At 40.0% G+C, this 70,966-nt stretch overlaps 2 protein-coding genes across 3 annotated transcripts; both read right to left on the minus strand.

The window, feature by feature from the left end:
• Positions 1-24,700: 24,700 nt before the first annotated feature.
• Positions 24,701-34,676, minus strand: RBM43 (RNA binding motif protein 43). Its single transcript, XM_027590898.2, has 4 exons — positions 33,599-34,676; positions 30,212-30,422; positions 27,481-27,569; positions 24,701-26,402 (listed from the first exon to the last, which is right to left on the minus strand). The coding sequence occupies exons 1-4, from the start codon at positions 33,599-33,601 to the stop codon at positions 25,650-25,652; spliced, it is 1,056 nt and encodes a 351-aa protein (XP_027446699.1). The 5' UTR covers positions 33,602-34,676; the 3' UTR covers positions 24,701-25,649.
• Positions 34,677-44,165: 9,489 nt separating this feature from the next.
• Positions 44,166-58,578, minus strand: NMI (N-myc and STAT interactor). Of its 2 annotated transcripts, XM_027589149.2 has the most exons (8): positions 58,409-58,578; positions 53,089-53,178; positions 52,038-52,133; positions 49,626-49,788; positions 46,610-46,716; positions 46,339-46,525; positions 45,335-45,441; positions 44,166-44,570 (listed from the first exon to the last, which is right to left on the minus strand). In XM_027589149.2, the coding sequence occupies exons 2-8, from the start codon at positions 53,170-53,172 to the stop codon at positions 44,367-44,369; spliced, it is 948 nt and encodes a 315-aa protein (XP_027444950.1). In that variant the 5' UTR covers positions 53,173-53,178; positions 58,409-58,578; the 3' UTR covers positions 44,166-44,366. The 2 variants fall into 2 exon arrangements, with proteins under 2 accessions (XP_027444950.1, XP_027444951.1); XM_027589150.2 differs by lacking the exon at positions 52,038-52,133 and having other exon boundaries at positions 58,409-58,554.
• Positions 58,579-70,966: the final 12,388 nt, after the last annotated feature.

The raw sequence follows: 70,966 nt of genomic DNA on the forward strand, positions 1-70,966 counted from the left end.
AACACTTGTTTAAGTCTCTCTATCATGTAGTTACATCTTCTCCCTATCACCCTAATATTATTTTATTTTGAATTCTCTCTTCTTAGTGACATACGTATATCATTTAGTATTTCTTAATAATCTTACTGGAGAATTAAATTACCTGAGTCTTTCTCTGAAACTGTCTTTACTTAATACTCTCTTGAATGAAAGTTTAGCTTTCATTTCATTTTAGGTTGATAGCTTCTCTTAGCACTCTAAATACATTGTTTCACTGTCTTTTGGCTTCTTTTTCTGGTAATATGAAATCTGTTGTCAATCTACCTATTGTTCCTTTGTGAGTAATCTTTTTCTTTCAGGTTGCTTTGCAGATTTTTCTTTGTCTGATGATGTGCAGTTTTACAATAATATCTCTAATGAAAGGAAAAAAATTTAAAAATTAGAAAAATGAAGGAGCTATATTCAACTAAAACAAAGGCAGGAAAATTTCCAGAACTGATAAAAGGCACATTTCCTTAGATTAAAAAATATATAACAATGTTATGAACAGAATAATTATAAATAAATCTACTACATAGAATATCAAAATACATGGGTATCTAAAGTTAAATATGAATAACAAAAGAATTTAGCAAGGTCACAAGATACAGGTCAATATTTTAAAATCAATTATATTTCTATATGAGCAATAAACTTTAGAAAAATCTAATTTACACTAGCATCAAAAAATATCAAATGCCTAAAAATAAATCTAACAAAAGATGGGCAAGACCTCCAGGCAGGAAGTACCATGTGCATGGTTTAGAAGATGGATCAAGTGTAGAAGATCTGATATTATAAAGACATCAATTCTCTCTAAATTGATCTATAGATTTAAGGTAACACCAATCAAAATGCTAGCAATTAGGGATAAGACAGGAGGAAATTAACAACCTGATCATAAAATAGCCAAGGTCTTCAAGAAAAAGAACAAAGTAGAAGGACTTCACTACCAGATATCAATACATATTACAAAGCTACAGAAATTAAAATGCATTACTGGTACAAGAATAGACAAATAGACCAATGGAAAAACTGATTCTAGAAATAGACCTAAACACTTACAGTAACCCAATTTATAATAAAGGTATCAACCATAATACTGTAGAGAGAGTGACCTTATCAATAAATGTTTCTAGATCAACTGGGGGGTAGGGAAAGGTTGATCTCTACCTCACACCACATATATATAAACATCCATTCCAAATGAATCACAGACTTAAATGTGAAAGGCAACGCACTAAACCTCCCATAAGATTACATAACAAGGGGCACCTGGGTGGCTCAGTCGGTTAAGTCTCCGACTCTTGATTTCAGCTCAGGTCATGATCTTGGAGTCTTGAGATCAAGGCCTCGGTTGGGATCTGTGCTCAGCGGGGAGTCTGCTTGAGATTCTCTCTCTCTCTCCTTCTGCCCCATCTCCCTCTCTCTCTCTCTCCCTAAAATAAATAAATAAATCTAAAAAACAAAAAAGATTACATAAGAAAATGTGTTCCTGATCTTAGCTCAGGCAAAGATTTTTTTCAAAGGAACACAGAAAGCAGTAAGTATAAAGGAAAATATGAATAAACTAGACTTCATTTAACTTTACAATTTCTGTAGGCACCATTAAGAAAGTGAAAAGACCAGCAAACTTGGGGATTAATTATTACCATTACTATTATTATTACTACTGTTTTGTCTTTTTATGTTAGTCTCTATTTCTCATTTTCCACTTTATATAAATAATTAAATTTCCTTCTGTTGTCTACTACTATGTCAACGGAAAAATACCTAATCAGACTGTTACCAAATCTGGACTTACGTTTGGAATCACCTGGACATAAAAAAAAAAAGCTATATGATAGTGTTCATTAAATGTGTTTGAGGAGAACCTGGAGAGCATAGCAGAAATACAGACTATAATTCTTAAAAACAGCTGAAACTGAAGCATAAGACACTAAGTTGTCTAATGGTCTGAAAAAAATATACATATTAAAATTCTTTTAACAGAGAAAATAAACTGTAGTTTCAAACATGAACTGTAAATTAAAAGTCATAAAGGCAAACAGTATAAATAAAATAGGCATTCGTTTGTGATGGCGTTGCTTGTCATGGAGGCAAACCCTATGAATTGTGCTCCAAGATGATAACAGCAGGGATCTACTCATTTGATGATGATTAAAGATGTTCCCTGGCTGAGATGAGTTTACCAAATAGTAAGAAAAATTTAAAAGACACTTTGCACTGTTGTATTTTTTCTAAAATGTAGTTCTCATTTATTCTAGTTTTCCATAATCTATAGTGATACCGTTCCCTGTATTACATTCTGCTCACAGTGCATAAATCAGACATCAGTAGTTACCCCTAAGAGTCAAATTCTTAATTTGCCATCTTAAGTGTTTCATAAATTTTATTAAAAAGGATACCCCAGTATAAATGGATTTGGTTAAAATTATCACTTAATATTCACAATACTGTAAAAGCAACATGCTGGCATTTCATTATAGCCAATATGTATATTCTTCAAAGGTTTGAGTATTTCTTGCTAAAAAATATGTGGAACAGTTCCATAAGTTGAGACTTCAAGACAGATTCATTTCATTACTTGAAATGAATCAAAACACCTGATGGAACTTATATATGTGTATATATATATACATGTATATGTGTATATACACATCCCATATACAACACTTTATATACATGGCTTGTATATTTGGGAATCAATTACTATGGAAATAATTACACTATCTACACAGGGCAACAACCCTTTATACCATCTTGGGAGATCTGAGCAATAAATTCCTTCCAGGTAAGGTGCTATTAATAAGTTTACCTTGAAGCAAATCAGTAAGTTCCTTCCTACTTCTCTTCCATAGCAATGGAAACAAGAAACAAAATAGGCCTACTTAGTGTACAAAAGATGTACCTTGCTTTTAAATGTTACTAGTTGAGAAAAGAAGCCATTTTTATTTCAATACTTTCAAGTCTTTAAACATTTTCTTGGGGGGGCCTGGATGGCTCTGTTGGTTAAGCTTCTGACTCTTGATTTCAGCTCAGGTCATTATCTCAGGGTCCTGAGATGGAGCCCTGTGTGGGGCTCTGTGATCAGTGAGGAGTCTGCTTGAGATTCTCCTCCTCTCCTTCTGCCCCTCCCCCGATCTCACTTGTTCGCTCACTCTTTCTCTCAAATAAATAAATCTTTTTTAAAAAAAACAGTTCCTTTCACTACTGTATATGGCAGTCTAGTCTTCATATATCATGTCTGCCAATTACCCCAAGCGAATATAAATATATACCAATTATTTTGCATAAAGATAAAAGCAAATACCTTCAAGTCATACTAGATTTAAATCCTAGTTTCATCAATGTTCAGTCACTTGATTTTATATTCCTTAGTATACTCATCTATAATGAAGGCAATAACAATAATCAATAATAACATCTTTCTCCTAAGTTCATTATTGCACACTGACCTAAGCCAAACCGGCCATTCAACAGTCATCAGTTTCTTTTGGTAAATAACAAAAGCCTCTTTGATAAACTCCACAAGGGGACCATTTTCCCTGTATCCACATTTTCCTTCTTGGTGGAGTGTTATAATGAAAACACGTCTTAGGGAAAATTCCACCAAATGCATCAACAATTACTGTAAGCAAGCAAACACAAAAAGGCCTCATGGTCTATTGTTTTAGTTTGAGAAAGGCCCACTATCTGTGTTCAAGCCCTCCAAAAATCACCTTGAGTGAAGGGCTCACTCTGAGACCAATGCAACAATTTCTAATGGTAGGATGCCAACCAACTGCTCAGAATAGACAACAGAGTCCTCCATAAACCACAAGATTGCACAAGGCTAAGTCACTCTAGGGCAAAGTATGCACTGTATGCCACTAGCTTTTATCACAATATTGAGAAAGTCTGGTTATAAAGATTATAAATCACAGGTCCTAAAACACAAATGAGGAAAAATGGTTTTAGAGTAGATATGGAATGGATCCATACAGAATCCTCCATTGTTTATTCAGTAGATACCAAGTTGAGGTCTATTTTATTACATTCTAAGTGGAAGTTTTTAAAAGTCATGGACTAACAAAAGAAAACTCCAAATGAGGCAGTGAGTGAATATTTACTTGACATTACCATGCGCTTCGCACCACACTAAGAGTTATTCAATATGCAACAAATATTTTTTCCTACTCTCAAATAGTTTATAATCAAAATGATGCAAGGAAAATATAAGTGAAGTAACAGCAAAAGACTGATATCATATATATAAACATAGATATAAAAGTCGTGTACAAAATCCACAAATGCTTTAGAAGGTCATGAAGGAAAAAAAAAAAGGCGGGGTCACTGAAAGTAGTCTCAGATAAGAAGCAAAATGTGAGCATGACCCTTGAATAATGAGTAGGATTTAGATGGTTTGAAGAGCAGACATTCTCAGTAAGAGAACACAAATAAGGGCACACTAGTTTAACTAAATACAGCAAAGTTATAGCCTGCTCACGAAAGAGTTTAAATGCAAGGAAGAAGTTAAAATTGGTAAGAAGGGATGGTTCCAAATATAAAAGTCTTTTTTTTTTCAAAGATTTTATTTATTTATTTGACAGAGAGAGGACACAGCGAGAGAGGGAACACAAGAAGGGGGAGTGGGAGAGGGAGAAGCAGGCTTCCTGCGTAAAAGGGAGCCCGATGCGGGGCTCGATCCCAGGACCCTGGGACCATGACCTGAGCCAAAGGCAGACGCCTAACGACTGAGCCAACAACATTAAAATAAGTATGAATCTGATGTGGGAAGAAGCAGGAAGCCATTGAAGATGGCTAGCTGGAGCCATTTTAGTTGGAATGCTCCATATGAATGAGTATATGGTAAATTAATAATGGCCCACCAAAGAAGTCCATGTCCTAATCCCTGGAACCTGCAAATATGATACTATACACTGCAAAGGGAACTTTGCATATGTGATTACGTTAAGGAAATTGAGGTGGGAAAATTATCCTGAATTATCCAGCAGGGCCTAATGTAATCAGAGGGGTCCTTTTAAGAGGGAGGTCAGGGGGGTCTGAGCCAGATAACTGTTTATCTGCATTCACCAAGCAATAATGGTCAGAATGATATGACCCCATTGGCCAAGTGATGCAGGCAATCCCTAGAAGCTGGTAATGGCAAGGAATGGATTCTGCCCTGGATCTCCAGAAGGAACCAGCTCTGCCAAGACCTTGGTTTTAGTCCAAACACATTTTGAGCTTCTTCTGACCTCCAGAGCTATAATACATCTATGTTGTTTTAAGCCACTAAATTGCTAGTAATGTGTTATACCAGCAATACAAGACTAATGCAGGGTAAACACAGTGAAAGCCTGAACTTGGGAAGGCTAGTTGCAAGGCTTTTCCTATGTAACGTAGAAGAGACCCACTAACAGAATTGTCAAGGTCATGGGTGCCTGGGTGGCTCAGTTGGTTGGGCAACTGCCTTTGGCTCAGGTCGTGATCCTGGAGTCCTGGGATCGAGTCCCGCATCGGGCTCCCTGCTCGGCAGGGAGTCTGCTTCTCCCTCTGACCCTCTTCCCTCCCCTGCTCTCTATCTCTCATTCTCTCTCTCTCAAATAAATAAATAAAATCTTTAAAAAAAAAAAAGAATTGTTGGGGCGCCTGGGTGGCTCACTTGGCTAAGCGACTGCCTTCAGCTCAGGTCATGATCTCAGGGTCCTGGGATCGAGCCCCGCATCGGGCTCCCTGCTCGGAGGGAAGCCTGCTTCTCCCTCTGACCCTCCCCCTGCTTGTGTTCCCTCTCTCACTGTCTCTCTCTCTCTCTCTCTGTCAATTAAAGAAATAAATAAAATCTTTAAAAAAAATAAAAAATAAAAATTAAAAAAAAAGAATTGTCAAGGTCTTGTCCCATCAAACACACGTATAATTATTTGTGCCCACCTTTTCTCTCAAGGACTGCATTCATGATTTATCAAGAGAATTCTATTTTTTTTATGTAAGAAAGTTACTATCTCAAGTTGACTTGTTGCCAGAAAACTCAAAATCTTCACAAAGAAACAACAGAAAATCTATACACATTTAGAATTCAAAATCTTGTTAACATGAATACACTTTGGGAAGTTACAGATTATTTCAGAGAATTAAAAGTATCTAGCACTGAAGAGAAATTATGCATGCAATCTATAATCATGCAAGAGACTTCAAACATGTGACCTTAAAATTTAAGTACAAAATTACAAATGAGAGGATTTAATATGTCTTTCATAGATATCTCCTATAGTCTAAAAAGAGTCTAAATTTCAGTTATACAAATCTACAAGAGTGGAACAGATTTTCATAGCTGAGCCCAGAACTTCAAAAAGACACCATATCACATTAAAATGTGAGCATTTTGTAAATATCTTTATATATGATGTGACATATGATATGACTTGTTTTTCTGATCACCATAAATACTGAGCATAGGAAAAAATATACCAAAACATTCAGTGTCAGAGAAAATTAGGAGGATCGCTTTGGCTATAGCTTCTAGACTATAGCTTACCCGTCACTTACAGTGGATAATCAGAATTTAATGGTACAAATAGCATGACAAATCTCTCTCCAATTTGGCCTCAACCCCACCAAAAATGAAGCCCTAATCTATTTTTTAAAAAGAACGAGACCATTTAGCACCTTCTAGAAAACAGTGGAACTTATTAGGACAGAGTCAATTGTTTGAATGGCAAAGAAGTTCAATGTTGCAGAACTCAAACAACTGATCTCCCTGACCCCCATTCCATGTTGTAATATACTGTAGTTACACGTCAAGACTTGGGCAAAAGAAGATGGTGATCAGAGGTCTATTGTTGCTGAGCTGTGATATAATACCCCAAGAAAAATCATTGGGCCTAGAATTGAAATTTTTCATCCCTCTTTACTTAACCCACATCTACTTCCTTAATCATTCCCAGCCATATTGAAATGATTAAGTGAGATGCTACATGTAAAATACTTATCACAGTGCTTGGTACAGAGCAAGTGTTCAATAAATAATAGCAATATGAAATTAGGTAACGACAATAATTATTGGCATGAAGACAGAAGACTGTGTCTGGGTCTTGAATAAACTAGACATTCCCCAACAACCTACCTTCAGGAGGAATGATCTAAGTATAAAGAGAAACTTCCATGATGGTCATTGGTCCCTGGAGCCCAACTGAGCTCTTTCCTAAGTTAAATGGCTGCCCTAAATACTATGATAGTTGTACCACTACTGTCCCAGGACTTGAGAGCTAGTCCAGGAGAAGCCTCCAACTCAATACTCAAAGGTTGCAGGAACTACAGACCTACCGGCTAATCTCTTTCACATTCACCATGACCCAATACGTGTGATAAACACAAAAACGCATGACCCAGACTACCCTTCAAGGAAGAACATTCCCCTGTGATCAGCAGACAGCCTCCAAGTGTTTACTCTTTCAGAGACTGCCTCAGCTGCAGAAAGCTACTTCACTGTAGGCAATATCTATTCGGTGAATGAACAAGGTGGGGGTATAAAACCTTGACCATTCTGGCTCAACACAGGATAACTTTGACGGCAACTGGCCTTGAGTTGGCCAAGGTTTTATCAGACCTACATCGAAGTCCAACTTTTTTCTTTGCCCATTCTTGCTTCCTTCCTCAGGTGTTAATCCCTAAAATCTTTGCAACTCAACCTGACTCTCAGTGCCTGATTCCAGAGAACCCCACCTGGGACAGTTAGGATGCTATGATAAGCAAAATAATAATCCCCCAGAGATGTCCACATTCTAGTCCTCAGAACCTGTGAATATGTTACCTTACATGGCAAAAGGGACTTTGCAGATGTGATTAAGTTAAGGATTTAAAGTGGTGGGGCGCCTGGGTGGCTCAGCCATTAAGCGCCTGCCTTCGGCTCAGGTCATGATCCCGGGGTCCTGGGATCGAGCCCCGCATCGGGCTCCCTGCTCCACAGGAAGCCTGCTTCTCCCTCTGCCACTCCCCCTGCTTGTGTTCCCTCTCTTGCTGTGTCTCTCTGTCAAATAAATAAAATCTTAAAAAAAAAAAAGGATTTAAAGTGGAGAGACTACCCTGGATTATATAAGTGGGACCAGTGTGATCATAAGGATCCTTGTAAGTGAAAGAATGAGACAAGAGAGTCAGTCACAGAAGGACATGTGACAGTGGAAGCTGAGGTTAAAGCAATGTGGTTGCTGGGAGGAAAGTAAAAGCTAAGGAATGTGGGAAATATTTAGGAGCCAGAAAAATTAAGGAATAAATTCTCTCCAAGAGCACAGAAGAAATGCAGCCCTGCTGATTCTTCATTTTAGCCCCACGAGATAGATCTCATCCTTACCTCCAGAATTATAATAAATTTGTGTTGCTTTAAGTCACTAGGTTTTTGGCAATTTGTTACAATAGGAAATGGATGAAAATTTTGGTACTTAGAAGTAAAGTGCAACTGTAAAAACAAAAAAACTAAAAATGTGGAAGTGGCTTTGGAACTGGGCAATGGACAGAAGCTATAAGACTTTTGAGGAGCTTGGTAGAAAAGCCTAGATTGCCTACAGACTGTTTATAGAAATATGGATATTAATGATTCTGCTAGTTAAGTCTCAAAAGGAGGAAGGCAGCCATGTACAGAAAACCTAAGTTGTCAAAAAAAGACTGTAGAAATACGGATGTTAAAGGTACTGCTATATGGTGATTAACATAACAATAAAAAATTTAAAAAAATAAAGGTACTGCTAATGAGAGCTCAGGCAGATATTAGGAACATATCATTGAAAACTAGAGGAAAGGGCGCCTGGGTGGCTCAGTCGGTTAACCGACTGCCTTCGGCTCAGGTCATGATCCTGGAGTCCCAGGATCGAGTCCCACATCAGGGTCCCTGCTCGGCAGGGAGTCTGCTTCTCCCTCTGACCCTCCCCCCTCTCATGTGCTCTCTCTCTCTCATATTCTCTCTCTCAAATAAATAAAATCTTAAAAAAAAAAAAAAAAAAAAATTTAAAAAAAAAGAAAACTAGAGGAAAGCGGATCCTTGTTATAGTAATAAAAAGTGTAGGTGAATTGCATCCAATGGTTATATAGAAAGCAAACTTATAAATGATGAACTTGGATATAAGGCTGATTTTTTTTAATTTTTTATTGTTATGTTAATCGCCATACATTATTACATCATTAGTTTTTGATGTAGTGTTCCATGATTCATTGTTTGTGCATAACACCCAGTGCTCCACGCAGAATGTGCCCTCTTTAATACCCATCACCAGGCTAACCCATCCCCCCACCCCCTCCCCTCTAGAACCCTCAGTTTGTTTTTCAGAGTCCATTGTCTCTCATGGTTCGTCTCCCCGCTCCGATTTCCCCCCCTTCATTCTTCCCCTCCTGCTATCTTTTTTTTTCTTAACATATATTGCATTATTTGTTTCAGAGGTACAGGTCTGTGATTCAACAGTCTTGCACAATTCACAGCGCTCACCATAGCACATACTCTCCCCAATGTCTATCACCCAGCCACCCATCCCTCCCCCACCCCACTCCAGCAACCCTCAGTTTGTTTCCTGAGATTAAGAATTCCTGATATCAGTAAGGTCATATGATACATGTCTTTCTCTGATTGACTTATTTCGCTCAGCATATAAGGCTGAGATTTCTAAGCAAATTTCTGAAGGTGTGGCCTGGTTTCTTCTTGCTGCTATAGTAAAATGCTAGAGGAAAGAGACAGGTTGAAGGAAGAATCGTTCAGCCAAAGAGAAACTAGGACTAGATGATTTGAAAAACTCTTAACCTATCCAAATATCAAAAGACACTAAAATTAGGAGATTCACTTGTTAGAAAGTCATGCTCTGGAGAGAAAGCTAAAGGTATGGCTGAACAACCTTCAAAGGGATCAAAAAGCCTGAGCATTCAGTCCCAGAGAGTTCTTTGAATAGATTAGGCACATAATTCATGGATCCTCTCAACTATCTCAGCAGAAGTCAGGAATGAGAACCAGGGATTGGGTTATCCAAGAAATATCTGCAGAGAAGCTTCCTATCTAATGGAGTAAATCCCCATGATATACATCGGAGATCCACAAGGTTCGTAAGAATATTAAAGCAGTAGAAACACTGCCAGCTTGGACTAAAAGGGATGAAAAGAGATGAAATAAAGTAGTCAAGATTCCCAAAATTCTACAAGCAGGAAACAGACTTATAAAACTACTCATTTGCAAACACTTGCTCTCCTTTATGAAGAAGGGAGGATGACCAAGGCCATAACCTCCAGCCCAGGGGGTGAAGCTATGAACCACAGAGGTTTGTTACCAGGCCTTGAAAGCTAATGTTTGCCCTGCTGGACCCTGAAGTTGCTTGGGACTTGTGACTTCTTCACTCTTTCCATTTTCTCCCCTTTTGAATTACAATGTCTGTCTGTTATATTGTGCTTATCCTACCATTGTATTTGGGGAGCTGGTAACTTATTTCTAGAGTTCCACAGGTTCACAGAGAGAGATGAACCATGCCTCAGAATTACCCAGAGCCTCACCCACACCTGATGAGATGCAGGACTTTTGAGCTGATGAGATTTGGGACTTTCAGTTAATGCTATAATAGGGTGACACTTTTTGAGATGTTGGCATGGGGATGAAAAGTATTTTACATCTGGACAGAAGTAAATCTTCATGAAACAGAGGGTAGACTATGTTAGATAGAACAATGGACCCCAAAGATGTCCATATCCTCATCCCCAAAACATGAATATGCTATTTTATGTGGTAAAATTTATTTTACAGCGATGATTGTGTTCAAGATCTTCAGATGGAGGGCTTATATGGATTATTTGGATGGACGCATCATAAGGCTTACAGCCACAACAAAAATGAATACAAGTGTCCACCAAGAATATTTTTTTAAAAATACTCTGAATCTGAGAGCCTTGTGTTAATTAGTACTGTGAGATTAACTGATTTCTGGAATATGAGTCACATTTTTTCACTGAACTGACTTTACACAGTAAACCATTAAAACTTAATGGGTGCTTAAGATTAATTAATAGATCATATCTAGAGAGCCTGTGTATATCTGAGACTGCAGTTTCTTACTCCAAGTCAATTCTTGCCACCTCACCAGCAAGCACCATATTACCCCTAGAAGGAGGCTGATTACAAAGCTGAACATCTCTACCGAAGGGGTTGAAATCCAATCTCTAAGAGCAAAGAGGAATCAAGCCAATTCAACATGGAATCACTGTCAAGACCCCCCAGGAAAATAGAGCAGCGATTTATCTTCCTCTCTTACCCAGAATACCAAAGCCATAATGGAGGGTAGAAAAAGAAAAAAAAAAATTTTAAGCTGAGTAAAGTAATTTTGCTTCTTCCTACAGTGCAGGAGAGAGACATGGCATTTGTTTGCATTTTCTTTTTACTCTGAGCAGAAGGTCTCAGCAATAAACATCTGGAAGCTTGTCCACTATAAATTGTTTGGTTTCTTTCCCCCTGTTTCATGAGGCCATGGTGATCTTATACTCTTGGAATTCCTCCTTTCATCTGCTTCCTTTCCACTGACAGTTCATAAAGGATGGGTCACACTGGGAATGAAAGCTAACCAGTTGTTTCTTAAAATACCACAAGACTTTAGGCTCTATATAGCTAAGAGTGAATACCAGAGAAAGAATCTTTCCTAGGTGGTAGTAGTTTCAGTTTCCTGGAGCTGCACCCAAATGCCCATGAGGTCCTGCGAGACACTTGGGAAGTCCTAGGGGAAGGATCTATTAACCAGATGGAAAAATTGCAAATGGTCCTTTTTTCTGCTTTTGTTATTCTTTTTTTTTTTAAAGATTATTTATTTGAGAGAGAGAGAATGAGAGATAGAGAGCACGAGAGGGAAGAGGGTCAGAGGGAGAAGCAGACTCCCCACTGAGCAGGGAGCCCGATGCAGGACTCGATCCCGGGACTCCGGGATCATGACCCGAGCCGAAGGCAGTCACTCAACCAACTGAGCCACCCAGGCACCCTGCTTTTGTTATTCTTAGTAAAAATGGTTGGCATTTATTTTTTCTATACAAAGGGCCCAACTCTCTTTGTGCACTTTCACATACATAAATACATAGATATATTTTAGATATTACTGCTTCTGCTTTATACATAAGAAAATTAGGGTTTAAAAACCTTAACAAGTTTGTACTTGATCCCCACTTAAAGAACACATAGGCAAAATTAAAATACTGGTCTATCTAAAACCAGAACCCACATTCTTTTTTTTTTTTTTAAGATTTTATTTATTTATTTGACAGAGACACAGCGAGAGAGGGAATACAAGCAGGGGGAGTGGGAGAGGGAGAAGCAGGCTTCCCGCTGAGCAGGGAGCCCAATGCGGGGCTCGATCCCAGGACCCTGGGATCATGACCTGAGCCGAAGGCAGACGCTTAACGACTGAGCCACCCAGGCGCCCCCAGAACCCATATTCTTGACCACCATTGACCTACTGCTTCCCTCGTTCATTTCTGTATGAAAAGCAAGTGGTAAGTTTTGAATTTAAATTACTCGACTGGGGCAGGGCAGGGGGAGAGGAGTTGCACCTGGATGGCTCAGTTGGTTAAGCCTCTGACTCTTGATTTCTGCTCAGGTCATGTTCTCAGGGTTCTGGGATCAAGCTCCGAGCTCAGCAGGGAGTCCGCTTGAGATTCTCTCTCTTCCTCTCCCTCTTTCTCTGTCCCTCTCCCAGCTCGCACTCTCTCTCTCTCTCAAGTAAATAAATAAATCTTTAAAAAATTAAAATTAAAAATAACTTGACGGAATAAGATTTTATTATATTAATTGATGAAAATGTTTCTTCAAAATTCCTGTTAACCCTGACCCTTCTCTGCATCCAGAGTTCAGAAGAACTTTGGGCATGTTCATGCCATAAGCCATCATTATAGATTACCTACTCGGCCTATCCACCAGTTCAGATAGAGACACAACAAGCTTCAGGAAGAGATGATGGACATTGTGATATTTCCTTAAGAAGGTGGCCTATGGGGATGCCTCGGTGGCTCAGTCAGTTAAGCGTGTGCCTTCGGCTCAGGTCATGATCCCAGGGTCCTGGGATCGAGTCCCTCATCGGACTCTCTGCTCCACGGGGAGCCTGCTTCTCCCTCTGCCTCTGTCTCTCATGAATAAATAAATAAAATCTTTAAAAAAAAAGAAGAAGAAGAAGGTGGCCTATGTATGTCCCTCTCTTTTGAGTATATCCCAAAGTCCCAGATTTGTAAAGGAACTTGAAAGCAGAAGGGACCTGAACCTTTGTCACCAAATACAGCCTAGGCAAGTGGCAAGTGTCCTAGAGAAGTCCTCCAGGGCCTTCCATAACAAATGTGGTATGGGAATAGAGGAGAAATGGTTAAATAGGGCTGAAAAAGCCAGAGTGGCATAGGAAAATCTCTGGATGTTTCCCCTACTCCAAGAGAGGTTTGGCAATACTGAACAGAAGACTTGCAGAGGGGTGTTGGACAACGTGGCCATCATTTGCAGGACAAACTGACAGGAAAGAAGATCAAAGTTGTCTTTCTAGACTTCTAGACATCTGACTACAGAGATGACAATCATGGACCAGTTCCTACCTCACCACCACTACTTCTCACTCACTGGCTTTCACTACCACATTTAGACCCTGCTGTGCCAATGGGGGTGGTAAAACCCAGAAGTGACTAAGACTATCTTGAATTAAGTTTTTGACTTAGTGCAATGTGAGATTATTCTAAAATAAATGATATTTAATTTCGGATATCTACTAGAATAGAAACTCAAAATATAGATTAAATTATAGGGAGGGCCGTAGGGGAGGGAAATTAATTTTCCATCTACCCTTCTGACTTCTTAGCTTAGACCCCTGTAATAAAAGACAGATTAACAGAGGAAAAACAAACATAAGCTTATTAACATGGGATCCATGCTCAATACCAGGAAAAAATAAGTCATTCCTCAAGGTGGCTTAGAAACCAGGATTAAATACCATATTAATAGGGAATGGGGAGGAGCCATGGAGAACCTTTAGGGGAAAGTAAATTATTTTTAGGAGAGATAAATAAGTCCTTAGAAGAATAGATAGGAAGTTTGAATGATAGTTTGTGACAAAGTCCGTCTGGATATGGTGATAACTTCTAGTCCCCTCTCCTGTGACAAAAGTCAATCTTCCTAGCTGATGAAACTCCCAGGGAGGGTATTTATGATTGAGCTCCTTTTGGAGAATGCCTCTTTAGGCAGCTAGGGGAGTTCAGAGAAAGCTTTTCCCTGGATTTGGTGCTTTTCAAGTGCCTTCAGCTCAAAATAATCAATATACCATAGCAGCATATTTGGGGTGGAATGTCCTGAACTCCAAGAGTCACATTTTGGAGTGGCATAATCTGCTACCCTTCAGGGGAAAAGATGATATTTTCTTGTATGCTTGACTTTGAAATCTAAGAAATACACATTAACAGTAAATGATCATAAACTAAACCATAAATAAAAATTGTAAGAAAATGCTGTCTGTGCTTTTCTTTTTCACTTTTGATGGGAAATTCAAACACTCACAAAAGTAGAAAAAATAGTATAATGAACCCCAGTTCCAGCAATTATCAAGATGTTATCAATCTTCTTTCATCTACTAACACACACATACACACATTTTCTTTATTTTAGAATATTTTATAACGAATTATAAGCATCATATAATTTCATGCAAAATTCTTCCATATGTATCCTTAATAGCATTTAAAGAGTTTTTTAGCATTACCAAGATACCATTATCACACCTAATAAAATTAACAACAGTTCCATGATATAATATTTAGTGCCTGTTCAAATTTCCCTAGTTGTCCCAGAAACATCTTTTTAAAGCTGGTTTGTTTGAATCAGAATCCAAACAAGGTCCCATAGATTGTATTTAGATAATAGGTCTTTTTTTTTTTTTTAAGATTTTATTTATTTGAGTAAGAGGGAGCATGAGAGAAGAGAGGGTCAGAGGAGAAGCAGACTCCGCGCTGAGCAGGTCTCTTAAGTCCCTTCTAATGTGTAACAGTTGACTCTCTAAAATCTGTGGTTTTTAAATCTCAGGTACCCACATAATCACGTCTGTGGACTGAGATGAGCACGAAATTCACAAGTTTATAAGCTGATCTAAATGTGGGCGAGGGTTGTGCTCCCTCCAGCTCGAGGACAAAGAAGAATTCATCAGACAGGGGTCTGGCTCCCTCTAGTGCTTATTCGAATAGTAGCTGTCTCTGAACTCATACCAACTATAACAGAAAAATAATCCTGATGTAAATAGTTCCATGCTATAACCTTGTAGCTATGTATTTCTTACATCATACTACTCCAACAGTAAAAGGGGAATTATTTTCTTCCTTTTAATAATGAAACATAATAGGGCGCCTGGGTGGCTCAGTTGGTTAAGCGACTGCCTTCGGCTCAGGTCATGATCCTGGAGTCCCAGGATCAAGTCCCGCGTCGGGCTCCCTGCTGTCAGCAGGGAGTCTGCTTTTCCCTCTGACCCTCCCCCCTCTCATGCTCTCTCTCTCCATCTCATTCTCTCTCTCAAATAAATAAATAAAATCTTAAAAAAAAATAATGAAACATAATAGTTACTGAATGCCAAGTAGGGAGTCAATTCGTCATGATATTTTCTTTCATGGAATGTCATTGTCCATCATGCAAAGTAGCATTACCATCATTTATTCCAGATTATCTTGCTGCTGTTTCCAAGATATCCCTACTGTTTTAATAGCTCCTTTATTTTAAATGCTACTGTTACATCACATTCATTACTGTATTGGGGAGTAACCAGGGGTTTCTCTAAAAGCAATTTGATGTCATATTTGCTTTTGTCACTGCATAGGATGATGAACAACAGAACATAAGAGATAAAATGAAAGAAGAACATATACACAGATAACAAAAATTCTTAAGACTGGGACATAGCACCAGGTAGCAAGAAAAGGAGGGCATAGACACTATTATGTGTAATCTACATATACTAAATTAATATTTTTAAAAATAATTGATTATATAAAATGTTGTGACTGGTATTTTCAAAAATAAAGCAAGGGCAAGTAAAGACATACCTAATTAAACAAGACTTGTTTGCCTTGAATAATTTTCACATCTATGAGTATATGGATATGCATGCATTTCCTGCCAAAACACTTTAAAGATATTTTTGTTATTTACGTTCAAAAATTCTTTTTTTTTTAAAGATTTTATTTATTTGACAGGGAGAGAGAGACAGCGAGAGAGGGAACACAAGCAGGGGGAGTGGGAGAGGGAGAAACAGGCCTCCCGCTGAGCAGGGAGCCCGATGTGGAGCTCGATCCCAGGACCCTGGGATCATGACCTGAGCCAAAGGCAGACGCTTAGCCAACTGAGCCACCCAGGCACCCCAAAAAGTTCTTTTATTTTAAAGATTTTTTATTTATTTATTTGACATAGATATAGCGAGAGAGGGAACACAAGCAGGGGGAGTGGGAGAGGGAGAAGCAGGCTCCCTTTTGAGCAGGGAACCCGCTGTGGGGCTCGATCCCAGCACCCTAGGATCATGACCCCAGCCATCCCAGGACCCCAGGATCACGACCCCAGCGAAAGGCAGACACTTAACGACTGAGCCACCCAAGCGCCCCTGTTCAAAAATTCTTATTGTTCTGTCACAGACCATTTTTTAAAAAATGCATTCCTGAAAGAAGAAGCAATGCTGAATTAAAGTGGAAAGGAGGCAGGGTATAAATTGAACCCCATCTCTTAAATATGGGGTGAACACCCCCAAAGTCCCTCATACAGAAATTCTCAGGGTAGCAGTAACTTAGTTATTCAAAACTGGTCTCTTACACATGTGAAAAATCTTTTCGACTGTGTCAAAAGAATACCAAATTTAGGAAATTGCCACCTTTGAATTCTTCACTAAAAGCTAAGGTTCAACAACAAAATCCAATAGACTTTTGATTAAAGACGAATTCAACCTCCAGCCCAGCTCAAACCTGACTTGACTGTGGGCAGTGTCGATTTACTCCTCACTCCCCAGTGAAGCCTCAGGTTTTATTCTAGGAATGATATAAAGAGGACCTAGAGAGAACTGTTTTTAGTGTTTATATCACTCTCTATCAGGGTGACCTTGGCTACAACTGGACAGCTCAGATCTTAGGAATGTACCAGTGTCAGATTGTTTTATTTTTGCAATTATATGTTGGAAGGATGAGAGCTAGACTAGACCATAGATAGTCCCACTACAAATCATTCTGAAGCCAGAATGAGGAATGTTCTGCATATCTGGGGGCAAGGAGACACCAGGGGGAGGGGCTGGTGGAAGGCTGCATGAGAGAGGCAAGGGTGAGTTGCACCATCACATCAACCATGTGAGTATCTCTCCCACGCTGCACCCCTGCTGCACCCCTGTCGCCCCCGCCGGCTAGTGGCAGTGACAAGAAAGAGACACCCCATCCCCCACCCAACGGTGCGAGCGCCCTTGGAGAACAGTAAGAGGGGCAGGGCTTTGGAAACGAGGAAGTCTGGTCCTTCCAGGCCTCACAGAGGGACAGTTTCTGACTCATCCTTCCTGGCATCGGGGGCATATCCGAAGGAAACGGCTGTATATACAGTCAGTTCTCGTTACTCGTGGTGGTTATGTCTTAGAAAACACCGATTCTCAGAATAGTAATAGGGAGCCATCGCTCCAAGGGGAAATGCAGGGTTGGATTCCCGCAAGCCTCTGGTCACGTTTTCCTCAACCCATCAATACATAACCTTGTTTTATGTGGGTTTCCGCTTAAAGATGCTTTATTTCATGTCTACTGTTGATTCATTAACGAATTCATGTCCAACAGCACCATAACTCACTCCTGAATGAAGTTTATCACCACGGTATTTTCTCAGGAAAGCACGTCACAGCCTTCTCGCACTTACGCACATCAGACAGGACTTAAGCAATGCACTCAGGGCCACTTTCAACAGCAAAATCACCCCCACGATGCACAGAAATGCGAAAAACATGGCACTGAACACCACGAAAAGGACACTTGTTTACAGCAAAAGCACTGAAATAAGATGCCTCGCCTTGTTCCACAACATGCTGACAGCATGCTTGTCACGCAACTCAAATTTTTTGACCTTTCCCTGAGGTCCAGGAATGGAGTTACAAATAAATGTTACCGAGTGGATGAATTCACAAACACAGAATCCAACGAATACTGACACTCGACTGTATCTGTGAGGCGAGAGCTCTGGGCCTCGGAGGCGCATCCCGGGGGGCTGACCTACCTCGGCCTGAGTACGGCTGAGTACAACACCGGGCAGAGTCTTCTTTCTTCACCTGCAGAAACTACTACCAGATCGGAGATAGTCACGGGCTTGAGCACCTGGCGGGTACAGACCCGGTTGGTGAAAGGGATTCCATCTAAAATGGAACCGAGCATAAGGAAGGGTCTCACGCATGCGCCCTCGGGAAAACAACAGAACTGAAACTGATTTTCCGCCAATGCCTGATTTACAGAAGACCGAGACTTATCCCCTGACCAATGAACAGCCACGAGAAATCTCTTCCCATCCTCAAGCCAACACCCGTACTGCTTGGACTCTGGCTGGACTTTGTCCTCTTTGCACTCCTTGCGGGTAAATACAGCCCACCCCAAACCCACAAGAGACTGCCCTGCGGCTTCCTTCAGCATGCATTTCCCAAATCGCAATTCCTCCACTATTCCAGAATAAGCTCAATTTCTGGAAATTTGAGCTTGCCTCAGTTTCCCTCTTTATTTAGGGTGACATACTGAAATGATACCACTAGAGGCAACTTGTTAACCAGGATGGGTTCCCACGGCAAACTGAGCAGGTTTACCAGGTTTCTTTCCTTCAGCCCTGACCGTTCTGCTGAGTAAGTATCCCTGGGGCTTTTAGAATTGGAGAAAGAGAGGACCCCAGGAAAAAAAGGAAGGCCTTCTCACAATGGGTAAAAATAAGGATAGGAGTCATTCATTTAAATATTTAAATAGAATGTAACCTTACCTTATACTCCAAGGTGATAAAACATAATAGAGTACTTAAAAGGGTTTAGAGCCATTTCCTGTGTGGCATTGTTTACCACATAGAGCTAACTATAGAAGTACACCCCACCCCCACCCGCCATGCTGCCCCAGCAAAAAAATCAAGGATGGAAGTTGAAAATTGCAAGAATCTAATCTAACCTGGTCCAAGTCATCCTGGAGGCAGAAAGCTACAGAGTCAAGTGTGTCCTTAAACATAAAGGCAGAGCTCAGCCCTTTGGGGATTAAGAGGTAGAGAGTCACAGGCGCCTGGGTGGCTCAGTTCGTTAAGCGACTGCCTTTGGCTCAGGTCATGATCCTGGAGTCCCGGGATCGAGTCCCACATCGGGCTTCCTGCTCAGCAGGGAGTCAGCTTCTCCCTCTGACCCTCTTCCCTCTTGTGCTTTCTATCTCTCATTCTCTCTCTCTCTCTCAAATAAATAAATAAAATCTTTAAAAAAAAAAATCTTTAAGAGGTAGAGTCACCTATTGTCACAAAAATCACTGCCTCTTCCCCCAGAGATGAAAAACATCAAGACAAAATTCTGATATCCCCTCCGCAAATTAGGCAGTGAAACGATGAGCCCTGCTTTAGTTCTACCTCTGTACACATGGGAAGACCACTTCAGCGGGCATTCGCTTTACAAGAGATGTTTTGTAACATCAGGCAGTATCTTCCTTACCATGCTCCTCCTATTATTAATAAAGGCCTGAAGAAAAAGCAAAGTTAGTGGCATAAAGAATGGAGAAGAGGAAGCAAATACAAGGAATGGTATGGAGATAGAATCCAAAATGCTTTGTCATTTATAGACTGAGAGAAGGAAATTGTGCTACTCTTGTTACATTTTATCTTTTTATTCCTTTCATGAAAAATCATTTATTAATTTAAACAGATTTCTCCCATAACAAGAAAAAAGCCTTTTTTATATTCTACGTATCTCTTCCCACCACCCCCTAAAAGATTGGGTTCTTTAAGTTAACTCTTGTAATATCTGAATCCATAAAATATTTGTTTAGACTAATTTCCTCCAATACTAAATTTCATAGAAAATTAAAAGGGGGCATATTCTACTCTTATTGTTTTTCTCAGTATTGCTAGAAATATGTTAACTGCAGGAGTCTTGACACATGTACATATGCTATGTGGTATTTTCTCCTGGTTAAATGTCTTAGTATCTCAAGCATTAATGAGTAAACTGCTTATAAACATTGAGAATCCGCCCCCCCCATTGACCTCCTAGTGCTGACAATAACCAGATACAAGAGTAAACAGACCCAGCAAATCTTCATAACTATCTAATTAAATCACAAGGGACTTTTTGTCTCACTGGTGAAACCCAGTCAGGAACTAGGCAAATGGAAAGAACTATCCCAGGCACTTTCAGGGAATATGTTTAGTGCCTTCCTGCTAGGAGCAATTACTAACCAACCTGCATGAGAAGAATATAAAAGAGAGGGATGCCTTGTTGCTTGAGTTTCTCTTGCCAGAATTCCCTACATTGAAGGAAATAATACAAGTAGGAACTGAAGACACATTCTAAAGGGGTAAAAGATTAATATAAGTATTCTGATGTTGGCAAGTGGGAAGACTATAAAAAGAAAATTCCTGGACCAATGAACACACATTTATGAGATGCTTATTTCCCTACAAAATCCTGTATAAATTCTGTGGGAGCACAAAAACTGTTCATATATTTCAAAGGTATTTGTGGAATGTCAATGATGTGCCGGACACATAGTGTTATAAACAGAGAATAAGTAAAGTAGAAAGAGACAAAATTCCTGGCCTCAAGGAGACCACAGAGTCGGAAAGGAAGACGAGAAACCAACAAACAAAATGTACTGTGAAATGCTGTCACAGGAGAGAGGGGCGTATAGAGTATACGACAGGGGCCCACACACAAAACCAACTGTAAAGATCAGAGGTTCCCAGAAACTCTTTTGAAAGAAATCCATGTGTATGGTTTCCTAGAGCTGCCATAACAAATTACCACAAAGTTGGTGGCTTAAAACAACAGAAATTTATTCTTTCACAGTTCTGGAGGCCAGAAGTCTAAAATCAAAGGGTTGGCAAGATCAAGCTCTATCTGAAGACTCTAGGGAAGAATTCTTCCTTGCCTTTTTCAGTTCCTGTTGGTTCCCATTCATCCCTCGCATTCCTTGCCTTATAGCTGATCAGGCCACCCTCTGCCTCCATTGTCACGTGAAATTTACCCCATTCTCCTCTGAGTATCAGTGTCCTCTCCCTTTCTTATAAGGACACCAGTCCCTGGGTTAAAGCCTCACTCCAATCCAGCATGATGCCATCTTAACGAATCACATCTGCAAAGACCCTATTTCCAAATAAGGTTACATTCTGAATTTTGAGGGGATACTATTCGACTCATTAACCCAGGCAAGAAATGACACAGGCCTGATCTAAGGTAATAAAAAGAAAAGGAAAAAGTCCAAAACAATGCTTGGTTTTCTACCTGGAGTAACATGTGTGTGCCCACCCTGAGATGAGGCATTCCAAGCAGAGGGAGCTTTTCTTGGGGTGTTGGTATTACTGAGTTCTTAAGAATAATGACTACTGTTTTTAAACATTTACCTACCATGATTTGTAAAACTTACAATAACCCTGTGAAAGTAGGTACAATTTTCAGGTTACACATAAGCACACTGAAGCTAGAAGGGTTAGGAAATTTCCCAGAATCATTCAATTTGGAAGAAGTGAAAGATGAAAAAGAAGGGATGGGTAGAAAATATGGAAGAGAGTCCACTGGAGTTGAAAGAGTTTTTATTTTCCTAGACCAGTATTTACACCAGGAAATGATCCTAGAGAAATTAAATCTAAGCACTGATAGGTAAGTTTCTTAAATTACTGTCTTTGGGAAAATCCATACATAGCCACCAACATGATTTATATGGAGAGATTCACAAAGGAAATTAGAGATTTCCTTCCCTCTATACTTTTGTATGTGTGTCTCTCTTATTGAGGAATCAAATAATCTTGTCCATCAAATAAAATTTGTAAAAACTAAGCTGTCAAAATTCAGCCATCCCTAAACTTGGCTTTCATCTACCAAACCAAATGCTGTTTTGCCCTCCCTCCTCATCTCTTCACTGAGCTAACACCCATCCATCAACTCATAACCTCTGGGAAGCTCCTTCTGACCCTTGTTAAAGAAAATTCCTCAAAACACAGAAATAAGGCAAAAAATAATTATGTGACCTTGTAATGCCTTGCTAGACATGCTCCAATAAGCCCACTAGTGGGGCATCTCTTGGGGAATGTAACTACGTTTCACTTAATAACACAATTGATTGGGGCACTGACCTTTTACAACTCAGTACAGTTAGAACTTTAACTTCTAAAAAACATGATAAAGTGTGATTATTTTTTCTGTCTAGCAGAGAAAACAACCCCCCAAAACACAGTTTTGTAGCCTCATTGGACACTGATCAGCTTTGTTTCTAGTTTAGCAACCTTTATGAACATGCTTTTCCCTACTGACTTTTTTTAAAGATTTTATTTATTTATTTGACAGAAAGAGACATAACAAGAGAGGGAACACAAGCAAGGGGAGTGGGAGAGGGAGAAGCAGGCTCCCTTGCAGAGCAGGGAGTCTGATGCGGGGCTCCATCCCAGGACCCCAGGATCATGACCTGAGCCAAAGGCAGACACTTAACGACTGAGCCACCCAGGTGCCCCATCCCTACTGATTTTTAAATTCTATTTCTCATGTTCTTTTTCAACCAGTATTGTCATTCTGTTAGTTTACTCCTCAATAAGGCAAATAAAACTTTGACACATGCTCATTATCTTTTTCTATGAAAATTATGCAAATAATTTGAAAATGGTTAACATATCCTAGGTAACAATTGACAGTCCCTTCCACCTTACACCAACTACTTCTGTAGCAAGCACTAAGGTAATAGCTTGTTTGCCTTCTCTGCCAGACTAAGCAGTGACTTCTAGGAAATCAGTGAACATTTCTGTCTTACGTCCCATCATTATCTCCAGAACCCTGCAGAATGGTTGTCCCAGAGGATGAGTTCAACAAGTATTTCTGAAAGCATTTCTTAACTAAATGCCTTGGAACCCTTTCTCCCACTCTACTCCTTTGTCTGTCTTGATCTGAATCTCTTACATTCTCTTTTTTTAACTGGATAATGGCCCTCTTCACTACCTGCAGCCTCTTTGAAAAGTATCAACTTATTATCTAATTAAATGATAGGTTTTTCTCCCGGTTGCGCACATACAACAGGGTTTAGGCCTGGAATTCACATCATCTGCCTAAGCATCAGTAACCCGCAAAAATAAATCTTAATGAAAGTCACTATTGCCACTTTGGAAAAAATATCGGTTTTTATTAAAGATAGAAATTGATTATACAACTAGCATATTATAAGGAAAGTGCTGTTAAACAAACTCTAAAATACACAGCAACATGTAAAAACATCTGAAATACATAATGTCAAGCAGAAGATGCTATATCCATACTTATAAATCAATGTCTATCTGATCATGGAATGAGCATCATTTTTCTGATCCAGCTCTTTGTTTAAAGACTATTCTGGGGTGCCTGGTTGGCTCAGTTGGTTAAGCAACTGCCTTCGGCTCAGGTCATGATCCCAGAGTCCTGGGATCGAGTCCCACATCGGGCTCCCGGCTCAGCGGGGAGCCTGCTTCTCCCTCTGACCTTCTCCCCTCTCATGCTGTCTCTCTCTCTCTCTCAAATAAATAAATAAAATCTTTAAAAAAAATAGAAAAAAAGACTATTCTGTTGGCATTAAATTTGTGATAATAATGAAAGCCTTAGTAGGTATCAAATTAAACTTTGCCAGTCATCAATTTATTGACTCTGCTTTAAATTCATCCTATGTGCCTACTCTGAAAATGAATCTGGGACCCTTCAATATTTTTCCTCTGTAGCTGATAGGATGTTAAGTTTTCTCAGTAGAGGGCGCTGGAGAGACACTGCAAGAGGAAAGCCTTTTCCCACTTCAAATTGTTAATTGGCAGGCCATTAGGGATCCAGTTTTTCCACAGAGGAAGCTTTTCCCGGTACCCAGCTTCTGCAGCATGGGCAGCTTCTCCAACATTAAGCGCATGCAGCATGAGCTCAGCCCCCAGCACACAAGGCCTTCCCAGCGCTCAGGGCCCTTAAGAGCATAATGGCCAGCTTCCCCCAGCAACTCCCGAGTACATTGTGTAATGGAATGTCTCTGGTAAGACACTTCCTCTAAACAGTTTCCTCCAGCAACCCAGAGGATGGATTTCCAGCAAGATCCCCTTGGCACAAAACTTCCAGCAAGTTCTCAGTCCTGGGATGGGGGGTGGAGGACTCTTCCATGGGTGCTTTATCTAAACTGCTTCTTAGATCTGCTATTCCTATATTTTTTAGAGTTCTCTTTATTCCTTACTAGCCAATCTCTCATTATTCCAGTCCCCTATTATAATTAACAATTATCGTAAACTCTCCCTATTCAAATTGCCATGTGCCTTCTCTCTCCTGATTGGACCCAGACTGCAACAAACTCCTCGGAGCAAAATAAAAATGAAGCATCTTTTTAATTCAAAGACATCTTATTGGGTACTTGATAAAACAGCAGCTTGCCATGACAAAAAAAAAGTTTATTCAAACAACAAAATATCGTATTTTAAAAGATGGAAATATTTGGGATTTAGATGGCTAAGAAAAATGAAAGCATAGAGAGAGAGTTGTCTTGTGTTTCCTTTTAATATAAACAGTTCACATTATCATAATCACATTTACTTTGAGATGAGCAAGATGTATACATTTTATTATCCTAAGATAATACGTCCCAGGCACTTAAAACTATCCCAAAGTTAAATTCAGGGTAGTCATAGACAACCAAATAACTTACAAGCTCTTGTTTTCCCTTCTTCAGCAATGAATTTTTTTTTTAAAGATTTTATTTATTTATTTGACAGAGAGAGACACAGCGAGAGAAGGAACACAAGCTGGGGGAATGGGAGAGGGAAAAGCAGGCTTCCCGCAGAGCAGGGAGCCCGATGTGGGGCTCGATCCCAGGACCCTGGGATCAAGACCTGAGCCGAAGGCCGACACTTAACGACTGAGCCACCAAGGTGCCCCAGCAATGAATTTTCAAGTCCTTCTGTCATCTTTAAGGAAACACCCATGATTTTATTCCTCAAATGCTATTACTTTAACCATACAATTATAAAATAAGGGGGGAATAAAGAAAAAAGACACTATACTTTGTAATTCTTCATAATTCTAACAGAACCAACATTTTATGTATGTACTTAGGCTAAATAAGCAACAATAAAAATGTCCCATATGGTCCAGCAGCCTCGTACCAATCAGATTTAGTTAAGTAATGATTACCTGCTTCAGAAGTACTTTCAATCAAAGTACCTTCTCAAGAGAGTTTTGCCAGCATTTTGTAGTCAGATAGGCCGAGTTTAACCCCAGTCCCATTCATTGCCCATTAGATAACTCCAGACAAAAGTTTTAACCTCTCCAAGTCCTAGGTTCTTCCCCTACAACATGAGGATAGTAATGCCTACACTGAAGGATGGTTGTGAGGATTAAATGAGATCATGTGTGTAAAGCCAGCATCAGACGCAGCATCGTCACTACTCAGGAAAAGCAACTGCCATTGTCATTATTACAGCTAAGATCTCATCGCCTGTCTAACCTTATTAATTTCATGACCTCTTTTTTAAACAAGTTTGTGTCAGAAGAAGATCCTATAATGTCAATGTGTGTGTCATAAAAACTAATCAGAACCTGAGGGAACCTTGAACTTAGTTGTTCACATGCCAACTTAATATTTCTTTTATTTTGGCTCTCCTTTCTTTTCAAAGTAAGGGTCTCCTTTCTAAGCTCGAAGTGAAGAGCAAGTGAATATTCCTCAAAAAGTGCTTTTACAACCTTTGCATTGTTTGGCTGAGAACATTCTTGAGCATTTTTTATACAAATTGTGGTAATTGCACCATCCACTCTTTCCTCACAGAAAACATGACAGTTTTTCAGTGTGCTTTCATAAAATCTGCTCTTTTTGAGGTAAAGGAAAATATCTGTGTCAAGAACAAGTGTTTCTCCTCTCCTGGTGGCCTCAGGTACTGAGGACCCGAGTGACTCTAAGGAGTTACTTCTCTGGAGCTGCCTTCTGGAGTTCTGCTTATTCCATCTTTTCTCCTCACTGATAAAATTCCTGTTTTTCTCTAAAAGAGAACTTGCTTTTAATAGCAAAGATTCTTTGAGCTTCTGCATAGCCAGAAACGATCCTTGAATGGAGATTCTTCCATTGGGTTCCAAAGGACTGAAGCATAAAGTTGGGATTTTCCTTTTCAGGTCCATTACCAGACTTTCTAGAGGGACTTGACTCCAAAAAACAGAAAGATCGAGGATAGCTTTTACAGAGCTGAAGACCTAAAATTAAACAGAGAGAAATTAAAACAGCACTGGCTAGTGGAGCAGACTACATAAACACATGCTTTTCCTGCCACGTTCTCTGTCTCCACAGCAGTTACCCCAAACCAAGCCCCAACTGCCCAGCACAGACTGGTTTCTTGCGCCATGGCAGCCCATCTGAGGGTCCCACAACCCCCTAAAGACCACAGTGTTCAATTTGGGTTCACAGTCCCTCATTGCATATCCTAGAACAGAGATAGTCAAATATTTTTTAGAGACAGAATGTTATTTGAAATAAAGCCTTAAACAAAACCCATACATTGTTATGATGTACAGATAACACTCTGGTCTGGTTCTTCTCTGTGGCAGGGGTCCCCCTAGAGAGCCCTTCTAGTGAAGTTCATCAGAGGCTGCCCAGGATCCTGCGTTTCTTAGTGAATAGTTTTAAACCAATGAATTTTAACGCTTTCCTCTTATTTCTACTCCTGCCTCTCTGAAAGCTCCTTTTTAATGTTCATCTTAATTGGGTTTTTGTCCCCAAAAAGTCTTTAGGTAGATACCTGACATCCTCCATATGAGCATAAAAGCTCCTTGTCACTTTGAAAGCCTCAACACAGAAACATAAAATAGACCAGGCAATAAGCAAAAAATTTCAAGACACACATTTGGCATTTAACACTGACTCAGGTTAGCAAGTTTGCATTTTCTTTGGTAGGAACCATGAGGTGAGAGTGCTTTGTGTCTCCTATGTAGGGAACACACAGAAGAAACAGGATCCAGGGGGCGCCTGGGTGGCTCCGTCGGTTAAGCGGCTGCCTTCAGCTCAGGTCATGATCCCAGGGTCCTGGGATGGAGCCCTGTGTCGGGCTCCCACTTTGGGCTCCCTGCTCAGTGGGGAATCTGCTTGTCTCTCTGCCCCCTCCCATGCTTGTGCTCTCTCTCTCTTTCAAATAAATAAATAAAATCAGAAAGGAAGGAAGGAAGGAAGGAAGGAAGGAAGGAAGGAAGGAAGGAAGGGAGGGAGGAAGGAAGGAAGGAGGGAAGGAAGGAAGGAAACAAACAAACAGGATCCAGGACTGTCAGTATCACACCTTACCTTTTCACTGAAATGAGAGTCTGTGAACTGAGAGGGTCCAAACTTTTCTGCCTGATAGTGTTCCTGTTTTCTGTTGACATTCTCTGTACCTAAGTGGAAACACTGCCATCAGAAGTGGGATGACACGCTAATAATTACTTTAATTATTAATAACAGAAATCTTCAACTCTGTTATTTTGCACATCTGATTTTTTCTACATTTTCCTCTAAATGCAACATCTAGTTTTTCCTTCTACTTTAAAATTCATCTTATGGGTACAGATGATCCTAATCATATTTTTTAAAACACACAGGTGTGTATATGTGTGTGTATATATATAGTATGTATATATAATGTATATATATGTATATAACAAAAACCTAAGAGAAAATTCTCCCTTTGTTAATTATGGCCATGAGGAGACCACCTTCTTGAATCCAGGATACCACACTATCCTGGTTTTCCTCAAAATTCACTGTGCCCTTTGCTAATTCTCCTTCTCTTCCCATTCTCTAGATGTTGGCATGACTCAGGCCTCAGGCCTTGTACCTCTTAGCAAACATACACCCAGCCAAGGGTTGATCTCGATAATCCCACAGCTTTAGATACTATCTCTAGATGCATCACTTGCAAATTCTATCTTTGGCCTTGACTTTCCTTTGTTTTTGGAAATCTCTACTTCATTTTCCAAGTAAACATCTCAATGACCAAAATTTAACTCTTGATAACAATCCCCCCTCCCAAAAGTACTCTTCCTCCAGTGTTCCACATCTTAGAAAATGACACCGAATCCATCAGCAAATCCTGAATGGCCACCAGTTCTCAATCACCAGCCCTGTTAACACCCTAGCCAAAACCAGCAATGACTACGAGCTCCTGCTCTCCAAACCGCTGCCAGAGTGATCACCTAAGAGAAGGCAGTCACACTCTGTCAGTCACCTGCTCAAAACCCTCCTTCTCACCCAGAATAAAATCCAGACACCTTGCCTTGACCTATAGGCTGCTTAATACAAACCAGCCTCCAGCTACCCATCTGACCACATCTCCTTTTACTCTCCCCCTTGCTCGCTCTGCTCCAGCCATTAGGGCCACCTTGCTATCTTCAAAATGCCCAGCGTGCTATCCTCTCAGAGAAGTTTTCCCAGTCCTTCCCTTGCCCTAGAATGTTCTTCCCCCTTATCTGCACTTTCCCTTACCTCAGTCAAGTCTCTGCTCAAATGTCACCTAAAGAGAATATTTCCCTACCCACTCTATCTAATAAAGTAGCCCTCTCCATCACATTCTATCCCTTTATTCTGTTTTATGTTTTTTCATCACACTCACATTATATGTTAATATACACAAATAAATATATAAACATAAATAAATATAAATATAGAAATAATTTATGAATATACAAATTAATAAAACTCCCAATGCAATATATATTCATTTATTTGCTTTTTTATTATCTGTCCACCTGCACAGATGTATGCTTCAGGAAAGAAAACATTTGCCTATTTCACTCACTGCTGTATCCAGAAGGCCTAGAATGGGGCCTGGCAAATAATAAGCACTCATAAATATTTGTGAACAAATGAATGAATGAGCCTTCTCTTTCTCTCTCTGAGCTACCAATTCAATGTTTGAAAAATTAACTTCCAAAAACACCTCAACCCTTGAGAGAAATAATAAGGAGCCATTCCTGCCATCCCTACCTGAACATCCCCATTGGGAAGGATTTGACTGAATTAATGGTGACAGATAAAGGCACTCTGATAATCCATAGTCTCTTAGGTCTCTCTCTAAATCCTATCTTCCCTCAAGCAAAACAAGATCTTTTCTTCTGCTCCAAGATGCTGGCATGGAAACTCATCTTTCTCTGGCAATTTATTTTGCCAGTCACTGAACTGTAGAGAAGGCTGCCCCTCTCCATGAGCCTGAAGGGATGAATTTGTTCTGCAGACCCAACGTCCTCGCCTATGTCCGGGGTGGAGGTGAGGAACAGAATGGCTCGATCTGATCTCAGATCCAAGCCATATTTCTCCAGTCCAACTTTACCAGTGATAAAGCCAATGCTATATTAAAATATCCTTTTGTTGCTTTGAACGGAGGGCAGCAAATGGTATGATTATATTGCTGAAGCCACTTGAAAATTCCCAAAGCAGTCATCTTGTTTGTGAGATTATAGATTATTTTTGTGGGGATTTTTTTCTGTATTTTACAAGTTTTCTCTTTTTTTAAGATTTTATTTATTGGGGCGTCTGAGTGGCTCAGTCATTAAGCATCTGCCTTCGGCTCAGGTCATGATCCCAGAGGGAACACAAGCAGGGGCAGGGGGGCGTGGGGGGAAGCGGGAGAGGGAGAAGCAGTCTTCCTGAGAGCAGGGAGCCAGACACGGGACTCGATCCCAGGACCCTAGGATCATGACCTGAGCCAAAGGCAGACGCTTAACGACTGAGCCACCCAGGCACCCCACAAGTTTTCTACAATAAAATGTATCACATTTTTTCCCCAAGATCTAGACAGATTCCAAATATAAAAGGAAAGAAGTCTTCAAGAATTTGGCAGTTACTACCAACTTTATCATGAACCATTTTCACATATATACTTGTTAGGGCAATATTTTACCACTTTTATATTCAGAATAGAATAATATTTCCAAAAAGCTACTTTAAACTTTACCAATCCCATGAATCATTTTAATGAAATTCAGTTTTTAATTTCATTGCAGAAGTATTTCTAAGATTACAAAATTTGATTTGGAGATACCTTTTTTTCCTTTGAAGGTCACATTTTCAACTCCCCTGGTTCTTGTTGGATATATCACATTTTCAACAACTCTGCTTTCATTCTTGATATCCTGGAAGTGAGTCTTCACTACTGTGGTCAGTAATTGATCATTAAAAAGGCCAACTGAATGACCAGCAACTGCAGCTGTTCTTTCAGAAGTTTTGGATTCCTTGCCTTTCAAACCCGATGCCTGTAAGAGAAACAGGATGCTTTTTAAATATAAAAATAAGATTCAACTTATACAGGCACCATCACACACCAGTGGGGGAGAGGCTATTTTATTCAATAAAAGTGCTGGTACAGTTGATTAGATACTTCAAAAAAAAATTAAAGCTAGAGCCTTGCCTCACATCACATACCACATGAATTTGAAAGTTAAATATAAAAAGTGAACTCTTAATTTTTTTTTAAGATTTTTTTTTTTTTTAAGATTTTATTTGTTTATTTGACAGAGAGAGAGACAGCGAGAGCAGGAACACAAGCAGGGGGAGTGGGAGAGGGAGAAGCAGGCTCCCCGCGGAGCAGGGAGCCCGATGTGATGCGGGGCTCGATCCCAGGACCCTGGGACCATGACCTGAGCTGAAGGCAGACGCTTAACAACTGAGCCACCCAGGGGCCCTCTTAATTTTTTTATAAATGGAAAGCATTGCTTAATATTTGTCTGATTTTAGAAAGGCCTAAAAGTAATGGCAGTCACAAAGGAAGAGATCAGAGATATAAAATTTTAAAAATTTAAGTTTAAAAACAAATCAAGCTAACCACAAAATATGATAGTTTGGAGACGGCTGTATGTTTTGTTGATTGTAGAGTCCCAAAATACATAAGCCAATAAGAAACATATCCCCTACTTTTTTTTGTCAGAATTAGAAAAAAAAACACCATAAAAAATATAAAACCCTGGCAATAATACTGGGGCTGCAATGGAGTAAATCCTACCCTCCTGCACCTATTTGAGATGGAATTCAGCTACTGAGACCATTCGCTACTGCAGACCCTGCCACCATACTGAGCACAGAGTACTAACTACAAGTAGATCCTTCCCTGAGCTCACTCTCTTGAACTTCTTCTAATATCCAGGTAAGGGGCTTCTCTTTCAATGTTTTGATTTGTTCCCCAGCCCATTTAGGGAAGTGGACTCATAAGCTGCTCCCAGTGCTTAAATAGATAGTCCAACCTGATTATACCAAAACTCAGACTTAATCTATCCTAAATTACCCTCAGGGAGGACAGGATATCTCATGAGCCTGAGTAAGGGTTAACAGATCACAAAGATGTTTTGGGCTCTCAGCTCAGAGGACTCTGTACTCAGAATAGGACTTCACTGGGGACAAGCAAGCTACGTTTGACCTTCCAGGTCAAAAAAACAGTCTAGGTACACAACATCCTGTTCATCCCAACGGCACCTTAAAATGAAAGTATAAGAGGGGCGCCTGGGTGGCTCAGTTGGTTTAAACCGCTGCCCTCAGCTCAGGCCATGATCCCAGGGTCCTGGGATCAAGCCCCATATCGGGCTCCCTGCTCATGCAGGAAGCCTGCTTCTCCCTCTGCCTGCCGCTCCCCCTGCTTGTGCTGTCTCTGTCTCTGTCTCTCTCTCTCTCTCTCTCTCTCTCGCGTGCGCGCGCGCTCTGTGTGTCAAATAAATAAATAAAATCTTTAAAAAAAAATGAAAGTATAAGAATAAAAAAGGTTGAGGTCAAATTTTAATTAATGGTCAAATTTAATTAAAAATTCAAAAGAAGAGTTCACAACAACAGCAAAGGGACAGGGGATGAAAATGGCTCATGTTGAGACATACAAAACAAAGGGAGAAAAAAATATATATATATTAAAAAAATAAATAAAACAAAGGGAGTGTCTTCTGAAAATGAAACTTATAATAATCTATTGAGTATTTGTTACAGAAGATATTTTAATGGAGGAAAACAGAGTTTCTTAAAATATTCACAACTAGACTGTGTAGAAAACAGTAAAAATATATGTGTTCCTCCACCCTAGTCCCAAATGGTATGATGTGATAATCCCAAAATAGTTCTTCCTAGGAGAGGAAAAGAAAAAGAGATTTTGCAGGAATTCTACTTCACAGACTTGTCTCCATACAACACTGGCTGTAATGGTCCACCCCAATCTCAATGGTTACATGGCTAGTCACTGAGCTTCCTTGTTGCCTTTCGTCAACGTCAAAGAAAAACTTTCAATCAATTTAAATTCAGAAAATGCTACTGCACCTCTGCCCTCATCAATTCTAATGCCATATTTCTTTATTCAAGTGTCTGCATTTAATTTATCTTTGAAATCAAAGGAATTCTCCCTGATGACTACTAATCTCTTCTATCCAGCATAAGGAAAAGAGATGTCTCAGAAATAACCCCTTCAAGAGTTACCACAGAGATACAGGATTTTGAAACAAGAGCAGCATTTTGGCCAAGAGTTATTATAATAGGTGATGGCATTTTCCCAGTATCAATGATATATTTTAAGACACTTTTGACCATAGTGTCAGAAAGCAAAAAGCTATAAAGAAAAACTGTGAGTTTGTAAGTAAGGCCCTAGAGAGAAATAATTAGATTCATTCCCTGTGTTTGTGTATATTTCTTTTTAAAAAATTTAGTTGTTTATTTTCATTGACGTTGCCTTTACTGCTGCCAATAAACAAAATCGTACTGGAACCTCACGACTGCTTTGGCATTTCCGGGACCCTAGCAATTAAAGACCCTGCCACTGCTTTCAAGCGCTTGATGGAAAGAACACGGAAGGCTAAATCTTGAACTTGCTAACGGTTCTTACTAGCCAGCACAGATGGTGAAAACACAGAGCCCTTTGTGCCTGGACAAAGAACTAAGGTCACAAGAGAGAATTCCCACTAATGCAGACAAGACATGAGGATGCCTTCACAACTCGAATCCTTGGCTCGAATCCTTCTTGCTGGCGCTTTTCAAAAGGAAACAGTGGCCTCGGTTTCTGGGTAATTCTCTCCGCTCTTGTTCCCCAAGAAGTGGGAGGCGACAGTTAAGCCCAAACAGCCTGCGAAGGGACTCCTCCACGAGACAGCTGTGTCCCCGACCATGAGACACCGAGTGCGGGAGGTGGCAAGGCGTTCCCTGGAGTCGCGCCTCTCTCACATGGCCTACTAGGAATTGCAGGCGCGCGCAGCACCGCCCCAGGAGCAGGTGCCAGAGAAGTGAGGGCCAGGTCTGCCGGCGGGTCTGCCTTCGCGGCAGGTGGCTCTCCGCCAGCGCCGGGCTCCATCGCGCGCCGCCCGGGGCAGCTCCGCACCCCCGCCCGCCCCGCTCCGCGCCCTTCTGGGGGACCGTGGTAACCGGGCGGGAACGACCCTGCCCCGCAAAATCCGAAACGAAAGCAACTTGCCATGGCGGAGGAGAGACGCGCCTTCGGCTGCCGACAGGACCCAAATCCACGGCGCGGGCCACGAGGCGGGGCCCGGCAGGAAGGTTTTGCTTTCAGTTTTTGGCCGCCGCCCGCTTGGAGACAATGCGCGGAAAAGACGGCCCCTCCACCCCATCCTGCTGCTCTGCGCCTCTTGGCCTCGCGGCGGAAGCTCCGACCTGGGCGGGCTGTTGCCTCGGTAGTTTCACAACTTCTGAAACCGCGCTGGAGGGGGCCAGCAGGAATCCCCGGCAGTAATCCGGGGACTCTCCGGGGGCTGTGTCTGTCCCGTGCTCAGTGGAAATCTGGACCGTCCTTTCTGTGCCCTCAGCTCCCCAGTCGTGGGACTTCACACCACACCTGTTTCTCCTCTTCCTCACCTGCCTGCCCAGGGCCAGTCGCGCGGTGGCCAGGTGCACCGGGCACGGGTTGAAAAGCGCAGGGTCCCTGTCAACAGAGAGCTCACCATCTTGTCCACAACGTTCAGACTCCAGAGTCTGGCACCTAGGGGAACACAAGTCATCTACCTACGTGGCTTCGAAGTCAAAGAGAGCGTGAAAAAGAAAGGCAAATGGCTGGCAAACATGAAGAAGCTTGGCTCCACTCCTAAGTAAAGAAATACAAATTGAAATCACAATGAGATCCCTTTTTGCCACGATTAGGTTGGTAAAAATTAAAAAGTGTAGTAACAGCCAGTGTTAGCCAGAGTGTGAGGAAGCATCTGTGTTGCTGCAAGCCTAGATAGGTGCAAACATTTCTAAGGATTTTGACCCCTTTCAAAATGCGAAGTGAAAAAGAAGTGTGAAAATGCATAGACTTGGCAGTTCCACTTTCAGAACTCAAGTATAACTTACAGTGCACAAGTGGACTTGTAACTTAAAACTTCTAGTGCATAAGTGGAACGAAGATATTGTACACAAATTCCAACTTTGCATTGCTTTAATATGTGTAATTTATTTAAGTTTTTTCACTCAGTCCATGAATAGAGCTACTTATTATATGGCTGATGGCACATCTATAAGGCCTAAGACTATGACGATTTTAAAACAGTATGAGGTAGGGCGCCTGGGTGGCTCAGTTGGTTAAGCGACTGCCTTCGGCTCAGGTCGTGATCCTGGAGTCCCGGGATCGAGTCCCGCATCGGGCTCCCTGCTCAGCAGGGAGTCTGCTTCTCCCTCTGACCCTCTCCCCTCTCGTGCTCTCTATCTCTCAATCTCTCTCTCTCAAATAAATAAATAAAATCTTTAAAAAAAAAAAAAACAGTATGAGGTAAATCTACATGTAATTCCCCAACTCAGACTTTTCTTCAGATTCCTATATCTAAATGCCTGCTTGTATGTGTAATAAGCATGTGAAATTTAACAAGACCAAGCAAAACTCTCCTTCCACCCTTTCTTCCCTCTCAGTAAATAATAACACTACCCACCCAGGAGCCCAAGCTCATGACTCTCATGTCTTCCATGATTCCTCTTTTCCTTAGCTCTGTTAGTACATCCCATAAACACACACTCTCTCCAACCCCACCTTCGCCAGCCAGATCGTCGGCATTCAGCCTTGTTCCCCTTCAATTCATTCTGGATACCACACACTGAACAATTCCTATTTAATGTAAATCAGGTTTGTTCCCTGTTAAAACACTTTGTTGTTTTTAGGGGCTCCTGGGTGGCTCAGTTGTTAAGCATCTGCCTTCGGCTCAGGTCATGATCCCGGGGTCCTGGGATCGAGCCCAAATAGGGCTCCCTGCGCCACGGGAAGCCTGCCTCTCCCTCTCCCACTCCCCCTGCTTGGGTTCCCTCTGTCGCTCACTGTGTCTCTCTCTGTCAAATGAATAAATAAAAGCTTTAAAAAAAAAAACAAAAACACTTTGTTGTTTTTAATACTGTACATTTGTTTTTGTTTTTGTTTTACTAAGTTCCATTGCACTTTAAATAAAATTTACATTTCTCACCAGGAAACCAAAATGGCCTTGATCTGCTTTCTCTAGCTAGACCCCCATAAACTGTCCTCAATCCCTCTTTTCTGACCACACAACAAGCCATCTAACTCGTGTCTTTTCTTGCCCTTGGTTGTTGTTTGTTTTGGGGGGGTTGTTTGTTTTAATTTATTTGACAGAGAGAGCACGCACAAGCAAGGGGGAGCGGCAGAGGCAGAGGGAGAAACAGGCTCCCCGCTGAGCAAGGAGTCCAATGCAGGACCTGATCCCAGGACCCCGGGATCATGACCTGAGCAGAAGACAGACGCTTAACCCACTGAGCCACCCAGGCGCCCCTTACCCTTGGTTCTTTGTCCAGGTCTGGATAGCTCCTCCCTGATCTTCACTTAATGACTCCTTGCTGGGACTGGAGTCTTAGCTCAAATGACCTCTCTTCAGAGAGACTGCTTCTGATTACCCCTTCTGAATTTGTCCCCCCAAGTTAATTGTTATCCTATCACCCTGTTATTCTGTCTTAATAGCATCACCCCTTTCTAAAAATATCTTCATATATTTATTTTTTTCTCACTTGTCTCCCCCCACATAGTAGACATTAGTACTGCTAACCAGTGTTGCTTGATCTTCTCAATTCAGGCACCTGGAGGGATTGCCCTTCCTCAGCCTTTGATTTAGGCAAGGCCATATCATTCATTCAGCCAATGAAAGTGAAGAGAACTGACATGTCTCGTATCTGGTGAAGGTACTTCATTGGCAGCACAAGAGTCTCCAATGTTCTCTTCTTGGCCTTGGTGCTCATGGAAGAATGCATGAAGGAAATGTGCACCGCTGAGCCAATATGTGGAACACATTTGCACTAGAGAGTTGCCTGGACCCATAACAAAATATATGGGAATGAAAAATAAAGCTCTGATGTTTTAAGCCACTGAATTTTCTTCAGCAATATCACCTAGCATACTAGAATAAAAGAACACCGTGAAAATATTTGCAAATGACACATCTAATAAAAGATTTGTATCTACCTTATACAAAGAACTATTACAACACAAAAAATAAGAAGACAATCCAACTTAAAAATGGACAAAAAATTGCAGAGACTTTTTTCAAAGAAGACACATGAATGGATAATATGCTCATGAAAATATACTCAGCATCATTAGTCATTAAAGAGATGCAAATTAAAACCACAATGACATACCACTCCACACTGACTAAAATGGCTATGATCAAAAAGATAATAACATGTTGTCAAGAATGTGGAGAAAGGAGAACTCTCATACATTGTTGGTGAGAAAGTAAAATGTTACAGCCATCTTTTAAAACAGTTTAGCAGTTTCTCAAAAAGTTAAGCATAAATTTACCACATGACCAGGAAATTTCACTCCTAGATAACTACCCAAGAGAAATGAAAACATATGTCCAAACTAAGACTGCCAGTGTTCATAACAACATTACATATAATAGCCAAGAAGTAGAAATAACCCAAATGACCATCAATTGCTCAAAGTATAAACAAAATGCAGTATATATCTACAATGTAATACTACTCAGTAATAAAAAGGAATGAAATACTAATACATGATACAAAGATGAAGCTCAAAAACATCGAGCAAAGCGAAAAAACCAGATACAAAAGGTCATATGTTGTATACTTCTGTTTAACCAGAAAAGACAAACATATGAAGAGAGAAAGCAGAAAAGAGGTGCCTTGGGCTGGAGGTGGGAACAAAATTAACTGTAAATGGACATGAGCACCATGATCCAAGCTGGGAACCTCTCCAGGCAATAACGAGAGGTGTAGGATTAGAGTCAGGATTAGAGTCAGGAGGGCAGGTCTACCCATGTGTGCCACGGAACCTGACTTAGAATGACCCTTAACCTGGTATGCCCCAACTATTCCAGCTTGTACGTGCTGACAGGGCACAGGACAATGCTACCCCCAAAATATGGCCATTTGGCATACTGTATATTTCAAACTGGGGGAATAAGAGAAAGGACATGTGCAAGAAGGACTTTCTGACATTCCCCTGAAGCAGGTCATAAAACCGTCCTGTGTTTTATGTAATCCTCATTCCTCCCTGTATCCAGAAGAAAGGAATAGCCTTACGTCCAAAGACACAAGGACACAAAAAAGAATCTGAATGAATAGGTCTTGCTGTTTCCCTTCGCTTATTACACTTAGCTAACACTCTTTGTCCTATCATCTCCAACTTTTTATGACTTTATACGTTTCATCAACTTTAGCATAGAAACCCTCAGGTTTGAGTATTTCTTTGGGTCTTTATGTCCTTATGCAGGCTCCCATATCACATAAAATTTAAGTAAATAAATTTCTGTGCTTTTCTCCTGTTAATTTGGTTGTATCAGTTTAATCTTCAGGCCCAGCCAGAGACTCTAAGAGGGTTAAGGAAACTTTTTTCTTCCCCTAGTGTGCCAAACAATCCTTGAGGAAGCATGACTCCAAATGTGGTCAAAATAATTCTAGCAGCTTATTACTGAAACTGCATCCAAAAAAATATTTTAATCTCTTACAGCCCCAGTTATGAGGACTCCCATCTCACTGTACTTTGCTCTGAATCATAGCTTAAGTAAAATCAAATTGACATTTTCCTGGGTGTTTATAATTTGTGATACCAAAAAAAAAAAATAAAACCCATTATTGGATATTTCACCTGTATCTTGTTAATTGTTTAATTTCATAAGATGTGGCATATATTGTGAAGATTTCTAAAAATAGCATGAGAAGAAAATAATTTTTAAAGGGGTAGTTCTCAATGCTGAAAGGGAACAATGAAATAGTCCTTATTGTACTTACAATAAAAGTACTGAGGGGTGCCTGGGTGACTCAGTCATTAAGCGTCCGCCTTCGGCTCGGGTCATGATCCCAGAGTCCTGGGATTGAGGCCCGCATCAGGCTCTCTGCTCAGCGGGAAGCCTGCTTCTCCCTCTCCCACTCCCCCTGCTTGTGTTCCTTCTCTCACTGTCTCTCTCTCTGTCAAGTGAATAAATAAAATCTTAAAAAAAAAAAAAGTACACACTGATGCCTACCTTTCAGGAAAGCAACTGTAGCCAAACGTATCAAGATCCTTAAAAAGAATTTGTATTCTTCACCCTATCAACCTAGTAATTATCACCTTGAAATAAGATTAAACTTGCAGAAAAAGATTTGTATTCCAGGATATAAACGGTTTATGTACATCATAGCACTTATAAATGTGAAAAATTGGAAACAATCTTGATGTCCTACAATAGAGAAATAATAACCCTAGAAATAGGTTATATTCACAAAATGGAATGTGATACATGATTGGGGAAAAAAATTGGAAAGGAGGACTTAAAAATGTTACCACTATCTGGGTGTGGATTTTTTTAAAAAGATTTTATTTATTTATTTGACAGAGAGAGCACAAGTAGGCAGAGTGGTAGATCGAGGGAGAGGGAGAAGCAGGCTTCCCCCTGAGCAGAGAGCCCGATTCGGGACTCGATCCCAGGACTCTGGGATCATGATCTGACCTGAAGGCAGACGCTTAACTGACTGAGCCACCCAGGTGCCCCTGGGTGTGGATTTTTGATGATTATTATCTTCATTATAGTTTGTGTATCTTTCAAGAATGAGCATCTTTTTTTTCAATACCAACCAGATATCATTAATGCTATTCATTGTATAGTTTTGGCTTCCTGCCTTCCAAACATGTGGTAGGATTGAACATCCAAGCTCCTTTATGGTTGGGTGGGGCCACATACTTAGTTCTGGTTGAGTTGTGAATGAAAAGGGCATTTCTGGGCCAAGAATTTAATTGCTATTTCAAGACACTTCAAAGCTCTTTTCCTCTGGCATGATATCCAGCAATAAAGTTCATGGTTGCTGGGGCGTTTGGGTGGTGCAGTCAGTTAAGCTTCTGACTCTAGATTTCCACTCAGGTGGATCTCATCGTCTTGAGATGGAGTCCTGCATCAGGCTCTTGCTGAGTGGGGAGTCTACTTGGGATTCTCTCTCCCTCTGCCCCTCCCACTCGTGCTGTCTCTCTCTCTCTGAAATAAATAAATCTTCAAAAAAAAAAAAAGTGGGGCGCCTGGGTGGCTCAGTCGTTAAGCATCTGCCTTCGGCTCAGGTCATGATCCCAGGATCCTGGGATCGAGCTCAGCGTCGGGCTCCCTGCTCTGCGGGAAGCCTGCTTCTCCCTCTCCCACTCCCCCTGCTTGTGTTCCCTCTCTCGCTGTGTCTCTCTCTGTCAAATAAATAAATAAAATCTTTAAAAAAAAAAGTTTGTGGTTGCTGTTAGTCTGGGTCCCTCTGAGTGTCTACCCCGAGCATTCTTTTTGTTGACCCATCATGGACATGTAGCATGACCAAGGAGTAAAATTTTGTTGTTTTGGTCTCCGAAATTGAGATAATTTGCCACACCGGCATCATATAATCTATCCTGATTGATACAGAACTGGTATTCTGGAGCATTGCTATAGTCAAAAGAAAAAAAAAAAAGACAATCCCCAACACAATCTAAAATACATGGCTTTGGTTTAGGGGCAGGTCATTAGAAAATAATTATCAGAGATTAGAAGGATGGTGATCCATATTATCTAGTGAAAAAACATTTGGTAAAACTGTCACATGTGATAGCTTGGAAGGCAGATAATGTACCTAATTAGCTTGTAGCTTTTTTAAAAAAGGGTGTGAAAAACAAAATTAGTAGCATATGTCTGTTACTGTTGAGTGCATCTGACAAAGTAATATAAAAAACGAATGAGCTTAGAAAAGAATCGGCCAGTTGGAAAGCCAAAATGAAAGGGAATAGAGAAATACAGAAATATGGGAATTTATAGGATGGAAGAAACAATACTTCTCATTCTCAAATGACAAAACCTTTGAGTAACAAAGGCTGATTAGAACTCTGCTTTATTGAAAGGATCAAATCAATAATCAAATCAAGCTTTGGATCTCTGAACAGATTAAGGTCCCTCAGAACAACAACAACAACAAAAACCAATAATTCAAAACAGAATCCAATAAACCCTTTCAGTTAGACAAACTGGCTCAGGGAAAAGAAAATAAAAGTGGTCTGATAGACTAAAGTACCTACAGTTAAGAGAGGGAGAGAAGAATAGGACCAAGAAAGCAGAGAATTATAACAACTCTAAAAAGGGAGTCTAGAAAAAACTGTCGATCTGGCTATTAGCACATGTAAACTGACCAAAATAAAATAGATTAGAAGCCTATTAAGTTTTTGAAGTGTAACAGCTAACTAGCTACCAGCCAGAGTAAAGAGACTGTGATGGTTCAAAACTTTAAAAATTTTGGTACCAAACATTGATCATAGATAGTGTGCTGAATGAATAAGGTTTGCAGCCTCCAAAAAGATATATTCTAGATATGGAAAAGGAGAATAATAAAAAAAGAAGAATGCCCAGGAGCTATACAGACAATGAGCAAGAGAAGAATTTCCAGAGTGGAATCATGGCTTACCCAAAATTCCACACTCGGGGTGTATGAAGCGTGTATCTACTCAGCGAGATTTCAGAATGATTTTGGCCCAGACTACATGTCCCCCATTCATCCCCTTTTCCAAATTCGAGAGTTTATTGCAGTTCTCTTGTTCCAGTTCCACTACTATCTACCATGGGGTGGGGTCTCTGGATAAAGGGGAGTAACATTCAGACTTGATATAGAAACTACCACATACCACCTAGAGTTCACGCACTTTGAGTTGGATACCACGACTTAATGGAACTTTTGGTTTTTCCACCCTAGGGTGTGGGTGAGTGTGTGTTTCGTGTATGAAGAAGAGCGATCCAAATATTGAAGATCATAGTACAGGAAAGACTACATTCATTAATATTCTGGCTCAACTGTATCTGGTTCTCCTCATTTTTACAAGACCGAATTTTCCAATCCCTTTTTGTTTCAATGAGGTCAGATGACTATTTCTGGCCAATGAGATGTGAGACAAAAGACATCATTACTTCTAAATTACAGCATTTAATTCCTGGTGCAAGACTGCAGACTTCGTTTTTCTACACCTCCATGTTTCTGGAAGTGTGTCTCAAGATGGGGTCTTAAGTGATTAGGACAAAAAGACTCCCCTCCCAACCTGTGTTGGACATTCAACATGAATGAGAATTAAACTTTTGTTTTGTTAGGCCCCTGAGATTCAGGAGGTTGTCATTACAGCATAGCCTAGGCTATCTTGACTGATAAGTCCACAAAAGGCAAGAGGGACTTGTGATTCTACAAATTCATCTTTCCTGACTTATAGGCTGACTGTCTAGGCTTTCGAACTTAATATGCAATAGTCAACACAGTATCTTCTGGTAAATTTTCAAAGGCAACTTTGCTCCTACAAAATCTCTAAAACTCTAGAAATAAGCAGGGTAGCCAGTGCTTGATTTCTGAGACCTTGCCAGATCACACAAGGGCGGAATGGTGAAAGGAGCCCGAGGGAAAAGTCTCACTTTCTACGATAAGTAGTATTTATATAAAAAAAAACAACCATTGTATATATTTAGAATTGAATGAGATAAACTATTTTATGGCCTGAAGAAGGTCCCCAAAGGAAACAAAAGTGACTATTTCAAACCTTGTCCTAAATGTTAGGAAAAAAATTCTTCCTGATTGGCAGTCTGCCACCGACTAAAAAATGATACCTTCTGTGTCAGTGAAGCCGTACCAATCAAAATTAATTAGGTTCTTTAAATTTTTCTTAATATTTTGAGGGGCTTGAAATAATCTTGCCATTCCCAAAGAACAACTGACATATGATGTTTTTCCTAAAACAGTGAAAATGTAGAGTTATTATACATTGCCCAGTTTTTAGGCACCATCTCTCATTCTAAAGAGAAATGTGAATGCAATGAGTACTTCTAACGGTAGCATAAAAACTTTAAAATCTAAAAATAAATAATCAGAAGCGAGCCAATTTTTTTTTTTAACTTTCCCTTTACTTTAGATGGCAGGCAGCATGGGGTAGGTTTAGGTTTAGAATCTTTTCTAAAGCATTTCATTTCTGCTAGCATTTTAATATGAATTTACTTCTGCTGTTGACTCTTTATGGAACACACTGTATAGGCTAAAAGCTGTTCCAACGTTCCTTTTTTTTTAATATTTTATTTATTTATTTGACAGAGAGAGAGAGACAGCGAGAGAGGGAACACAAGCAGGGGGAGTGGGAGAGGGAGAAGCAGGCCTCCCGCAGAGCGGGGAGCCCGATGCGGGACTTGATCCCACAACCCTGGGATCATGACCTGACCCAAAGGCAGACGCTTAACGACTGAGCCACCCAGGCGCCCCTGTTCCAACATTCTTTACCAAAGAGAATTTTACCTCCTCTGAACAGGAACCTCACCTCTCACTGTTTAGTTTCTACAACTTAAAACCAGTGGGATGCTAATGAACTGGGCGTCTCTCAAACTAAAATGTAAGCCCATACAGGGGAGTGTCAACGTCTAGTGCGTTGGGGTCCCTGGGTAAGGGTCGCGAAATCACCGGGACACAGGGGATGCAGAGCAAAGGCGGCACTTGCAACTGCATGCTGTCGTTTATTTTCCACATAGCTATATACTTGTAGCAATCAGGTAAGCATAACAATATGTACTTTCACACATAATGGGATTAAACTAACATCCTTGAAGAAAGATACATTAAAGAATTCTCTCAGCCACCCTTCCTCTGGAGACAGCATGTTGTTGTCCTAAGGAGGGACGCCTCTAATCTAGGCAAGAGCCACTTCTTGCAGATCCAGGCATTCAGAACTTGCAACATGAGATAAGGGGAAGAGAACATTTTCTTCTCCTTGCTCAGGTTTGCCTGGCTTTCCTAACTCTCACTGCAGTCCTTGAATGACCCTGGCTCGCAAGGGGCCTGCAAGCCTATGCCATCTCAGGGGAGCTCCTCAGGGGTTCCTCAGCATCTAGCCTGATGAGTGATGAGCCACTAGCTTTGCATTTACCTTTATTCCAAGGATGTCATTTTGTTAAACATTCTTTCCATCTTAAGTGTAAAAGAGAAAATTATGGTCTTTACAAGTTCTATTTGGAGAAGATGTTTTGGAAAGAATCGGGACACTTGGCACTCTGGGCGAAGAAAATTTCAAGTAAAAAGACCACACTCAGCTCTGAAAAATACCTCTGGGGCTGTGGAGGAAAATGCTATATAATGGGAAAGTGGGAAATGCTTGCTCTTGAAGTCCCTCGAAAGTCAAGTCTACAGAAATCACAAACAGCTGAATGTAACATTTCTTTTGGGAAATGTCAGGAGTCAAGTCTGCATATTGGTGGACTTGGGGCCAAAAGAGAATTGGCCCACATGCTCATGACCAAAGGAGCCAACACAGCAGGGGGACAATTGCATCACTTATGGCTGATTTCAATGGACATGGCACCAAGCCACATAATTTATGAACAAATAAAACTGTTTTTAATGCAGTGCACTTACTGCATTTATAAGCATGCAGCAGAGTTTGAAACAAAGAACAATTCAAAAACAAGGAAATGTATTTTGTATCTAAGAATAAGTGGCCACTAAAGAATTAAAGTCTTCATTCTTTTTTTTTTAAAGATTTTATTTATTTATTTGAGAGAAAGAATGAGAGAGAGAGAGAGAGAGCACATGCGAGGGGGGAGGGTCAGAGGGAGAAGCAGACTCCCCGCTGAGCAGGGAGCCCGATGCGGGACTCGATCCCGGGACTCCAGGATCATGACCCGAGCCGAAGGCAGTCGCTTAACCAACTGAGCCACCCAGGCGCCCTGAAGTCTTCATTCTTTAAAGGAAAAGGGATATTCATTTTTGTCAAACTGACAGTGATTTGGGCTCAGAGGCTCTAATATTCAGACCATTCCATTCCTCTCTTCTTCAAAGTACGTGATGTAAGGTTGACCTAGAGAACATTTGACCACTTCCACCTCTCCACCTCCGTTCGTCTTCCGTTGAAAGTGAATGTTAACTAAATCCTGTAAAAGTTCTTCATCCATCATCTGAAGATCTTCCATTCCAGTCAGAAGCACCGTCCTCTCCGATATTCCCGAAAATACCTAAAAAGGAAAATTAAAAAGATAAATAGAAAGTTTTCTAAGAGCTTTGAATTACAAAACTTTAGACTTATAAAGCTCTGCTTCATATCTTGGACCTTATCTTAGAAGACACCAGGAGCCTCAGCAAGATGTTTCACGCAAGAGAAAATCCGAGTCAGATCTGAATTTCAGAAAGATAACTCTGGTGGCATTATGATGAATAGCGGAAAGACAGGCATCTCTATGGACAGAAAGACCAGTGAGACAGGTAGCCAGAGGGGCCAGTGACAAGACTGAGTGACCAGATGAATGTGGGAGGTGAAGCAAAATGAAGAATTCAGCATGAGTTGTAGCTTTCAGGATGGTGAACTAGGTAGATGGGGGTGCCACTTAATACCTAGGTAGGAACAGAAAAAAGGAATAGGTCTGGGGTCAAGATAATGAGTTCAGAGAAAATGAGCGGGAAGAATTGTTTTTAATGCCCAAGGATAGTAGACACACAAGAGAAATGTAGCTATGTCTCCACATATAAAAATATCATACCATTACCTGAGTAGTTTCAGGTTTTACAAAGTATGTAAGAAATTAAATAAGGTACAGTTTTGCATTAAAGTATTTTTTTAAAAGACAAACTTATTTTGCACCAAGCAGATATGAAGAAACTATTTTTTGAGATTGCTCACTAATAAGATTCAACAGGAACAGACTCACAACTTTTTCTTTATTTTTTTGTGGGGTGGGTTGAGCTGTAAGTTCCCAAAATGAAGGAAAAGAGATGACTTTACCTGAAAATTTTTCAAGTGTGTTTCTGTGTATGGAGAAACAGTAACTCTATAGCAGTTTTGATTTATATAAAGCGGATAGTCTTTCTTTTTCAAAATCTTGTCAGCAACTAGAAGTAAATTTTTTAAAAATTATTTTCTTTTTTATATCATAGACATTTTCAACCAAAGTTAAAACTTTCTTCAAACAGAACATCACAGTAAACAGTGAACTGAGTGTTTTTAAAAATTCTACAATCCACTTCACAGTACATAATTTTGAAAAATACAAGACCCAACAATAATGAGGTTTAATAGATCCTTCTGTCTTGAACTATCCACTACAATCAGTGCAGACAGCTGTGATGTCCTCAGATCTATCTTGAGCTACACAAAATGCAAAATAACCGTCTGCAAAAAGTAACCTGCCCCCCATCATCCTAACAAGACTGCGAGTTTCCCAGTTGCTAAAGAAGTATAACTGAAAATTATGATTAGAATACTATACCTATAGGGACACCTGGGTGGTTTAATCAGTTAAGTGTCTGCCTTCAGCTCAGGTCATGATCCCAGGGTCCTGGGATCAAGCCCCGCATCGGGCTCCCTGCTCCGCGGGAAGCCTGCTTCTCCCTCTCCCACTCCCCCTGCTTGTGTTCCCTCTCTCCCTGTGTTTCTCTCTGTCAAATAAATAAAAGCTTAAATAAATAAATAAATAAATAAATAAATAAATAAATAAATAAATCTTTAAAAGAAAAAGGGCGCCTGAGTGGCTCAGACGTTGAGTGTCTGCCTTCGGCCCAGGTTATGATCCCAGGGTCCTGGGAAGGAGCCCCGCGTCAGGCTCCCTGCTCATGGGAAGCCTGCTTCTCCCTCTCCTGCCCCCCCCCCCCCGCTTGTGCACTCTCTTGCTCTCTCTCTCTCTGTCAAATAAATAAATAAAAATCTACAAAAAAAGAAAAAAAGAAAAGAAATGGCAGAACATAATTTAAATGGTGAAGTATTTTTTAACTACCTAAATGGGCAAATACCTCCAGTTTCCACAAATGTGATCATGGCACTCCGTGACTGCTTATCATACTGCACGCATTGCACTTCCCCGCCTCCGTTTATGGACTTAGAAAAGCTCAGTTCTAGCTTGTCTCTCATCTGATCTTCCGGCAATCCGTCAGGAATGTCAGTAACATTGATCTTCACTGTAGAGTATTCTTCATGAACCTGGGAAATCATTTCATATTCAACAATAGGGGTGAGAAAAGTGACACCTAACAGAATTCTAAAAAGCTATAATCAGCATGTTACCTGGAATCTGACTCCTGAATTTAATGGAACGGGCTTGGCCAAAACCTCCACATCTACATCCTTTATCTTCACATAATGCTTCCCCATCCTGATGATGTTTTGGGCAACTGAAAAACAATTTGGGAGTATTAATTGCCAATATTTTGATAAATGTTTTCACTTTGGGTTTAAGAACAAATTATCCTAAATATTTTAAATTTTCTTTAATAAAGGATCTAATTTTTAAAAATTTCCTAGGACTTCCAAGTGTTATTGGTCTTGCCACCAAAGTGGCAAATAAATACATTAATGTCAAAAATGTCAAAATACATCAGCAAAAATTACCAAGTAGCCAAAAGGTACAAACTTCCAGTTATAAGATACATAAGTACCAGGATTGTAATGTACAACATCCTGTGTGATATACAGGAAAGTTGTTAAGAGGTGTAGGATCCTAAGCATTCTCATTACAGCAAAAAAAAAGCTTTTCCTTTTTTTTTTTTCCTTTTTTTTGAATCTATGGGAGTTCTGTTTATTGTACCCATGTGAGAAGATGGATGTTGGCTCTACCTGCTGTGGTCACTGTTGCACAATATACGTAATCAAACCATCATGCCATACACCTTAAACTTAGTGACATTCGTCAATTATTTCTCAGTAAAACTGGAAAAAAACTATAATGTAGAAAGTCTCATCAAGTTCTAGATTCATCTCTTAAGAGATAAGCCTGGTGATCCTTCAGAAATTCATATATTACTTCAGCACAGCCACACACCCTTTAGAATTCCCCTGTTAACAGAATGATGAGAGAATTCCCTTAGTATATTAATTGAAGCACAGCCAGAAACTTCTTCCATGTTGAGTAAGTAGGAAAAAGTTGTGTGGGTCAGTGGCATTCTGACAATCTTATTTATCATTTGTCACTTCTCTTTAATGTTATAAACACCAAAGAAATAAATATTCATTTTTGTCTTTCCTAAGAATGATATAGTAAAGACCACATAGGTTTGAATATCAAAGTGTGAGTCTTTTTTTTTTTTTTTGCTGTATTTAATGAGGAATTCTACTTTTGCTAAAATGCTTTTGAGATCACTTTATTAGAAAGATGATAGCCTATGCCAATCACAAAACTACCAAATCTAATTTATTTGTGCAAATGGGAGAGGCTCAGTAATGTCATTATGCCAAAAATCATTAAAACTCCAGATAGCAATTATATTTCAGTTTAAAATGCATGTGGGTGTGCATTTATTTTTAATTGTGTGACATGAGAGGTTATAACACTTCAGTTGTTAATACAGAGCCGTTTGCTCTAATTTGTCATAAAGATAAGAGATGCCCACTCTGGTCGTATAAATCTCACATGTTTATGACAACCAGACAGCACACACATCACAGCTGAAGGCCGAGAGAAACAGTCTAAAAGGCAGGGCGTTGTCATGTGGGAATTCACACTCATTGTACCATGATATGACTCGATAACTTGAATTTCAACTTTTTTTTTTATTAATGACAACAGGCAACAATAACAGAAAATGTCAATTAAGTAATACTTAGATGATGCCCTTTCCCTCCCACAGCCCCCACCCAAACCTCCAACATCTGGTGATCTGACGCAGCTGAGGACCGCTTGCGTTTCAACTTTTGTGACTCTATCAAAAGCCAACTCCTGTTTAATTGTGTATAAGCCCAAAGTTGTCCCAGGAGAGCAAGCCCTCAGAGCCGTGCCCAGAATGGAAGCAGCGATGCAGCTGTTTCTGAAGACAACCCTGGTCCCAGCATTCCCGGGTAATTCCTGTGCAGGATCCCTGCCTCCCAAACCCTCGCTTCTGTCTTTTGGCTATATCCCCATTACCATTGCCAACTGCCAACACAGGGCTCTTGGCCTCCTCCTCTACCCTCAGCTCAAGGGTAGACCCAGGGTGGACCCATGGTGAACCAACAGTATGTGCATATACTGACCTGCTAGAATGCCTTTCTTTTTAATATTTATTTTCAGGCTATAGTGACAGACCAGGTATAAGGAGATAGAAGTTATAATCCTAGATTCTCAGAATCTGACCACCAGAAGGGCTTAAGACCATCTGGTCCCACCCCATAACTAGACATATATAAGACTGAAGGCCTGGAAGAGTGGTCTGCTCCAAGGACTGTTGGTCCAGTACAAGGCACATGGGTGCTCATGGGTTTGGCTCTCGGTTTTGCAATTTTTAACTGTATGGACCTTGAGCAAGTTCTTTATCTTCTTCAAGTTTCAATTTCCTTATCTGGAAAATTCCTAATGAGTAGCAATAATGACAGCTAACATTTATTAAGTGTTTATTATGTGTCAGACACCATGCTAAGTATTATGTCAGCATTTCTCACTTAATACTCAACCCAAACTCAAGAGGTAGGGACTACCACAAAGCCTATCATAAAAATCTGAGATTTAGAAAGAACCCAACCCAAATCACACACCTAGAAATGGGCTAAGCTGACACTGAAGACCAGATTGTCCTAATGTGCCCCCAGCTCTGAACAGGGTCCTACACCATGTCAGACTTAGCAAACATCAGGTCCCATTCCCAAATGGGAATGGGCTCTTTCCAGTCACTGGTCACATACCCTTGGGCTCTTTCCAGTCACTGGTCACGTACCCTTAGGTAAATCACTTAAACACCCGAGAATCTGTTTTCTTAGTAATAAGACGTAAACCACAATTCTCCTATCATATTGCTTTCACAGAGTCATGTGAGTATAAAATGAGATGTCTGAAAGAACTGTCTGAGAACTGTGTAGAGCTCTACTAGCTTAAGAGATTATTACTAGTATCATTTGGAGGTAGCAGGTGGAGTAGAAAGAAGAAAGATGCTGAGACATTTTTGTCTCAGTTTTCTCATCATAAAATGGGGATAATCCAGGGTGTCACTATGAGATGAGATGAAATGATAGACATAAAAATTGGAAAGCAATAGCCAAATATCTAAGAAAGCTCTTTGAAAGTTTCAGTGCTTTCCAAAAGTAACATGGTCAAATTTCTGAACATTATTCATACCTTCTTCTTTTTCAAAAGTGATAAGAGCTTGTCCTTTCTGTAGCTCATAAGGAACTTGCGAGCTCACTTGAAATGAACAGGAGATATTTAAAAACTGGCTGTCATTCTCAGGATTCTCTAAAGATGTGAATTTCACCTTTGTTTCAGGAATATCCTCTTTAATCTAATTTAAACAGAAATGTTTGATTAAAATCAAGACAAGAAATAACTTAAGCCCTTCTTGTGATAATGTGATTTGATCATCCAGTAATTCATTCTCCACTGATTTCAGAATCCCTCCGAATACCGAGTATGGTCTTATTTAATATCTTTAGTAATTACTTCTTCCTAGGTAAGTACTCAGTAATCTAATCAGATGCTGATCCTTTAATATTATTTCCCAGATGAAACTGTAAATATATAATCTCTCACTTTTTCTAATCAATGTTTAAACTAGCCAATATTGTATAGTGTTCGATTCTAAAGCCTACATCACTCCTACAGATATGTACCTTTTAAACAATTGTACCAAAAATAGGCTATCTTACAAGGGAATCATTAGACAGTACATTTACTCTCACTACAAAGCAGTATAAATTAGAGTTGAGTATATACCATGTTTATTCTGATAGCAAGCCCAGATAATTTTATCCAAAAAGAAAAACTCCTGAATCATATCATTTAACAATCATCAAATTTAAATTCCCCCTTCCCAACACCTGCCCATCAACTTTTTAACCATCATCAAACTTAGGTTTATAAAAATGTAAGGGACACTATCAACAAAATTCATAATCTGAAGGATAAAGTTACTGGTTATACTTATCTGTTTAAAATCATTGGGATTAACAAGCATATACAACTGTACATAAATACACAGATGAATCTGTTGTTTGCATTTCTATTTCCCATAATCATTTTACATGCTGAAAGAAAATGTTTGTGTTATCACAAAGGGGTTAGAAATATTCAATGAGTTATCAGACCTAATCTCACATTTGTTCTATTATCTTCACACATAACCTCCGTAGAATTTCTGATTACCATAAGTCCAATTTCAAAACAATTGGCAGTGTCTGAGAAAAGGCAGTGTTTCCCAATAATGTGGAAATACCCAACATAATGCTGAAAAGTCGACAGCTTTTGGATGAGAGTGCCTGATTCTGGTCTTGGGCACACTTGGCCAGGAGCAGCTCACCTATGCTCTCTAGACCACAGTTTCAGTCCTCTGTAAATTGGGTCAGCTGAGCTGGCTGGGTTCCCAAGGCCTTTTGAGTTGTAGGACTAAGTGATTCCTCTCCAGTCTGAGAAGTAACCAGAACTGTAACAGAGTGTTCGCTAAGTCCCATCAACGTGGGTGATATTCAATATCCTACCCCCCATTTCGGAAACAAAAAGTGACAATGTTTTAAGCACTTAAATTGTTTAAAGACAGAGTTTTTTTTAACAATATGAGTTGTTATGAAGAATAAAGGGGTGAAAGTTATATCTAACTCAAATACAGGAGAATTTAGGAGAGAACTTAAATGGTGTAGATATATATCCAATTGTTTTAAACTGTGAAATTCATTTAAATTACTTGGATGAGAAGAGAAATAAAGGAACTTAGTGAGAAGACCAAGAATTTGATCCAAAAATGACTGATAATGACCATCATTTTTTTTTTTGTTTTTGCATTAACATACACACATAAAAAATAAAAATATAGGGGCGCCTGGGTGGCTCAGTCATTAAGCATCTGCCTTCGGCTCAGATCACGATCCCAGAGTCCTGGGATTGAGCCCCGCATCAGGCTCCCTGCTCTGCGGAAGCCTGCTTTTCCCTCTCTCACTCCTCTTGCTTGTGTTTCTTCTCTCACTTTGTCTCTCTCTGTCAAATAAATAAATAAAATCTTAAAAAATAAAAAAAATAAGTATACATAAATTTAAAAACTGTATTATCAGAGATGTACAGCCAGATGAAACTTTACAAAGTGATCACACACATGTGACCAGAACCCTGATCAATAAACAGAACATGACCAACACCCCAGATGCCTCCTTGAGCTCCCTTCCAGTTTCTACCTGCCTCCAAGGGTAACCAGGATGCTAACTTCTAACACCCTACTTTTGTGCTTTATTTAAATGCAAGCATATGGTGTGCCCTCTTTTATCTTTTTTGGCTCAACACTGTATCTATGAAATTCATCCATGTGGCTGCATATAGTTGTAGTCTGTTCATTCCCATTGCTGTGTAGTATTCCATTGTGTGAATACACCCCAAATTAATAATTCATTCTACTATGGAGGGACAGTTGAGTTGTTGGGGCTATTACAAACAATGGTGCCATCAATGACCACAATGTTTTAAAAGTGAATTTTGTGTAACTAAATTGATTTTTCTGAAAAATGGTGTCATTTAAAAATGTGATACATAAAATAATTAAGGAGGTACCTGGGAGTTTATGGTGGCTTCTTGTAACTCAGTTTCAAGCCTTTGGATCTCCTCCTTTAACTGAGTATTTTCCTTTGCAATTTCATCAATTAATCTCTAAAAAAAATCAAACACCAAAAAATTCAACAGCCTCTGACCTCATTTTTCTAAACGAACTGAAGAAGCTAAATTTCTATCACCCTAATAAAGGCAAAGAAAGACATCATCACCTGTTGATTCTCCTACCTCTGATATATTTTATTTTCTCCTTTATACAAGCAGGGAAACTACCTTTCACACTAAACCAGAATCACAGAAATTTTTGTAGTAGAGCAAGGATTGAGAGCCAGACCTCAATCTTATCAACTCCTTTCCTGGTTATTTGTGACAACAATATGACTTTTACGTTGCACTGTAGGGGAGCCTGGGTACACAGTCACTGGAGCATCTGACTCTTGGTTTCAACTCAGGTCATGGTCTCAAGGTCATGAGATTGAGCTCTGTGTTGGACTCTGCGCTCAGTGTGGAGTCAGCTTGGGACTCTCTTTCTCTCCCTCCCTCTGCCCCTACCACCCCCCACCCCCAGCTCATGCTTGCATGTGCTCTCTCTCTCTAAAATAAATAAATATATCTTTAAAAAATAAACAAATAAATTGCACCTAATTGTGGAATATGTTACTTGGGGGCAATCAAAAAATGTTTTTGCTGTGAGTCCCACAGTACAGCTGCCTTGACACGCCAGGCATATGGCCCTGAGTAAGTGGCTTAAGCTACTTGAGCCTCCATCCCCTCTTGGGGTCTGATCAGATAATTGCTAACTAAGCTCTTAATTTCTGGGTGTAAATCAAAGAAGGACAGAGGGAAGGAAAAAACAGCTAATGTTGAAGCCTTGTAAAAGAAAGAATAGAAATATGATTATTTTTGTAAGGCTTGAATAATGGAGGAATAAATTTTTGAAAACCTTAAAATCTTCCCAAATTCAAAGTAATGTTGGGCAAAAACATACAAAACATGCCTCACTGTAAAACTAATAGATATAAATTAATTTTTAATAGGACCCAGTAATTTTTACCTCTCTTTGTTCATCTTTCATGAATCCTTCATCTGACCAAGGCTCCTTAAGAACTTGCTTTTTGTTATCTTCATCAGCTGCCATGATTACCTAATTATTACAAAAAGTAAATATTTTTAAAACTAGTACATATACGCAAATTCAAGAAAAAAGAAAAAATTTTACCCTTTTACAGAAAAAGAAATATCTCTTCTTTGCTGTATCTTTTTTCCTATCATCAAAGTCTTTATTATCATGTGGCTTATATTTGAACAGAGTCTATATTTCAAATAACTTTCACACCTATAAATATATAAAAGGGTTCTAAAGATCGTTTGCTTTTCAACACAATAATAGAAAATGATAGGTATTAACATTCCTTTGAGGTTCACATCTTAATCATATTATGGTGCCCCATTTTAAAAGATTACTATTTTGGTCTTTTCAAAGGTTTTAATTTAAACACCCAATTCTCCCTATTGTATTTCCCAAATGTAAATGCAGTAAAAAGGCCCCCCCCAAACTCCTCTACATGTACAGTAGTTCTTTTCAAATTTTTTTAAGTAGGCTCCACACCCAGCATGGAGCCCAGTGCGGGGCTCAAACCCACAAGCCTGAGATCAAGATCCAGGCCGAAATCAAGTCAGATGCTTAACCAACTGAGCCACCCAGGAGTCCCTACATGTACCCAGTTCTTATCTGGAGTTTTCACAAATCCTCCCTAGTCCATACACCTGAATAAGAAAAAAATTACATCTTTACTTATAATAATCTCTGATTGAAACTTAGCATTCTCTTCAAATATGAATATAGGCAACAAGCCACATAGCGTTTGCAAAAGTTCCCAATACGGCACAAATATTTTCATAAAATGTTTTAACTATTGCAGATATCCTGAAATACTTTTTGTCTAAAACCTTCCTTCAAAATTATGGTAGTTACTGGGGCGCCTGGGTGGCTCAGTCGTTAAGCATCTGCCTTTAGCTCAGGTCATGATCCCAGGGTCCTGGGATGGAGCCCATGTTATCAGGCTCTCTGCTCAGCAGGAAACCTGCTTCTCCCTCTCCCACTTCCCCTGCTTGTGTTCCCTCTCTCGCTGTGTCTCTGTCAAATAAATAAATAAAATATTTTAAAAAAAATTATGGTAGTTATTAAACTCACTACTAGGTCTTATACTGTAATATATTGATATATGTTACTATATCAAAAATTTGTTTTTTAATATTCTGATAATCATATTTCAATATAATTGGTTTCCTTTGTAATTCTACATATTTTTTTTTAAAGATTGTTATTTATTTCACAGAGAGAGACACAGCGAGAGAGGGAACACAAGCAGGGGGAGTGGGAGAGGGAGAAGCAGGCTTCCTGCCGAGCAGGGAGCCCGATGCGGGGCTCGATCCCAGGACCCTGAGATCATGACCTGAGCTGAAGGCAGACGCTTAACGACTGAGCCACCCAGGCGCCCCTGTAATTGCACATATTTTATTTTATACATTGAAAAACTTTTTTTTTTAAAGGCCCATGAGCTTTATCAGACTGGGAAGGAATCCAGGGCACAAAAAAAGTAAAGAACATTTGCCTGCATATGAATTTACTGAGATGGAGAGGTCCCAGATCAAAAATGAGACAAGGAATATCATAACTGCTTTTATTGCTTTAGAAGCACATTAATACCCAGTTTGTGATATAATCCTCTAAAATTTCAAGTAGGTAAATTCTCACTATTCCTGTAGAAGAAACAGGAAAAATATTTATTCCTCCTTAAAAAAAAAAAAAAAATAGAAGACTGGCAAAAAATTAGTGTGAACACAAGCAGTGTCCAAAAACAGAGGGGATCATATAGCATATGATCTTGGTTTCTAATCTATCTTCCAATAAAAGGAACCAGGATTCCCTGGAGCAATGGCTGATTCTACCCATGGGCCAGGAAATATACAAGATAAGCCTGGAGCTTCCAGTGGCCAAAGGTACATGAAGGGGATTTTCAAGTAAGTAAATATACAGAGGATAAAAGAAGCCAGGTTTTTCATTGCCAGGTAAGTTAATTATAAATATAGAAAGACAGAAAACTAGAATGAATGCTATGGGTTGGAACTGGAACTATCGGTATAAGCTCATGATTTCCAATAGAATGAGAGAAAGATACAGAGATATAAATATATATATGTGTGTGTGCTCACATATACACATACGTATATCTATCTGTATATATATTCCCTAGCTCTGCCTGCTCAGAGGGCCTAGCAGCAATGAGCACACCTAACACCCAGAATTTGGTTTCTAATACTGTTTTCCCTTACAAGGAACCAAGGCTTTTTAGAGAAATGGTTGATTCCAGGACTGGGACAAGAAAAATACAAAATAAGCACCTTATACTGCCAGAAAGCAAGAAAATGCTCAGTGAATGAGGGCATGTTAAAAAAAAAAAAAAAAGAAAAGAAAAAAAACACAGAATCCAGCCTGAGGAGGTTCTCACTAGCCAAGTCTAAGAATAAATTAAGCATAAAAAAATAATGACACTAATGATTAAATCCACTGAGGAAAATAAAAAACTATGAGTCCATACTGACATACATACATACATACACAAATTGAAATTTTGGTGAGAAAAGGACCACATAGTTAGTTTCAAAATACTTCCCCATAAAATACTTATTAATTTCAAAGCGGGAAAAGTAGCTTTACATTGAAGAAGCCAGGCAGACACCACCATAATAAAATAATCAAAGTAAATAATGAGATAAGTCAAAATCATCTGCCATCTGATAGAGTGCACTTAGAACACAGCTCGACTTCTATGATATTCCTAAAATACATAATCTGAATCTCAGCATGAGGAAACATTAGACAAACTGGCCTGTTCTCTTCAAAAGTGTTAAGTTCATGAAAGCCAAGGAAAGGCTGAGAAACTCTTCCAGACAGGAGACTAAAGGGACATCACAACTAAATGCAATGCATGACTCTGAATTAGGTCCTTTTGCTATATAGGATATCATTGGCATAACTGTCAAAATGTTGAATTGGATCCAAGGATTACATGGCAGTAATGTATCAATATAATTTCCTGATTTTGATTACTGAATTTTAGTTATGTAGAGAATACCTTTTTTCTAGGAAATATATATTCAAGAATTCCAGGGTAATGGGTCTTGAAGTTAGAATCTTATTCTCAAATAATTCAGGAAAAACAGAAACTGTTTTTATTGTACTTGCAACTTTTCTGTAAGTTTGAGATGGTTTCAAAATACATCAGTAGCTCCCTATTGCACCAACTGCAGAGTCCTTACGACACCCAACAGTCATCCAAGGTCTTACACAATCTAACCAAAACTTACTTTCTAGTCTTATTTAGACAACTTCTAGACTAAGTACCCTAACCACACTAAACACTCAAAGGGTCCCTCTTCTCCCTTCTGGTCCCTTAATACGTCACATCCTTCCTCTGCTCCCAACCTTAATGAAATTCTACGGTTCTTCAAGGTCTACTCCAAGTTTCCCCCAAGTTTTTAAAGCCTTTTCTGATTCCCCTACAGGACATTACTTCTCCCTCTTTTAGCTCTTTTGGAGAGCTTTAATTATTTGTGTACCCGTGTCATTTTCCATGACTAGATGGTCATGACGTTGAGGCTAAGAACCATGCCCACTCCTCCTTGCATCCATTCAGAGAATATAAGCACACACACTGAAAACAATATTTACAGAATTGCGTGGTATCTTGACTAGTACTTGTTTTGTTCAGGACATCCCATGCATATGAAGTTTTGTTATTACATTTCCAGAAAGCAGAAATGGCAACATTTTTTATTTTTTTTTAAATCAATATTCTTAAAAGCTTGTAATGAAGACTCTCAATATATTTAACTCATATAAATGGTCTACTACATAATATTCCCAGAACTTTTTTTTGGTATATTTAGGGTCTGGATACTTTCTTTCTTCGCATGAGTGGGATGTACAGTAATAGGTTACCTTTCATGCCATTATATGGTAGGCAAAATAATGACCCTCTCAAACATACCCACTCTTAATCCCCAGAATCTATGAATATGTCAGATTACAATCAAGGTTGTAGATTGAATTAAAGCTGACTTTAATATGAAAATCATCCTGAATTATCCATAGGGCCAATATTATCATGAGGGCCCTTAAAAGTAAAAGAGGAAAGCAAAAGAGCAGAGTCAGAGTGAGGTGTGACAACAGAATAAAGATCAGAGAGATGCAGTGTTGCTGCCTTTTTAGATGGAGGAAGGGCAGCACTAAGCAGAGGAAGGTGGGCAACATACAGAAGCTGGGGGAAAAAAAAAAAACAACAGAAAATAGATTCACCCCAGTAGCCTCCAGAAAGGAAGGCAACCCTGTAGACAACTTGATTTTAGGCCAGTGGGATCCAGGTTGGACTTCTAACCTACAGACTGTTAAGATAATTTGTGGTTTGTTGTTGTTGTTGTTTTTAAGATTTTATTTATTTATCAGAGACAGAGCACAAGCAGGGGGAATGATAGGCAGAGGGAGAAGCAGGCTCCCCGCTGAGCAAGGAGCTGAGTATGGGACTTGCTCCCAGGACCCCAGGATCACAACCCCAGCCAAAGGCAGATGTCCAACCAACTGAGCCACCCAGCCTTCCCTAACTTTGTGGTTTCTAAACCACTAAGTCGGTGGTCATTGTTATCACCACCACCCACCTGTCACCTATTTTCCTATTATACTCATATCCCTTCGTGCCAGGTCTGACGGAATGAAATCTTTCCATGTGCATGCCTGGCAGCAAAATAAAGGAAACGAAGGGCTGGAAGAAAGGAGGGGGTGATTAATACAATGGTGATACACATATATAGTTTAAAAAAAAAAAGTATACATGTTCTATAGACAGAAAAACATCGTGTTCTCCTTTAGATGTCTCTTTTGAGAAAATCCCTGCATATTCCGAAAAGTAAGGCACAGCTGCCAAACCTTGCACCTGCCAAGGAGAGTAAATCTCCTTAAGCAATCAAGTTTCCCTAAGAACTATCTTGGGAGACACTACGGAAACAGTGGGGAAACACAAACCATTTTACATTTCAATTTCCGAAATTAAGCAAACCACTCTAAGAAGACGAGGTCAAGGGCGGCGGCTGAGGGGTGGGGAAAGGAGCGCGGGAGGGATGGGGTAGGGGGGCCCGATTGACCCAGCCCGCCTCACCCCCACCCCGGCTGCCGCGTCCCGTAGCGACCCGCTAGCTCCCCGCGCGGCGCGTCCTGCCTTGCAGTGGGCAGCCCCGCGGAACACGCCTCCCTCCCCACCCGGGCTTCTCTAGGAGCAGGGATGGCAGCCGGGGAACCCGGCAGGGCGCCCACTCACCCGCCTCGCCGGTGAAAGGCAGCGCGGCGAGCCCAGCGCGCCCGCCCTTCCGGGAAAGCGGGTTGGGCGGCGCGCCGAGCGAGCGCCCGCCCGACTGGCCAGGAGCCCCGCGGGCTGGGCGGGCCGCCCGGGTCCCCGAGGCCGGCGCGGCCTGGTTCCCGAGAGGGCTCATCACTCCGATCAACAGCTGGGTTCCTAAAACAAAAAAAGAAGAGGGAGAAAAGGAAGGGAAGGAAAAGAAAGCTCTGCTCAAATGGGGATTTTCTTTAAAACTAACCACTGTTTGGAATACCAAATATGGTGTTTCCAATGAATAATTACTAACGAGTTACAAGTATTTTCAGTTTCGATTTTTAAAACACGGTTCTTTTGATGTAGAAGTTAAACATTGGGTAACAAAGCCGGGAGGGGTTTGGGCGAAATAGGTGAAGGATTAAACAGGTACAAACTTCCAGTTATAAATTAGTAACAGAGATAAAATGTACAGCATAGGGAATACAGTAAATATTGTAATAACTCTGTATGGTGACAGATGGTAACTAGGCTTATCATGGGGGTCATTTCCCGATATAAAAATATCAAATCACTATGACTACACCTAAAACTAATAGGATATAGTAAGTCAACTATACTTAAATTAAAAACTAAAAGTGCTTCTTTGTTTTGAGAGGGTCTGTCCAAAAAGTACTCCTGAAGTTTGCATAAGCACTAATTTCAGGACATGTTTTTTTAAAAAAAATCACTCTTTTTATCTGTATATTACTGGACATACTGTTGAAAAAATGGATAGAAACCAAATAAGGGGGCGCCTGGGTGGCTCAGTCGTTAAGCGTCCGCCTTCAGATCAGGTCATGATCCCCGTGTCCTGGGATTGAGCCTGGCATGGGCTCCCTGCTCCGCGGGAAACCTGCTTCTCCCTCTCCCACTCCCCCTGCTTATGTTCCCTCTCTTGCTGTGTCCCTCTCTGTCAAATAAATAAAAATCTTAAAAAAAAAAAAAACAAATAAGGTCAAAGTGGAAGTCTCTCTTCAAGATAGTAACTCTCACTGTAATTTATTGGTCATTATAACCCCAATCTACAAATATTTACAGCCAGTACAAGGTCGGTTTTTGTCTTTTGCAACATCTTCCAGGCTATGAAGTTGGGAAAGCTGTGGTGTTCACTTGGTTTCTATGACCCATGTCCCTTGAAAGTTTTCTTACAATCTTCTGTTCTGTTGTGAAGTTGTAAATAAATACTTCACTAAGTGTGATCTTTTCCTCTGAAAATAAAAACATCTGGCTTATTTCAAGAACTGCAGTGTTTCTTAATCCTACACAAAGAACCACCTCACAGCTGCACTTGCTCATAAATACAGGTCAGGGAGGAGATGTACCAAAATGATTTCCAGGCATACATTCTAGTATATAGTGCTATGAGTTATATATAATAATCGATACAGATACACTGATCTAAAATAACAGGTTAACAAAAGTCAAATTCATTTATACCAAGAATACTGATGGGAAGGGCGCCCGTGTGGCTCAGTAGTTAAACATCTGCCTTCAGCTCAGGTCATGATCCCAGGGTCCTGGGATCAAGGCCCACTTTGGGCTCCCTGCTTAGTGGGGAGCCTGCTTCTCCCTCTCCCTCTGTGCTCTCTCATTCTCTCTTTCTCTCTCTCTCTCAAATAAATAAATAAAATCTTTAAAAAAAAGAATACTAATGGGAATAAAGTTGCTTTTCTAAGTGAAAAAAATAAAGTAGTGCATGACAAGGACTTTTGTTCTCAGCAGCCCAGTTAGAAAGTACAAAAACTTCCATCTGTTGCAGCTTGAGAATTACTTCTGCTCCACCTTAGAATTTTAGAAAGCATGAACTCTAGAGGTTATCTAGTTCAACCTTACTTCTTTTTTTTTTTTTAAGATTTTATTTATTTGACAGAGAGAGACACAGCGAGAGAAGGAACACAAGCAGGGGGAGCGGGAGAGGGAGAAGCAGGCTTCCTGCCGAGCAGGGAGCCCGATGTGGGGCTTGATCTCAGGACCCTGGGATCATGACCTGAGCCGAAGGCAGGCGCCTAACGACTGAGCCACCCAGGCGCCCCAACCTTACTTCTTCTTTATCTTATTTTTTCATAAGATGATGATAAGCAGTAGGACCATAACCAGAAGAGGACTGATCTAATATTGACTCAGATCCTGTTAGAGGGTAAAAGGGTAAAAGATACAGGTAGTAGGGAAGCCTTTTTTGGCCACCTACATGCTAAAGCTGGGTCATGTGTAACAGTCTTCAGATCCAGTACTCTGCAAAGTGATGAGGGTTCTAACAATGAGCAGTCAGCTGTTGGACATATTATTATCAACAATCGTAATTGTTCATCTACAGAGGACTCCTGGACGTTTTATAACCTTTTTGTATTGTGTCAACAATATGAAATATAGGAATTACCTGCATGTGCAGATGAGCACACTAAGGCTTAAAGAGGTGATGAAAGTCAAGCAATTAATATATGATGACACTGATACCATATTTCACTCTCGACCATGAAATCAAGTATCTCCATGCTGTGTTCTAAGGTGCCCAGAGAAGAAAGAATTCCATGGCCAAATATGATTGGAAAATGTTGCATACTGGATTCACTTTTGGAGATTCACAATGCGCATCGGCACATTAAGAATTTTGAAAGGTACTGCATGGAAAAAATTAAAGCACACGTTAAAAAGTTTAATTTTATTCAACCTCAAATTTATCAAACTAATTTGACCACTAAATTCTTTTTCCTCACAGCAGCTATTACTACCTCAGAGAGTTTCTAATAGGGCAATCTGAGTATGCTTCACTAATGACGGGGTTCAGGACATGCTACTTCAAAATACGGCATATTGAATATTTTAAACTGAAGGAGTTTGAGGAAACAGTAGAAGCAAGATCATTCTGACCTTTTCCCCTACCACCACCCTTCTCCTCTGAAACAGGTCATGAAACTCTACTATGAGAGATGCCCTCCCTACACCTGGAGAAAGGGAGCATTCTTATCTCTGAAGACAAAGGGACGCTGAGAAGAATCCTAAGAAGCAGGAGTTGCTAAGTTTCCCTCAGTTCTCTATGATTGCCTCATACTCTCTGATCTTAACATATTTCTACATGACTGTTCAGTCTTCATTAAAACTAGCATACAAATACCCAGGCCTGACTGTTTCCTTGGGTCTTCATTTCCTTATGAAGGTTCCCATGTCATGTAAAACTTGTATTAAACACAGATTTGTATGTTTTTCTCCTGCTAATCTCTTTGTCAGTTTAATTTTCAGACCCAGCTAGCTACCCTAAGGACATACAGGAAAACTTTTTCCTTCCCTACACTAAATTATACCATCTCCTAATATAAAAACTATTGAATGTCTATAACACACTCAATGAATATTATGTCACACATGAGATGCCTTAGACATCTCGTGTAAATCTGCACTGCCATGATATGTTTATTACGTTACATATTTATCTCCCCCACGAGATGGCAAGGAACTCCTCCCAGACTTTTCTATAAATTCACACAAGCACCAGCACAGGCGCACACGCACACACACCACTTACGTAGTACAGTATAATGTGTGCTATGAAGAAGTGACAGACAGGAACTAGCAAAACACAAAGGAGGGAATGGTCCCCACCATCTCAGGAGGTCAGTTTCCTCTAGAGAAGAGATGGAGAGTGAGTTGACTCTTAAAGTTCTAGGAAGCCAACTGAAACCAAGGGTGAGGTGAAAACCCCAGGGGCATGAAACAATTTAGGGAGGCACCAAGACTTTCGTGGCTATGCAAATGAGGAAACTACCTGAAATCCATTATATTATGCCCTTCTTTTTAGAAAAGGTCTTGTAGGGCGCCTGGTTGGCTCAGATGGTTAAGTGTCTGCCTTTGGCTCAGGTCATGATCCCAGGGTCCTGGGATCGAGTCCCACATCGGTCTCCCTGCTCGGCGGGGAGCCTGCTTCTCCCTCTGCTTCTCTCTCTCTCTCTGTCTCTGTCTCTCAGGAATAAATAATAAATAAAATCTTTAAAAAAAAAAAGAAAAGGTCTTGTACCTCAAGCTTACATTACTGTTGCCAAGATTCTGGTGACCTGGTTTGCAGTTCCTCCTTGGGGAAGTTAGAATACTTACAACGCTCCCAGCATTGTGCCAGATCCTGAGGGATTCAAGAGGTTTGCAACTGAAATATATAAAAGTAAAGGAATGTTGCTAAGGAAGAGGATCTTAAATGTTCTCACCACCAAAAAAGAAATGGTCATTATGAGATGTGATGAAGGTGTTAAGGAAAACACTGTGGTAGTAATCATTTTGCAATATATAAGTCTATCAAATCAACAAGATGTACGCCTAAAATTTACACAGTGTTATATGCCAATTTTATCTCACTAAAGCTGGAAAAAATAAAATAGTAAGCAGCTGATTTTTTAAAAAAGTTAAGCAAAATAAGTATCCCATCCCTTACTCTCTATCAAGCAAGCAACACTACACAGCCAGAGCATGATTTTGATATCAGATGGGGGTTTAAGTACCAATTTCAAGTTACTGAAGTTCCCTGCCCTCGGTTTCCTCATCTGTAAAATGGAGCTGTTGTGAATGAGATACACGGTACATGTCAAGGGCTAAACACAGTGCCTTACCCATGGGAAGCTCAGTTAATAGTGGCTGTTACCATTTTATACACTGGAGAGATTTTCTTTTCCATTTTTTTCTTACACATTTCTTCTCCTTTGTCTTCCCACCTACAGAACTACTTTTAAGACAGAGATCTTTTTTTTTTGTGCCACCTACAGTTACTAGTCCAATAACTATACCTAGTACATGCTATACAGCTACTTATTTCTAACTAGTGGTAAGATGCAAGAGGAAAAGTCAAATACTCTGGACCCAATGTTATAACCCCTTTGTCTGAGTTTTCATATTAGTTTGTATGAGTAAGTTCGTATAAGTGAATAAAATATTGAGAGATAGATGAAACATTTAAAAAAAAAAAGTTAAGGGGAGCCTGGGTGGCTCAGTCGATTAAACGTCTGTCTGCCTTCAGCTCAGGTCATGATCCCAGGGTCCTGGGATCAAGCCCCAAACTGGGCTCCCTGCTCAGCAGGGAGCCTGCTTCTCTCTCTCTCTCTCTCTCTCTCTTTCTGGCTCCCCCTGCTTCTGCTCTCTCTCTCGCTTTATGTCTGTGTCAAATAAATAAATAAAATCTTAAAAAATAAATAAATAAAAGTTAATCCAAGGAAAATAATAATAAGGATAAAGAATAAAGGACATTATCTTCTTGAATCTTCCCTGGGCCACTCATTTATCATGTAAACATAATTGATCAGTTAGAAAATTCTGTTTTGTTAAAGTATTTAGAAAATGAAGCTACTGTCTTTGACAATGCTGGAAAGGGGAACAATTAAGTTAGAATCTTTGCTCATGAACTAGAGGCTCAAAAATAAACATCAATTCTTTCCAATGCTGGAAGGGGAACAATTAAGTTAGAATCCTTGCTCATGAACTAGAGGCTCAAAAATAAACACCAATTCTTACTATCCAAGGCTGAAAGACAGCAAGCAGTAAACTTCAATTGTATATTAAGAAAATTTAAAAAATCTGAGAATATTGCTGATGTTTTCTTGCTTTGCTTGTCTAATTGCAAACTGAATACTGCTTCTGACAGAACTCTCTTAGGCTGAACTGATGAAAGGATTAACCAAACTGTTAGGCTTGAACTTAAAAATCACAGGATATAAAAAACTAAAAAAATCTTGAGATTCCCAGGGTGTTTAAAAATAACACAGCCTTGGGGTGCCTGGGTGGCTCAGTTGGTTAAGCGACTGCCTTCAGCTCAAGTCATGATCTCAGGGTCCCGGGATCGAACCCCTCATCGGGCTCCCTGCTCGGCAGGAAGCCTGCTTCTCCCTCTCCCACTCCCCCTGCTTGTGTTCCCTCTCTCGCTGTCTCTCTCTCTGTCAAAGAAATAAAATCTTAAAAAAACCAAAAAACAAAAAACACAGCCTTAGAATATTGGGTGTTTAAAAAGAACATAGCCTCAGAATGTTGGGAAAATCAAAATATTAAATTCTGATTGTGTTATCACCAAAATCCCAAGTGAAAAAGAATCAGGCAAAGCATTCAAATAAATTAATGTAGCTTCTCAGGGAGGTCAGCTGTTAAGAGAACATGAATAAACATAATGAAAACAGCTAAAAAAAAATGTTAGAAGAAATGTATTTTGATTACCATCTTTGTTTTTTGATTTGGGAATTTCTAGTTTGTTTTTGCCTGAGGGGCTATATGAGGAGTTGTAGAAATTGCCAAAAAGCAAGATTTGAGTTGGTGCTTGAGTAAGTTGTTTCTGATTATTTTTTTGGTTTAAACAGTAATCCAAAAGAGGTGTCAAATCATTGCAACAAGGAAGTTCACTGATCTAATTGGCATATTAATAACATAACCAGGGAGAAGAGTTCAACTTCTTGTTCTAAGTTAAATTTGTTTTCTTGGTATTAGTGAACTTAGTTAGATGTAAGAATATAATTTTCACTAAGATGTATCTCAGTATAGTGTATGATATTTGTTGATTTTCCTTGCAGCATGTGCCAAAGTTGTAAGAAAGAAAAATGTGTTTGTGGGCAAAAGGACATCCTGTGGACTAGTACTTCTCAAACTTTAATGTCCATTTGGATCTGAGGGTCTTGTTAACATGCAGATCCTGATTCCACAAGTTTGGGGTAAAGGTTCTGTGTTTCAGACACTGCCTAGGTGATGCTGATGATGCTGGTTCTTGGACTATACTCTGAGTAGAGAGGCTGTAGACTAACCAGTTCACTAAAACAGCAGAGAGTGACCAGAAATGGTCATTCCAGTGGAAGGGTACTGTATACTGTGGGGCTCCCCTTGTCCTGGCTTAGTCAGTGATCACAGGGCCCTTTTCCTGTTTGCCAGCCTGGTGGGTGGGTCCATGGATTGAAGGCAAGGCATTTCCAGGAGCTCATGGTAGAAAGAGCAACAGCTGTTCCTGTATTCCATGCCATCTCTTTGAGAGAACAAAGGCTCCTTATTGGCAGATAGTCGGCCATCACAGCTATTCTAAAATGGAAAGGAAGGAATAAACCATGAGAGTGAACAAACAGGTAAAGATGATGCAAAAAATGGAAAGAGGAAGTAAGGAGAAGTCAGCAGGGTTGGGGGTAAGAACAGGACTAGTGTATCTGGGAAACTTGAAAGAAACATTCTTTTCCCTTCATTAATTATTCATTTCAATTTATTCTAAATACTTTGTCCTAGTATACAATGTAACAAGATAGAATGCCCTCACACACAGCATCCCTTTTAATAACATAATATCTACTGGGGCATTTTGATGATGTTGGAACAACCAGAGGTAATTCATCCCTTCAGCCCTTAAACTCCTCCAGAAAAATTACAAATAAAAACAGGCTTCATCAGTCAAACTCTCACTCTTTGTAGATGATATGATACTGTATGTGGAAAACCCAAAAGACTCCACCCCAAAACTGCTAGAACTCATACAGGAATTCAGTAAAGTAGCAGGATATAAAATCAATGCACAGAAATCAGTGGCATTCCTATACACCAACAAGACAGAAGAGAGACAAATCAAGGAGTCAATCCCATTTACAATTGCACCCAAAACCATAAGATACCTAGGAATAAATTTAACCAAAGAGGCAAAGGATCTGTACTCAGAAAACTATAAAATACTCATGAAAGAAATTGAAGAAGACACAAAGAAATGGAAAAACATTCCATGCTCATGGATTGGAAGAACAAACATTGTGAAGATGTCAATGCTACCTAGAGCAATCTACACATTCAATGCAATCCCCATCAAAATACCATCCACTTTTTTCAAAGAAATGGAACAAATAATCGTAAAATTTGTATGGAACCAGAAGAGACCCCGAATAGCCAGAGGAATCTTGAAAAAGAAAAGCAAAGCTGGCAGCATCACAATTCCAGACTTCCAGCTCTATTACAAAGCTGTCATCATCAAGACAGTATGGTCCTGGCACAAAAACAGACACATCGATCAATGGAACAGAATGGAGAGCCCAGAAATGGACCCTCAACTCTATGGTCAACTCATCTTTGACAAAGCAGGAAAGAATGTCCAATGGAAGAAAGAGAGTCTCTTCAACAAATGGTGTTGGGAAAATTGGACAGCCACATGCAGAAGAATGAAACTGGACCATTTCCTTACACCACACACAAAAATAGACTCCAAATGGTTGAAAGACCTAAACGTGAGACAGGAGTCCATCAAAATCCTAAAGGAGAACACAGGTAGCAACCTCTTCGACCTCAGCCACAGCAACTTCTTCCTAGAAACATCGCCAAAGGCAAGGGAAGCAAGGGCAAAAATGAACTATTGGGATTTCATCAAGATAAAAAGCTTTTGCACAGCAAAAGAAACAGTCCACAAAACCAAAAGACAACCGACAGAATGGGAGAAAATATTTGCAAATGACATATCAGATAAAGGGCTAGTATCCAAAATCTATAAAGAACTTATCAAACTCAACACCCAAAGAACAAATAACCCAATCAAGAAATGGGCAGAAGACATGAACAGACATTTTTCCAAAGAAGACATCCAAATGGCCAACAGACACATGAAAAAGTGCTCAACATCGCTGGGCATTAGGGAAATCCAAATCAAAACCTCAATGAGATACCACCTCACACCAGTCAGAATGACTAGAATTAACAAGTCAGGAAACAACAGATGTTGGCGGGGATGTGGAGAAAGGGGAACCCTCCTACACTGTTGGTGGGAATGCAAGCTGGTGCAGTCACTCTGGAAAACAGTATGGAGGTTCCTCAAACAGTTGAAAATAGAGCTACCATACGATCCAGCAATTGCACTACTGGGTATTTACCCCAAAGATACAAATGTAGGGATCCGAAGGGGTACGTGCACCCCACTGTTTATAGCAGCAATGTCCACAATAACCACACTGTGGAAAGAGCCAAGATGTCCATCGACAGATGAATGGATAAAGAAGATGTGGTATATATACACAATGGAATATTATGCAGCTATCAAAAGGAATAAGATCTTGCCATTTGCAACAACGTGGATGGAACTGGATGGTGTTATGCTGAGTGAAATAAGTCGATCAGAGAAAGACATGTGTCATATGACCTCGCTGATATGAGGAATTTTTAACCTCAGGAAACAAACTGAGGGTTGCTGGAGTGGGGGGGGGAGGGATGGGGTGGCTGGGTGACAGACATTGGGGAGGGTATGTGCTATGGTGAGCGCTGTGAATTGTGCAAGATGTTGAATCACAGATCTGTACTTCTGAAACAAATAATGCAATATATGTTAAGAAAAAAAAAAGAAGAAGAAGATAGCAGGAGGGGAAGAATGAAGGGGAGTAAGTCAGAGGGGGAGACGAACCATGAGAGACGATGGACTCTGAAAAACAAACTGAGGGTTCTAGAGGGGAGGGGGATCGGGGGATGGGTGAGCCTGGTGTGATGGGTATTAAAGAGGGCACATTCTGCGTGGAGCACTGGGTGTTATGCACAAACAATGAACCGTGGAACACTACATCAAAAACTAATGATGTATGGTGATTAACATAACAATAAAAAATTAAAAAAAAAACAGGCTTCATCCCCAATAAAAATAAAACAAAAAAGCATCCTTTGAATCTTATTGCTTGGTTGATCCCTTATTGCTTACGAATTGAAATGGAAACATTAAAACCTTTTGGGAGGTTGACCTCAGCTGTTTTTCAACCATTTGAAGACTAAGAACTCTAGTTTTGGTGCCAATACTCAAAGCAAAGTTTTCTCAGGTGGATGGACAATGGCTGGTAAATTGCTTGTCACCACCTTAAAATCACCAGGAGAACCAGGCTGAGTTTCTGCTCTGACCCTTATTAGCTCCGTGAACCTGGGCACATGTAATGGGTCTGGCATATAATAGTGGCTCAAAAAATGTGAGTTCTAACCATATTCCCCTTTAACTTTCAGAAACTCAGTTTCTTTTTCCTCAAATGCAAAATGAAGACAATAATGTTTACCTAACAATTATAGGGTGTTTTGTGAGGATTAAATGAACTAATATACATAAAAACACTTTTTGAACAGTAAATGCAAAGTAAAATAATATTATTAATATTGTCTTCTGGTCTTAAGCTCCAATTATAAGGGTTGATTTTCAGGGGTGATTGTGGGATAGGAGAAAATAACTAGACAAGTTTAATAAAATTTAAGATCTCATGGGGTCACAAAGGCAATTGCATATAACCACACGGGATGTATACCATACAAGGCCTGCTGGTGTTCCCTAGGATCGCGCAACATGTGCTAGGGAGGGATTCTGGGCTGCCAAGACTTGCTTGGTTGCCAGTCTAGAATTGGATAGAACAAGTAAGAACAAGTCAACAATCAAATAATAAACCTAAGATCCATTCATTCTCTCTCTGTCTCAACTATTTTTGTCATATTATCTTATGAACTTTACATAGGAAAGACATAATTGCTGAGTGGCATTTTTGTGGTATAGTCTCCATCCTTCTACCCTGAAGGTACCCCAAGCAACAATGCAATTTTCCCTGCTCTTCACAGAGCTCCCTTCTGTGGCTACCACCCTGATCTGCCCTCCACCAAGGGACAATGTGACGAGATGGCCCAGGTTTCTTAAGACTCCATTTCAAATGTTCTTTATTCATGTGCCATAGCCGGTGTCTCTTTTCCACTACACATTCTTGCATTAAAATTCACAGTGGATTGTTTCATTTCCACAAGACTTTTCATGATGGCTAATTTACATTTGGAATTTACCCTGCTAATGATTCCCTTTGTCCTTTCATCCCGAACACCCCTGCCAGATTATTTTCCTAAAAGTGTTAACTTTCATCATGTCATTCCACACCTAAGCACTTGCAGATGCCATCCAACTTATACAGCCCAAGCTCCAGAGTGCAAGACCTACTCTCCCTTCCAAGCTCCCCACCCCAAACTGTTTGTGCAACAAGCTGGCTATAGCTTTTCTTTTTAACTTTAGGATTTATTACTCCCCTTCTCTGTATCCAACTAATTACTCAGCTATCCAACTCCAGAACGGTCTTATCAACAAACTGGGCTTCTTCTCCCTCTCACCATTTCCCCTTCCTGAGATGTTTTCCCTCTCCTTCCTATCATTTCAGTTACAAGTGAACTTCCAACAAACACACATTATAATTTAAATGCAGTGGCGATACCCAAAATATTAACAACTAATATTAATAACTGCAGTATGGACATTGAGCCATCAGAAAGGCTCTAGCCAAAGAGCTGGAGCAGTGTCCTAGAGAATTCTTTCTGAGCCAGGCATTAGTCCTACAGTTGCTGAGATGGGAGGAGACAAGGGGGAGTGTTGGGAATTCCTGATAGAGGGACAGGTATGGCCAGGGCAGTGGAGACACTGGGGTGGGCATGGAGGAAGATGGCAACCAATTGGCACAGAAAATATTTCATTATTTAACATCTGCACACCCAGAGTATACTGGCAGAACACCAAAGTCAGGCTTTGTTCATTCATCTCGAGGCTCAACTTAAGCTCCTGTCCAACAAACCAAGGGACAGTGATACCTCCCCACTAAATATTTTAGCATGTTTTGCCCATTCCACTTACTAGGCACATTTACAGCTTTGCATCATTAACTGGACTATTAATCAATTTTTCCCAAGAGGTTGGAAATCAAGAATTGTACTCTTTGTCTCTCCCTAAATGCCAATTACAGGGCCTCTCTTAAACAGTCACTTATCCTATATTTATTAATGAGAATTGCTTGACTGAATAATTGAGAATAATCGAGAACAAGAGAACTGAGTTATATACCTCATAACTCAGACATTTCAAACCACTTAGAGAGTGGGGGAGTGACAGACCTCTTTGAGACTCTGATAAGAGCTAGGGACTCTCTTCCCAGAAACATCTATAGCCACACAAAATTGTGCATTCAAATTCAGGTATCTGACCTAACCCCCAAGCCATTCATAGATTCCTGGGATTCCATGGAACCAAGTTTAAGGAGCATGGTTTAAATGAAATTTTAAATGAAATTAGAACACTAACCTAAGGAAATAACTTTGTGTGTTTTTGTGTATGCATCCTTCAGTTACACTTATTCATTTCATGAAGGAAACAGCACTTGTACACATAAGTGTACAGCAATGTTTCATGTTCCCATCTAACAGAGCTTGCTTAAATGTACAGCCAGACTGACATTTCATATGATCGGTGCTCCAAGTAAAGCTGTTCATGATGACCGTGAGCAGGCTTTCAAAGTTTTCAAAGCTTTACTTCTTTTATCAGTACTCTCGACTTTATAAATTATGAAGACCATCAACCCCATTCCTACCCAAATCTCCAGGTAAACTTGAGTATAGTAGGACTTCATGGAGGAGCCCCACATTTTTTATTTTTATTTTTTAAATTTTATTTATTTATTTGACAGAGAGAGACACAGCGAGAGAGGGAACACAAGCAGGGGGAATGGAAGAGGGAGAAGCAGGCTTCCCGGTGAGCAGGGAGCCCGATGCGGG

This window comes from Zalophus californianus, chromosome 3, assembly GCF_009762305.2.
Source record: "Zalophus californianus isolate mZalCal1 chromosome 3, mZalCal1.pri.v2, whole genome shotgun sequence".
NCBI lineage: Eukaryota > Metazoa > Chordata > Mammalia > Carnivora > Otariidae > Zalophus > Zalophus californianus.

Bases quoted from the DNA above. Each gene is read 5' to 3' on its own strand.
- RBM43 (XM_027590898.2), bottom strand. The intron at 27,570-30,211 runs GTATCTCCAAAT...GTTTCCACTTAG, and splicing joins GACCTTCAAAGGAAAAAAAG to GTACAGAGAATGTCAACAGA. The intron at 26,403-27,480 runs GTAAGGTGTGAT...GTTTAATTTTAG, and splicing joins ACTCTCATTTCAGTGAAAAG to GTCTTCAGCTCTGTAAAAGC.
- NMI (XM_027589149.2), bottom strand. From the start codon at position 53,172: ATGGCAGCTGATGAAGATAACAAAAAGCAAGTTCTTAAGGAGCCTTGG. The intron at 49,789-52,037 runs GTACCTCCTTAA...TGTTTAAATTAG, and splicing joins AAGCCACCATAAACTCCCAG to ATTAAAGAGGATATTCCTGA. The intron at 44,571-45,334 runs GTAAAGTCATCT...TTTCCTTTTTAG, and splicing joins CACACTTGAAAAATTTTCAG to GTATTTTCGGGAATATCGGA.